The sequence below is a fragment of the Thamnophis sirtalis genome, unplaced genomic scaffold, assembly GCF_051295495.1.
Source record: "Thamnophis sirtalis isolate CommonGarterSnake01/CBP01778 unplaced genomic scaffold, rThaSir2_p1.2 scaffold_2, whole genome shotgun sequence".
Classification (NCBI taxonomy): Eukaryota; Metazoa; Chordata; class Lepidosauria; order Squamata; family Natricidae; genus Thamnophis; species Thamnophis sirtalis.
The window spans coordinates 98466132-98530685 of NW_028261382.1; the positions used below are offsets into that span (position 1 = coordinate 98466132).

Sequence of the window (64554 nt, forward strand, 5' to 3'; positions counted from 1 at the left end):
ACTCAACAGTTTCCCAGGCTTTTAATATTCAAACCATAAAGTTATATTTCAGGGTTTTTTTGGGGGGAGGAGGGGGGAAGTGGGACGCAAAGGCCTGACTTTCCGCCTCGACTTTAAACAGTGCAACTGCCTTTAACAATGCAATCCATCATTTTTTAATCATCTCGTAAGATTTTAACGGTCTCAGGGATGGAATTAAGAATGAGATGCTAGCAGTTTGGTGGACGGTTTTTAGGGAATTATGTTGAATAAAGAGTTGCTAAGCCCTTTCATTCAAACTGATCCAGCCACTAAAACATCTCTGAGTGGCAGGTTTTCATGTTAAGTGGACCAGCCCAGGTTTTGTAAAGCAGAGGTGCTGACCCCGGGAGCCAGATCTTGGGTGCAGTTCCCATGTAAGCCAAATATTATTACCAAATTGTAATTATTCCCTTCCCTTCTCTCCCTCCTCTCCTTTCTTCCTCACCTACCTATCTTCCTATCTCTTGTCCTCCTTCCCTCGGCCTTCATCTTCCTTCCTTCGCTCCTCCCTCCTTCCCATCACTTTTCCTTCCTTCCTTCCTTCCTTCCTTCCTTCCTTCCTTCCTTCCTTCCTCACCCACCTACCTACCTTCCTTCCTCTTGTTCTCCCTCCCTCGACCTTCATCTTCCTTCCTTCCTTCGCTCCTCCCTTCTTCCCTTCATCACTCTTCCTTCCTTCCTTCCTTCCTTCCTTCCTTCCTTCCTTCCTTCCTCACCCACCTACCTTCCTACCTCTTGTTCTCCCTCTCTCCCTCAGCCTTCATCTTTCTATCTATCTATCTACCTATCTTCCTTCCTTCCTTCCTTCCTTCCTTCCTTTTCTTTTGATAAATACAAATATTGTGGTCCTATTTGAGGCGATATTAGAGTCTTTGGAGTTCTTACTGCAAGAAATAAACCGAGTTCTCTTTTGGAAATTGCATATTTTATCATCTACATTCTAAATATTTAGACAGTCTATATAACTTACAAGCCACGTATAGGACCCATGCTAATTCAGCTAATGCAAAAACCACACACACACACACACACACAAACACAGACATATTTTGCTTCATACTTCTAGCAAGCCTTTCGTAAATGCCTGTGTAAAATGGTGCCAAATTAAATGTGCAAGAAAGAACAGCAACAAAACAAAAAAACCACTATGGAAGAAGATGAAATTTTCGGTGGCTGTTTCGAAAACGAGAGTTTGTGGATTTGTGACAACAGTGCGGATTCAGCCAGTCCACCTGAGACATTCATAAGGCCCTTTTCCTTGCCTGCCTCCTTCCCTAATCCCAACAATTCCCCTTCCAGCTGGAAGCCGGCGTGAATTAAGTTCAGCGAGAGTTGCTCTTGGAAAGATGGTGTGCAGACCCAGTTAATGAGTGGACCGTGGCGGTAACAAGGAAGAGGGTGGTTCATTTGCCAGGTATCTCTCCTTCCGCTCTTAATTCCTGCACACCTGGGCACCTTTAGCAGCGCTGTGAGTTGCCGTCTTTGGGGAAGCAGCTATGGAGGGCAAAATGCAAGTAAGCCAGAGAGGGGGAAAATGAAGAGCTTTAAATGGCCAAAGTAAAGATTTGGAAGGTCGTTTTCTGAGGAGCTGTTTAAACCAGAGGAGGGCCATTCTCGGCAAAGAGACATAGCTGTGGGGCAGAGAGAGGGCGAGAAGGGGCTCCAGCACCGAACACTTAGAAATGTGTGGCCCGGCTGACTCAAACAATACTTAAAAGGGGAGGTAGGCTTTAGAAATGAGAGAGAAGGAAAAACACCATGAAATGATCACAGGTGCCCATTCCAAGCATCAACTGCTGAGCTTCTATCTCAAGTTAAACATTAATCTGGAGTTTGTTTGGGGTTTTTTGGGGGGTCAAATGTTAAAACAATTTTCAAGGGCTGTGCTAAGGAACAGCCTGTAGTGAACAAAGGTGGTTTGTTTGTCCAGTTGCCTTTTGGGAAAGCACCTTTGGACCAAACTGGACGAGTTTTCTAAAGTTGTTTCTATGGAGACAGTCAGCTCTGTTAGGGGGGGGGGGGGTGTTCCTAAAAGTTTACACCAGATTTCCAAGACCAAAATGACCCAATCTTTTTAAGATTCAGCATCGCCCTGGGCAGCGAAGGATGCAATACACTTAGGAGGCAAACCTATTGCTTTGCTGGAGATTATTCTCACGGTTTTACAATCCGCACACCACCTGTCTCCATATTCTCCTTCTATAACAGAATTAGAGAATTAATCTGACCCAGGAAGTAACTGAGAGTAGATGGTGAAAAGCAGTGTAAACAAGAGCCTGCTAATGCCCCCACCTCCTCCTCCTCCTCCCCCAAGAGAACCAAAATTGAGCCACAGAAAGCAAGAAAAAAGGCAAGCGTTTTGCAGAGCAGTTTGATTTTAATTCTAAAACAATTGAGGGGCGTTTGGGGCCAAATGGAAGCCATTCTCCAAGGACTGCAAGTATTCTCTACTTCTCAACTGAGGCAGGCCTTGAAATGCCTCTCACACCCCGGGATCCTGTCACGTCGCCCTTCTGAGAAAGCGACGGAGCTGAAAGGAGGTTCTGTTCTTCAGCAGGAAGACTGCCCTGGCCTCTGGAGGTTTTCCTAAAGGATCGGGATGCGGGATCAACTAAGAGGCTGTTCGCTTTCCCCGTTTTCCAACAGTTTCCTTTTCTTTTCGTCTGTTCTCCTTTTGAAGATGTGATTCCTGTAGAAATGCAGCTCTTTGATGCTCTCCCGGATGTCATCCAGGGCCCTAAAACAAACGATTCAGGAATCAAAGCAAATACTCTGAAGAAAGGATACAATAGCCACGAAAATAGGAAAAAGAAGAAGTTAGGAGAAAGGGAGAGAAGAAGAAAAAGAATTAAACGTGGAATTTTGGAGAGCCCAAATGGTTAAAAGAGAAAGAAAGCAGAAAAGAGTTACATTAGTAGATCAAAGGGAATAGTAGTAAGACTATTATTGTTATGTAATTAATTAATTAAGAAATAAATTATAGTACATTGTTAATTGTAGAAAAATTGAAAGAAATGCTCTCTAAGTTTAGAAGATATATGTTGTTTATAGTAAAATATATAAATGGAGAAAATAAGAAATGAAAATTTGGTGTAATTTTGAAGGGGCAATTGAAGAAACTGTTTATGTATTAAGCAAAATAAGTATAAAGATGAAAATAATAGAATAACTTGGCTGAAAGTAAAAACAAAACTATGATATAAAATGGACTATGTAAATGAGAGGACGTAGAAGAAAAGATAACGCTTTATTCCTATAATATGTATAATTTGTATTTTTTTAAAAAATCTTGAATTACAAATAATAATAGATGGGGCGTGGCCAGCCAGAGGTGGTATTTACCGGTTCTCCAAACTACTCAAAATTTCCGCTACTGGTTCTCCGGAAGTGGTCAGAACCTGCTGAATCCCACCTCTGCTCAGTGGAGACCCCGACTCAGGTCTAACAGTACTTGAGCACCTCTTCAAATGGTTCCCTGCCAACTCACACTTCCACGGCAGGAGGGTCGTGAGAAACGCCCCTCGGCAACTCACAGCTGTACATTCTGGGAAGTCTGAAGAAGCGAATGGGGTGGGGTAACGTGGCCCAGCCTTCCCACAGCCCCACGGCCTGTGGAGATGCTGGAAGTGGCGCTCCTATCGGTCGGGAATCGTGGAAATTGAAATCCCAACGTCACTGAAGGCCTTTGCTGAAGGAGGAGACTGCTTGCAGACTGCGCGGCCCTTCCATAGATGCTGCACGCAGGGATAACTCTGACGGGCTGCCCTTAAACCCTTTGCCCAAACTATGCCGTGCAGGAGAAGCAGGAATGAAATGCTGGACGTTTAGGAGCAGACAGGGCCCCTCTGGGGAGCCTTACCTGTGAGCAGCAGACTTCTTGGGAGCGGCCTCGTAGTCCTCAGGATACCAGCGCCTGGGTGAGAAGAAAGAAGGAGGAATTGTCCCCGTGCTGAGGAAGCCAAAGCAGGAGGGCCTGCAGAGGCTTGGAAGAACTGTGGCCACAAGAGGAAATCAGCTTTACCAAAGACCCTTTTAAGGTCCTTAAAGGCTTTTTCTAAAAATGTGCATCATTTGTCAACCTCAACTCCTCAAAAAGGCGATGACAAAATACAGGTGATCCTCAACTTACAATAGTTCATTTAGCGGCCGTTCAAAGTTACAACAGCGTTGAAAAAAATGACTGTCAGGCTTGGAAGCGATTGTTGATTGACCATGTTTGCCTGGGGATCTCTGGCCTGCCGCACTTTCTATTATTCTCCTATGCCTTTTCTATGGTGGGAAAGTGAGAGGGGGGATTGTATGGAGTTAGATGCTATGTAGCCATAACAACATTCTTTCTAGAAAGCCAAGGTCATCCTTTGTCTTTGCACCTCTGCACCTGGCTGGTACTGGATGGGTGGAAGCTGCCAGCGTGACAGTGGGAGATTGGACCATGGGATGGACTTGTGGGTGTGGGGGGGGGGGGGCAAGATCTTGAATTTTCAACTGGGTGGGGGAAGCTTTCAGATTCGGGTTTTCCCAGATGTGTCAACATGGCTCTCTTCATCAATTGGAACTCTGAGGAATCCTTTGCCTCACGCTCTGATTTAATTTTGGATGCTATTTGGGACCTGACAGTGACTTATGACCATTTTTTTACAATTATGACTGTTGCAGGCTACTGACTCATATTTATGATGGTTGTAGTGTCCTGGGGGGGGGGGGTCAGGTGTTCCCATTTTGCAGCCTTCTGACAAGCAGATGGGGAAGCCAGATTCACTTAACAACCCGTCTGATTGACAATTACGGTGATTCGCTTAACAACTGTGGCAAGAAAGGTAATAAAGCAGGGAAAATTCACTTTAACAACTGTCTCGTTTAGCAACGGAAGTTTTGAGCTCAATTTTGTGGTGGCAAGTCAGGGGCTCTCTGTACATTTTCAGCAAAGTTAAGTATAAGCTATAAAGCAGTGTTTCTCAACCTTGGCCACTTGAAGATGTCCAGACTTCAATTCCCAGAATTCCCCAGCCAGCATTCGCTGGCTGGGGAATTCTGGGAGTTGAAGTCCGGACATCTTCAAGTAGCCAAGGTTGAGAAACACTGCTACAAAGCCTTCAAAATTCCCACCTAATTCTAAGGCAGGACAACCTTGACGTAGGCCCTAAAACGCCAGGTGTTTCCCCGAAGACAGCTCTCTGCCTCGCTGAGCTCCCCTTCCCAACCTCTGCTCATCCCAATTCCACCCTTCCATCTCTCCCACAAGTGGGGATTCTGGAGGGCGCCAGGCAGCTGAAGAAAAAGGGCCCCCTACTCCACCACTGAGCATTCAACAACCTGCAGAGCTCCTTCACGGTGCTGACGTCGATGATCCGGTAATGCAGGTGCTTCATGAACTGTGGCATGTGCTTGTCAAGAAACTTCTTGTCGGCATGAACAGAATTTCCTGTCCAGAAGGGAAAAACACCCAAGTGAAACCAGGATTCTCAGCCAGGAGAGACAAAGGGCAACATTTCCTTTCTACCCATCACAGTCGACTCTGGATTTAACAGACTAAATGTCCCTTAAAGCCAAACGCCCATTAAATGGAGGGTTTTCCTGAATACTAAAGGAACAAGCTGGAGTTAATCAAGTCCTGGCTGCCTTCTTGCCGCCCACCCACCCACCCAGCAGCCCCTGCCTGGCCACCCCATTGGCCTGGCTCCCCCCCGCCACCTCCAGGTGCCAGGGCCAACGTCCCAGCACCATGGCATTCTCTTCCAGGCATCTTATCCTTAAGTCCCTTAAGCCAACCCCTGGAGTCTGGTTCCCAACCTCTCCCACTTTTAAGCCATGCAAACTTTTCAACTCCCAGAATTCCTCCAGACAGCTGGGGATTTCTGGGAGTTGAAGTCCAGGCGTCTTTAACCTTGGGAAACCCCGGTGGAAATGGACGGGAGAGACCCAGTCCAAGGCTCCAACCTGCAAGAGGGCAGACCCCCGGCGGAGTCTGTTGTCGGATGAAGGACAGAAACTCGTACTCTGCTTGGCGCAGGGAGACCGTGCTCTCCTTCACTGCCTTGGTGAGACCGGACTGTGAAGAAAAGAGAACGGAGACGCTCAGACCCAACCGCCACAGCCTTCAAGGAGCCCATTTCTTGTTGATAATGTGTTTTTATTTTCCATTTTCATTTTCGTACAGTCACACATATACTGTGCATAACCGGGGCCCTACAACATTAAACAATAAACACAGCCATTCCTCTTGTCAACAATACCCCCCAAAATAAAAACCCAATGTACCACTTCGACCCTCCATACACCTCTTTCTTCCGCCCCCCTCCAACGTTCCTTCCTTCCTTCCAACATTCCCCTCTACCCTACTTCCCCTCCCCCTCTATCACTCCTCTCTCCCAGTACACTCCCTCCCTTCCTTCTCACCCTACCTCCCGTCCTCTCTCGCACCCTCTCTACCCCTCTTTCTTCTAGCCCTCTACTCCTCCCTTCGGTGTATTTCTACTATCTATTAATATGTTCAGCTTGCAGGAGCCCATTTCTGAGGGTTGTTGCCTAAGAGCCGAGGTGGTGCAGTGGTTAGGGTGCAGTACTGCAGGCCACTTCAGCTGACTGTTATCTGCAGTTCAGTGGTTCTAATCTCACCGGCTCAAGGTTGACTCAGCCTTCCATCCTTCCGAGGTGGGTGAAATGAGGACCCAGACTGTGGGGGTGATATGCTGACTCTGTAAACCGCTTAGAGAGGGCTGAAAGCCCTATGAAGCGGTATATAAGTCTGGCCCCATTGCTGGGGGGAGATATTCTTTTGCAACAGAGACATCAATGGCCTTCCCACCCATGAGCTCCTATCACAGTTCCTCTAATAAAGCATCGAGAAAAAGGTTTAAATTCAGATATCAGGTCGCAGCAGGAACGCGCGATCTCCGAATCCCCAAGCTTTGGTTCTGCTGGCTGCAGCTTCGGTGCCCCTAAACCCAAGGAAAAGAGTCCCTTCCTCAGGAGGGGCAGAAGGAACCCTAGGAAGGGGCAGGAGGGATGGTGAAGCCAAGAAGCTGAAACCATTTTCCTTACTTGGACACAACATACTAAGAAATTGGAGGTCTTACCTTCCCATGATGCTCTTTGCACCAATCTGACATGCCATCGAGTAACTCATCCGGCTGGTTGATGATCAGGTTAGGACCCTATCCACCAAGAGAGGACATTTATGAATGAATGAATGAATGAATGAATGAATGAATGAATGCACTACTGACTCAGTGGTTTCTTCCCCAAACCCTCAACTTTAACCTAAAACTGTCTACTGTTGATCTCCCCCCATTCCTAAGAGGTCTGTAAGGGGAGTGCATAAGCTCTGCTGGCTGGAGAATTCTGGGAGTTGAAGTCCACAAGTCTTAAAAGTTGCCAAATTTGGGGACCCCTGGCATAGGAGCATTAAGTGTCCTCCAGATCAACTTTCTATTCTGGAATAAAACCAGTGGATGAAAGAGCTTCCAACGCGGTGTTTCTCAACCATGATAACTTTAAGAGGGGGGGGGGAGACTTCAACTCCCAGAATTCCCCAGTCAGCTGAGAATTCTGGGAGTTGAAGTCCGCAAGTCTTAAAGTTGCCAAGTTTGGGATCCCTGCCTTTAACTAACCGTCAGGAGAACCAGGAGGAGCTGCAACTTACTTCGGCCAAGATGTTCAGCCCTGAATCTGTGACGAGGCAGGCCATCTCCAGGATCTGGTCCTTCTCAATGTCAAGGCCGGTCATCTGTGTCCGAGAAGTTTAGTTTAGTCTACCTTATTGCCATGGCACAATGTGCAACAAAATTAAATGCCGTCTTCAGCGCACATTACAATTATGAAAATAAAAACACAAAAACATCAAATCCTGTACATTCTATATAATTGAAATTGAAAACCCGATATTGCACTGCACAGTTTTGGTTACTGCCCTGGGACAGAAGCTGTTTTTCAGCCCATCTGTCCTTGTTTTTATTGCCCTGTACCGTCTGCCAGATGGTAATAGTTCAAAAAAAAAAGTGCCCAGGATGAGAGATGGATCTTTAGAGCCGAGGTGGCACAGTGGTTAAATGCTGCACTGCAGGCTACTTCAGCTGACTGCAGTTCTGCAGTTCGGCGGTTCTAATCTCACCGGCTCAGGGTTGACTCAGCCTTCCATCCATCCGAGGTGGGTGAAATGAGGACCCAGACTGTGGGGGCGATGTGCTGACTCTGTAAACCACTTAGAGAGGGCTGAAAGCCCTATGAAGCGGTATATAAGTCTAACTGCTATTGCTATTGCTATTGAAATCTCACCAGGTTGACTCAAGGTTGACTCAGCCTTCCATCCTTCCGAGGTGGGTGAAATGAGGACCCAGACTGTGGGGGCGATGTGCTGACTCTGTAAACCGCTTAGAGAGGGCTGAAAGCCCTATGAAGCGGTATATAAGTCTAACTGCTATTGCTATTGCTATTGAAGGATGTTTTGAACTTTCTTAAGGCAGCGGGAGCTCTAAAGCTCTTCCAAAGAGGGGAGGGGGCAACCCATGACCCTCTGGAGCACTGTCCTATCTGCCCCTGTGCGATTTGGCAAACCAGACACAGGCGCAGTAAGTTGAAATACTCTCTATGGTGCAGCAGAAGAAGGTCACCAGCAATTTTTCATTCATTTGTTGTTTCCTGAGAAGTCTCAGGTCGCCTCATCTCTGCTGGGCCCTTTTGACCAGAAGCAAAGCCAGCCAGGGGAAGATGGCGAGAATCAGGCCGGACCTTAAGGGGGGCCTCGCTAACTGACGGGGGAGGAAGGGGAGGAGACCTCCAGGTCTGTGGTTGGTCAGGAGAGATTCACCGTCATGCATTCAAGGGAAGAAGACAACGGGGTGACGCTCGGGATGGGGAGCATCGAAGGGCCATCCGGGGAGGTCGCTCCACACCTTCTCCCCTTGCAGCTGGGCTTGGCACCCTGCCTGGTCAAGCCAAACCGGCTTTTGACTGACCACCTTGGAAGAGCCTTTCCGGGGGGGGGGGCAAGACCCCAATGCAACTCTGGGGTCCCCCCAAAGGCGGGGAGAATTCCGGCACCAAAGGAAAACCCCGACTCCCCGTCCAATGGGGAGCAAACAAAGAGGGTGGGGGCCTTCTAGGCTCTTCGCTTTAAAGCATGCAGACCCCATAAATCCCCCCCTTCCCACCCCCCTTGGCTCCTGCCTGCCTGTGATGATGATGGGAGGGGGATTGAGGGGACCCTCCCTCCGGCAGAGGGTCCAGAAGGAGGCGCAGCTGCCCTAGCAACAGCATCCCCAGACCCAAGACCCCACCCCACCCCCTGCAGCCCCCCCCCAAGCTGGGGAGGGAGGGGCTGGGTCCCCTCTCAGAAGGGGGGGGAGTTGAGGGCTTTAGGAGGAGGAGGAAGCCCCCCTCCCCTCCCCCCACGGGATCCCCCCCCCTACCTCCAGGTCCACCCAGACGATCCTCTGGCCCATCAGGCCGGCCGCCTCGGCCATGGCTCGCCTCCCACCGCGCCCCGGGACGCCGCCTCCGCAGAGCCGCAGCCAGCCGCGGGCGCTTCCGCAGAAGCCGCGCATCCCCCGCCGGACTCCCCGGAGACTACGACTCCCGGCAGGCAGCGCGATCCGGCCCCGCTTCCTCCCCGCCCGACGCCCGTTCCAGCCCTGCCGCAAGGGCTGACGGGAGACCGAGTCCCGGAACTGATCCCTACGCCCGGCGGCCTCGCCGCGCCAGGGACGCTGGGAAGCGTAGTCCTCTCTGACTCTCTGGAAGGAAGGCGGAAGTATCCGCGTTGGAGATCGGAGGGCCCGAAGCGCCAGCTCCAGATGCCCAGCTCCTCCACCCTACTGGGGAAGGAGGAAATGGGCAGCTGGCTTGACCACTCCAGCAACTACCCCCCCCTCCATGGGCTGCTCTGGGGCATGTTGATTTGCCTGCCAAGGTTTTTTTTTGGGGGGGGGGGATTCGAACCACCGAACTGCCCACCCTTCTGATCGTCAAACTCAGCGTCTTAGCCACTGAGCCACCGCGTCCATAGACGGTCATTAGCAATCTTAATAAATTAATATTTTTTTTGTAAGAATTAAATTGCCAGGGGAAAGAAACAGAAGATTCAGAAGCAGAAAAAGCAATGTATCACTGAAGAGAAAGAGCAGAGGGGCAGGTTAATATCCACCCCAAGCAAGATTTGGGCATCCGGAGTATACAGCCCCTCTTGGGGGGGGGGGGGCAGATCAATTCTGTCAGGATCCTCTTCAAGAATTTAGATTTTAGGGGAACAGGGAAATTAAGATATAAAAACCAGGCAGGCGTTTTCAGGCAGGTGTACGTAGCTGACCCCGTATGAGAGGCAAAATACATTTGGAAAACTGAAAAGAACCACCAGCAACGAATGTAGACCTCAGGAAATTTTGTTTCCACACAAAGAGTTTTTACAAGAAAGGAGTTTATTGTTTTTTTGCCATTATATACATATACATAAGCCTAAGGAAGGGCACGTTTAATACTCTCAACGAGATTTCCTGGGAAATTGTCAGAAATGAAATTTAGGGGCTTTTTTAAATTTATGGCATCATCAAAATCATGGTCATTGAAATACTAGTAGAAAATGTTTCTTGCATATGAACAATGTTGTCAACATTAATATTAACAAAAATCAACCCCTTCAGACATGCAGGGTAACCAAGGCTTAAAAACTTTCTTCTCAAAACAAAAACAAAAGAAAGCAAAGCGAAGCAGCAAAAAAAACCAACACTAGATCTGTTCTTTCAAGGAATTCTGTTTGGTAGAAAACATAATAGTGATCTTGGGACTGTAGAAGAAGTGGGAAAAGAGATTAGGGTGAACCAGGTTACAGATGCTGCTTCTTCCCTAAAATTCGCTCCAAGTGAAACATACACCAACTTTGCCAATGCGGGATGGGTACGAATTTCACGCAAAGCAGCAATTTGAAACGCAATCCCATGTTTCAGGTGTGCCCAGAAAACACGAACACTAATTACTACTCCAAGGGCTAATGTTTTTAAAGGGAGCACTGGAGATGCCCAGGGAAGCCGAGTGAAAGCTAGGCCTGCTAGTTTCTTATAATTAAAAGCGCTCCCAGGCAAACACCTTTCCCCAAGTGCCAAATCAAGATTTTTTCAGAATACAAAGAGCTACAGTTGCATGCGGTGATGGCACTTTAGGCCCGAAAGCCAGGAAGGAAGGGGGTGGGTGGGTGGGAAGCGTGGAGATCGTAGCCCACCCGGGGGACTGAAAAGCACGATTTCACTCTCCAGTTACTGAGCATTTTGAGGTCTCATCAGGAACCAGTCATTTTATGAGGAAATGTTTCATTACAAGCTTGCAATGAGTGCACATTCTCATCAATACTTACCTCTTTCTCGTTTCATTTAAATATCGGCTTTCTAACTTTATGTAAATGAGAAGTTTCTATTTTTCAAAGTGTTTTATGAAAGAATTTGAATTATTTTCCCATACGTTGTGTGGGGCAGAGAGGCATGCAATAATTTCCTGAGAAGTGGTAATCACTTAAAGATACTGCAGTGTCTCCTTGATATAAAAACCGTGAGATCAGATCAGCTAAAAAAAAACCCAATGAGCCCTCCCCAGCATAGAGAACCCATCCTTCATTACCGATTATCAAATTCTCGGGCAAATTTGCTCTATTTCTAGATCCCACGAAGCAAAACACTTAATACAATGAATATTCAAATAACTTCATTCCCGTAGCGAGAGAGTTTTACCCAAATGATCAACGGCCACCAAACTTTCTCCTCCCCGTTGCCTTTTCCCAGCAACACCAGAACCACCTCAGGGGTTCTTGCTATAAAAATACCAACGTTGGTTTCAAAATAAAACCAAAGCAGAACTTTTTTTTCCCCTTGTAAAATAAACACAATGTCTTCTTTTCTTTACCTGTTTAAAAGTGTGTGGCACTTCTTTCTTTCCCTTTGCTTAAACCCTGAGGGGAAGTTAATACAATTCCAAAAACTCTTTTCTCTCAAAATACATACTGCAGATGATATGTATAAAACTTGTTTTTTTTCTCTCTTTTTAAAAAGATAACTTGTGAAGTTACCGTCTACAAGCTCTCTGTAAAAGGGAAGAAAGGAAGCTTTAAAAAGGGAAAGGACCGTCAAGAAGGAACGTCCATAAAATCCACTCTGAATACTTGCTAGTGACGGGCAGGGGCGCCATTCCCCCGTCCCGGTAACTCTGCCTGTCGTAATTCAGCTCCTGCCTCCATAGTTCCTGTCATCGTGGTAATGGTCTTCCCGGTTCCCACGGAAGCTGTAATTTGAGACGCAGTCCGCAAGCCGCCTCTGGTCCTGGCCGTGGTGCCTGTGGCCAGACTGGTAGGGGTGGGAGCTCACTCTGCCCTTGTGGGGAGGCTCCGAGCGCCAGTGCGCTGGGGAGGCCGAGGACCAGGAGTAGCCCTGCTGGCCTCCAGGCGAAGGCTCGGGAAGCAAAGAGTTGTATCTTCTGCCGTACGATGGGGCCTGCTGCCACGGCGAAGTTATCTGCATAGGGAGGCAAGAGGCCTAGATCAGCAGGAGTCTCCAGCAAGAGGGGCGAGGAGAGGAGGGCTCCCGCTGCCAAGAAGAATTCCCACGGCAGGCCGAACCCACGTGTCCACCCCACCCCTCCTCCTCCCAGCTGAGGATGGCAGGAAGGCTTCTCAGCCCTCAACTGTGGCCCAGTTGTGAAAGTGCAGAGGTGGAACTATAGTCTGCTAAGCCAAAGAGGGCAGAAGGAAACGTCCTTCCTGTTTTGAATCTCTCATAGATCTACAGCAGGAGTCTCCAAATTGGGGCTTGGCTGGCGGAGGAATTTTGGGAGTCCACAAAAGTCCTAAAAGTTGCCAAGTTTGGAGATCCCTGCTCTAGAGGAAACAAACAAGGGGGAGGCCTGAGAAAGACGAAGTTGCAGCAGGCAAGGTGAAGACACAATATGGGCAATCAATATACACTCTGGGGTTTTTACTGCACTTGTGTATAAATGTGCACACAGAGTTCCACTGGAGCCATTGGTAAAATCTTTGGGAGGCAGTTATCCTGGAAGGAAGGAAGGAGGGAGGGAGGGAGGGAGGGAGGAAGGAAGGAAGGAAGGAAGGAAGGAGGGAGGGAGGAAGGAAGGAATCCTTGGCATGTGAAAAAAGAAGGCTTAGAAAAGGTGACGGAAGTGTCAAGTTTGAGGTTACTTCAGGTAACCGTAGCATGGAATAAACAGGGCTGATGTTGTAGGAATTCTGCCCCGAAGGAAAAGGCAGGCTCCCATCCCACCTGTGAACCCTCAAGGGATCTGGCCTGTTCTCTTCCAAACCTCACTGCGCGGGACCACTCACCATGGCCTTTGTCTGATGGTTATCAAGAGGGGAGAAGGACCTCTGGCCAGCTGGCATATTCTCGGTGTTCCTCTCGAACCTTTGACGTCAAAAGCAGAAATTAGCTGTAGTAATCTTAATAAAGTTGCCCTTCAATTTTATTTTTCCAAGGAACCACATTTCATATATTTGTAAACTCAGCGTATATAAAGCAGCTCTTTAAAGAAAATTATAATTAACCAGTTTCACAACGGGCACATTTATCAAATGCCTCAGATCTAGTAGTGATTTCAAGTCATGGATCATAATGCATGAAACGTATTCAGAACATGTGGATATTCTTTTAATAAGTGGCTTTGAAATATTTTTTAAATAATATGCAACTTCTCCATTTTAGTGCTGTCGGTTCATGAATTTCATTTTCCACCCTCACTAGACTAAACGCAAATTATGCCAGTTTAAAAGCCACCAGAGAAGTCCTCCCAAGCCTACCTGTTGCTGTGTGCCGCTGCCAGAAGCTGAGGACTGGAGGGATTTCCGTTTGCAAATCCATGTGGGGCACAGGGCGAGGCGACCTCTTGAGACGCATGGCTGCTCCCTGAAAGACATTTTGGAAGGCAAATTAAAGCAAAAGAGACTCTTGAGGGAGGCAAACTGCGAGATGCCAGCAGCCAAGATGGAGCAATTAACTGGCTCTGAAGTATCACACCAGAGAACGACTACAGCACACAAGCAGATTTCCACAACAAATGCTGCAACCTTCTGAAATACCCAGTAGGTGACAATGCAAAGATAATGCAACACTAAAGACACCGGAGCCCAAGTTAATTGCAATCTCAAGTCAGGTGAAAATGAACCATCTTGAGCTGGGAAAAAATAAATAAAGGCATTCTTTCACAAATACATCAGCCCCCTTCCACAAAAGTTTAATTTCACATTTTTCTTTAAAGTAGAAGTGAGATTTAAAGTGTATTGACACACTGAAACCAAGACTCCAGAATTCACTTCAGCAACGGGGCTGAATTGGGAATAAATTTGTTTAAAGTGGAATGTTTTGTGGCAACAGCAGATTGTATTTCACAACTGAACAATCCAAAATGCATACAGCATTCAGTGAAACAGAACAGCTGTTTGTAGCACAATGATTTGAGGATCTTTATCATATTTAGATGCACCATGTATTTAAATATAAAATTAGCTAAAATTTAGACTAGCCGAGCGATGGATCTCAAGCACTGACAAACCATCCTCTTCTCAGAAGAATTAGTTCATGTTAATATACACACAATGCAAGGTCAATGTTATCGTATCTTCTACCTAAAGTATGGCAACTGTTTAATCCAGAATGGTTACACACAGCAATTTGCTTTCATGGTTTACACACTAGAGCTGGAAGGGAAGCGATAAAATCTTTCTACTTTGCCAAGATCATCTAGGCCACTTAAAACGTTTCACGGATACCTGATCGGAACTGAATTTTGAGTGGTCTCCCAAAAAGTTTGATCCCATTAAGCAGACTCATGCCATAGGGAACAGATTCTTCGTGTTTGAAATTCACAAACGCAAACTGTTTTTGTTTCCCATCCCTGTCCTTCGGGATCTTTACTTTAATGACTGGGCCTGCCTGCAAACCAAGAAACAAAACAAAACGTTAAATAAAAAAACAGACCGTTCTCTTTCCTGACACGCATGTCGCTCAACATTTTCAAAGAAACCTGCAAAGGGGGGGGGGCAGCGCTGGGCAATCAAACCGAAGCTATTGCTATGGGGCGAGTCTGCCGGCAACACGAAATGCCCCTTTGCTTGGATTTTAAAAGCATCCTGCGAGGTCCCTTCCAGCCCTCTTAATCCGTGGGGCCGTTTCCCACACACGCCCGATTTCGACTCCATTTCCTTCCCCCAACCCCCCCAAAAGAAGCCAGCCTGGCCTGAACAAAACAAATCAAAGTATTGATTAGTGTTAATTTGAATTCTTTTTTAAAAAATGGGTCGTTGTTAATTTTAATTGGGCTTGGGGATATCCTATTTAATTTCTTTTTAACTTTTGTAGTACGTGTTCCTTTTAATGTTGTACGCCGCCCTGAGTCCTTTGGGAGAAGGGCAGCATATAAATCGAATAAACCCCAAACCTCAAAAGAAGGAGCCCATGCAGTCCATCCATTCGGCTTACCAATTCCCTTCTGGGGGGGACGTCTAAGGGGGTGGGAGGACGGGCAGAGGGGGCACCCCCTCCTCTTTCTCCAGGCCTTGAAAGTGGGGGCGGTGAGAGGCTTGCTTATTAATTTATTAAATTCAGATGCCACCTAAACTCTGGGCGACCTGTGGATCCAACAACCCCTTGTGTTATGGGGAATAATAATAATAATAATAATAGCTAACCTGGAAGGCGCCAATAGGGACTCAGGCAAGAAAGGGGGGGGGCTATGGCCCAAGGTGGGGGTCTCCAGAAAACAGCCCCCCCCTATTCCTCCCCCCTTGTCCTCGGACGGCTGTTTCCCACGGGGACCCTCGCAGCATCTCTCTCCCCCTCTCCCCACGCAGAGCTGTTACCTTGAAGCCCTCCCTCCGGAGCTGGAGACCCCCCCCCAAAAGGCCCTGGGGGCCAGGAGGCGCTTGGGGAAGGGGTCGACGGACGGGGGCCATCCTTAAAGCACCCCCCCTCAGCCCAGCCCTCTTCCTCAGCCAGCCGGCCTCACCTCACAGGCCTGTCGGAAGGCGGCGGGGATAAAGCGCCCCCCCCCAGGCCTAGATCAGCAAAGCGCCCCCTCCCCCCCAGGCCTAGATCAGCGGCGGGACGAAGAGAAACACCGTCCCCCCGGCGACCCCCAGATCCGGCCTCCGTACCTGGTGGAAGAGCTCGAAGACCAGCTCCTCGGTCACGCGAGGGTCGAGGTTGCCCACGAAGAGCGTCCGATCCGCCTCCGCCGCTCCCATCGCCTCAGCCTGCCGTCTGCTGCCGGAGCGCATGCGCGTTAAGAAGACGAAAATGGAACCTCGAAATCTCTCGCGGGACTCGGAAACTGCGCAGGCGCAGAAGGCAAAACTCGCTCCTCTCCTCCCCTCCCCCCCATGGCCAGCCGTCCGGAAAGGGACGGCGAGCGGCGAGAGTCAAAAGGGGCCAGAGCAGCCAGCGCATGCGCAGGGAGGAAGCCCAGCCCCCCCACCCGGAAAGGGGCTGTGTCTGAGCAGCCCCGGGTTGATTTGAACACGTGTCTCTGCGGGATTCCCAGGTGGGAGGAGTAAAGGAGGATTTTACCATTATAAAAAAAAGGCAACCCTGCCTGAAATTATTTTCTTTCAGCAGACCAGAACAATTTTTTATTTTTTTAAATGCTTCTCTAAAGCAGGGGTGTCCAAAACGTGGGAACTTTAAGACTTCCGGACTTCAACTCCCAGAATTCCTCAGCCAAAAAATGCTGTCTGAGGAATTCTGGGAGTTGAAGTCCACAAGTCTTAAAAGTTCCCAAGTTTTGGACACCCCTGCTCTAAACCCTTATTTTAATCTGTTAGACGGAAAAGGATTTTCTTCCGCGAGTTCGGATTTCCCAGCTGGGAGAATGCCCCGGCTGAGTGAATGAATTTGGGATCGGAGCAAGCTGCGTTGTCTTTATTATTTCGGGAAGGTCAGACCTACAGTGGCGTAGATCAGCGTTCCTGGGTGAGCTGGCAGCCATATACAGAGAGTGTACATTTTTATACCATTTCCCTCTTTGAAGTCCTTTTGTTTTCTTTGTATTATTGTTTTATCACCTTTTGTGGGTACCTTTGCTAACGGTTCTAATCCTGTCTTATGTTTTGTTACTCCTCTGCCCTAAAGTACTTTCCATGGAGCTGGGATGAGCACAAATCTCTTCTACTGTCTTTCCTATTTTACATCTCTGTCCTGAGTTATTCAGTCTTTGTTGCCACTCTGCCCTGCCAAGGTGGCGCAGTGGTTAAATGCAGCACTGCAGGCTACTGATCAGCAGGTCAGCGGTTCAAATCTCACCGGCTCAGGGTTGACTCAGCCTTCCATCCTTCCGAGGTGGGTAAAATGAGGACCCAGATTGTTGGGGGCAATATGCTGACTCTCTGTAAACCGCTTAGAGAGGCCTGAAAGGCCTATGAAGCGGTATATAAGTCTACTGCTATTGCTATTGCCCTTTTCCTTTTGCTTGAGGGTGACATCTTCCTGCCCTTCCTGGGTCTTTCGACTTATTTCCTACTCTGCAGCTATTCCTAATGGCCCTGATATCCTGGTAATTATTCTCCGGAGGTTTCTTTTAGAATGTATGCTGGCTTTGTTATTCTAGTGACTTTTATGTGCTGTACTGGTTTACCTAATGCAACACTGTCTTGGTGGAGTTCCCTTCCTACAAATCATTGGCACTTCTCAATGTATATAAATCGCCGCAGGAGGTTTAAGCATCCCTTTTGCAAAGCGGCCATCGGTTATCCCCAAAAAACAAAACTAAACTAAAAACGCTCCACTCCTGGAATACCATCCAGCCGAAGCCAAGGAAAAGAAATTTACAATATTCCAAATAAGCCTTCAGCCCAGCTGTGGCAGGAGGACGGGAGTCACGTAACCACCTGGAGAGAGAGAGGAAGAACTGCTTTCCCTGGGCACGAGAATAGAGGGGTGAAATGCAGCCGGTTCTGACAAGTTCTAGAGAACCGGTAGCGGAAATTTTGAGCAGTTTGGAGAACCAGCAAATGCCACCTCTGATTAGCCCCAGATTGGGGGAGGGAATGGCATTTTGCAGTATCCTTCCCCTGCCACGCCCACCAAGCCACGCCCACAGAACCAATAAAAAGGTAGTAAAAAAAATTTGAATTTCACCACTGACCAGAAGCCTCTCTTGATTCAGTCCACTTTCCAAGTGGAGTCTTGGAAAGCGACCAGGTGGGTGGGCCTGAGTGGTCTCTTCCTGCTGGACCGCAGGACAACTCTCCAAAAGCTTCACAACAGGCAACCCAATTTAAGCTGTGGAGAGAAGCCTGCAAAAACGAGACTGCGCTCAACAAATGGGGTGCATCTGTTTGGGGACTGTAGAGGAAAATGTTCCTGGTAATTCCCCCAGTCCATGGGTCTGGCCCACTCAGTCCTAAGCTCCCCACCCCTTTCCTGGATGCACAAAAAAGGATGCTTCCCCCTTCAATGCTGCCTGGAGAATAGCAATAGCAATAGTTAGGCTTATATACCGCTTCATAGGGCTTTCAGCCCTCTCTAAGCGGTTTACAGAGTCAGCATATCGCCCCCAACAACAATCCGGGTCCTCATTTTACCCACCTCGGAAGGATGGAAGGCTGAGTCAACCTTGAGCCTGGTGGGATTTGAACAGCCAAACTGCTGAACTGCAGTGCTGCATTTAACCACTGCGCCACCACATGCACAAACACAGAGAGACCCAACCCTGGGAAATAAGATGTATGGACTCATTTAGCGTATGGCATATCATGAATGGGCCAGCAATTTATACTAACGTTTCACCTAGATCAGTAAAACACAACGAAGCATAAATGTGTGGGAAGTTATCATCCAGCCCTCTCCCAGAAAAAAATGAAATATCCTAGGAAATGTTGAAAAGGCAGAATGTTTCTCTGGATATGAAAAGAAACATGTTTTAAAAGACAGAATAGTTGCCTGTAGCTTCCTGCCCATCCCCACTGTTAATGGGCCATTAAGAAGGCCAAGCTAAGTCTCTTTTACATAATAAAGACTTCTCCACTGCAGCCCCAGGGGGGATGGGAGTAAAGGCATGATAATGTTGGAACTTTACTCAACTGACCACATGGCATCTGAGAACTCATCCATACCTGGATTCAAAACACAGCCTAGAGAGTAGCCCCTGCATGGTCCTATGGGAGTCTGACAACCAATCAGAATACATTTCTTACACAGGAACAGGAAACAGAGAGGTGGGACTAAACAGGGTATACAAAGCCTAGCAAGCCCCTCCCTCAGCCCTTCTCTTCTTCTCCACCAACATTGAAGCATGTGATCACCTTTTCTGTTCAGGGCTCAAGCCCTGAACAATGAACCATCTTTCCAAGCAGCCTCCATGTCTCCAGTATCTTTTCCCCCACTTGGACCCGAACCCAGAAGGACATTTCTTTCATCAGTGTGTATAAAGGTTTTTTTATTTTATTTTTTGTTACAAATTTTAAAACCTCTTTAAAAACAAAGTGTTGTCCCCTCTAATACATAATTAATTTTATATCACATTATCATTTCTAATTTCGGTCCCACATTTTCTTAGCATATTTCCATCTTGGATTTAAGTTATTCTTAACAAGTAGGCAAAAATCACTTTTCGCCCTTTCGGAAAAAAGTATACCAGCTTTGTCATTTCATTTTACATTTGTTATTTCTAGTTTCTACATGCAGCATATATCATCAAGTGGACTCAAACTGTATATCAAGCAATCATATGCGATAAAACCAAAATGGACTAATAAAACTTATTGAAAAAAAACCCAGCTGTCTAATTTTTCACGGGCTGCATTTCTGGGCAAGAAGGATGTACCGCCCTTTTGCATCGGCTTCAGGCGGAGGGCAGTTGATCCTCATCTCCTCAGTCCACTTAATGGCAAAGCCAGCCTGTCTCACTGCCTCTTCGATCACCTCCTTCTCCAAGTAGAGGGCAAAGAACTTGTGTTGGCCAACCATGTAGTAGTGAGCTTCAAGAGATGAATTGAACAGGAGGTGCCCCCCTGGTTTCAGGAGGGAACTGATGTTCCTGAAGGCCGATCGGTAGGTGGGGATGTCCTTGCAAGCTGCATCAAGGCACAGAGTGGAGAGCAGACAATCTGCGGGAGGAAGAACCAAGGGGGCCAAAGGGTTGGGTTGGGTCACGTCGCATTTCAGGTACCGCTTGACGGCTCTTCGGACTTTCTCTTCCTTCTCTGGCCATTTGTCCCTGGGGGGAAAGAAAGGAAGAATGTGACCTGCTTATCTCCAACCTAGGTCAAACCTAGAGTTGGCCTTCTTTTTATGGATGGAGATAAGTCAGGTTTGCTGTCCTTCAACAAAAGGAAAGCCCTTCTCTCCAGAAAATCTCCTTCTTGCCTCAGTTCAAATATTACTCTGCGACCTGGAAGGTCTAGATAGCAATAGCAATAGCAGTAGACTTATATACCGCTTCATAGGCCTTTCAGGCCTCTCTAAGCGGTTTACAGAGAGTCAGCATATTGCCCCCAACAACAATCCGGGTCCTCATTTCACCCACCTCGGAAGGATGGAAGGCTGAGTCAACCCTGAGCCGGTGGGATTTGAACAGCCGAACTGCTGATCTAGCAGTAGCCTGCAGTGCTGCATTTAACCACTGCACCACCTTGTCTCCCAACCTCAACAACTCTCAGTATAGAAAGTCATCTTTCAAAGTCCAATGAAAGAAGAAACAGAGATGGAAACTCTACTAAAATAAAGGACCCACCAGGAGAGAGAGGTTGGGAAGCGGAGGCCCAAAGAAGACATGCACCATTGAGCAGGAGATGAATCTGCAGCATATCTGAAACAACTGGTTCAGCCCTTCCGATTTGCCGAGAAGAAACTGGAATTGCTGCCTCTTTACTTTGCAAGCTCAATGGGCACAGCTATCTCAGCAGCAGCTAGCCATGCTCTCTGAAAACGGACTCCCCTTTGGTTCTTCTGTGTGGACTCTTCTGGTCTGCACAATTACTCTCCTGTAAAGCTCCTGACTGCAAAATCTCTCCTGCTGCATTTTCACACATGGACAGATTAGCCAAAGTTGAAAGACAAGGATCTGGTTGCCTTCCCTAATTCAGTTTAAATTAACCTGAGCCTTGAAAAGTGTCAAAATCAAAGGATACCTTCTTCCTCTACCTACCTGTCTCCTTCTAGCTCACAGACGTATTTCACGAAGGGGGTCCAGTCAAAAGCCCCCGGCTCCTTCTTCAGCCATCGCTGCACCTCCTCCCCGTTCTGGAGAGAGTAGTCAGTGGCTATGATCTCCCGGAAGGACTCAGAGGCGGAGAGGAACTGGTAGATGGATGCACCACTGCCAATGTCGATCAGGGTGTCTCCCTTGATGCCATCTGGAGCCCATCAAGTGAAATGCAGAATTTTTCAAGCTCAGTCTGCTTTGGCTCCTTCCTATCTGCTGCATGCCCCTCTATATTTTCCCCATGAAGCACCAGAGACCCTTTAAAGATCATCCTGGAGACCACCTTAACATCTAGCAACCCCTTCTCTTCTTGGCATCGCCACGAATATATTTCCAACCCGCCCATTTGTCCTCTCTCAAGAAAAAAATAAACACATGTGAAAGAGATTGGGGAAACTTTGCAGAAAAGTTTGCAGAAAAGGCCAAGTAACAAAACTTAGAATTATAGGGCTGGAAGGGATGTTTCTCAACATTTTGGCATCTGCCTTTTGTAAGCTACTTTCATTCCTTGGCTGTTTGTACCCTGAAGAGGACCTCTAAGTGGTGCAGGTTATGATCAGCAGAATTGTGAAGATGGAACCTTGACTTTGAGATCTGCCTCCTGGCTCCTCCTGAGCCTCTCAGATCAACAAGCATCCCTTACCTTGAGGTTAACGTTGGGGAAGTCAAGACTTACCTACGGTGAATGCCCTGTGGGCCCCTCTCAGGAAAAAGGTTACAAACTGGCCCAATCCTTCATCCACAAGGCTAACGTTGTAGTACTTTTCCAGATGGTCCCTGGGATCAAAACGTTGAGCGTAAAAATCTTTCCCTGTCTCTTCCATCATCCCAAAAATACTTTTACCGACTTCTGGTCGCTCCTTTCCTGATCCGAGAATTATTATACCTTTGTCTTTGCTGGCTCCACCTCCTCATTTCCCTTTCTCAACAAGGCTCACCATAGGCTTAAACAAGGTGTAACTCCATACTAGGTAATAGCTTACAGGCAAGAACAGAACATAAAATCCTAGGGCTTGGAATCGGGATCTGGGGCCTCCCGTTATGCAATCCGATATTCTCCCTTGGAAAAGAGGCATCAGAAGACCCTCCCCATCCGGGGAAAGAGAGGAAGGGGGAAAGGAAGGGGTGGGTCCCCTTGCCAGAGGTCAGGAGAAGTAGAAGAGGCAGGGCAGAGGAGAAGGCCTAGATGTCCAAATAACCAGGTCAGCTTCCCTTCTCTGACCACCCTTCTTCTGGGACAGAAAACATCTGTTTTGGGCTTGAAGCTTTTCTCGTGTGGCGCCTGGCTGCCCCACTGCTCCTGTGGATCTCCCTTTCTCCAGGCCCCTTGCCCAGGATTGTGTGTTCACGGGTTCCTCCCTTCCCCGCACGTTGGACACCAATTCCACGCCTGTCCAACTCTTCCTTGGCAATTAGCGTCGGGGAAGGGAACAGCCTTTCTATTTTGGGACCGGATGCCAGGACAGGGGGCCAGGTTCCCCGGAATGCAGCTTTGCAGTGGGCAGCAGCAGAATCCCATCCGTGCCCCTTGCCAGTGGCATCCGGACTTTGCTCAGTGAGAGGCCTGGGAATCTGCAGAGCAGAGGGGAATACAAGAGGGCATTTGGGGTTGGAAGCCTGGGTGCCATGCCAAAGGGGCCTCAGGGAGAGTTGAAATGAAGAAGTCATAATCCAGCACCCAAAAAAATAAACCAAAGGCACTTCCCACTTTCCTGGAAAAACAAATCAATTATTTTTATTGCTTATTTTCATAGGGGAATTCCAGGATTTGAAGCCCACCCATTTTTGAGCTGCCAAGGAACCAAAGAAGCTTTTGAAGTAGTAAAGACCAGCTGAATCACCCAGCAGAGCCTGGGGCTGCCTGGGGTTCAGAAGGAGCGTTTGTGCCCAGGAAGAGCCTGCAACTTTGGCACAAAATCGGCTTGGCAGGTGCTGATCGACAACTGAAGGCGGCTCAGCTTTTGCACCAGCCCCACGTGTCTCTCCAGTGGCACCAAAGCAATCGCCAACCGGCTGCATCTCCTTGGCACAAGTGCAGGAAGGTGGCTTAGCCCCTACCCAGTTCTGCCTCTTTGCCAGCTGCGGCTCCGTGTCCCGATCTGCTCCACAACTTCCCCTTGCAGCATCCTTAAGAAATGGGGCAGCCGCCTGGCACGAGGGTACCTGTGGGCAGCCTGAGCCGTGCCAAGGGGCATGGGACTGACCAAGGTGGAGGAAGGGATGGGTCCATCATCCTGAACCAGCTCTGGCATGCAGCTGCTTTGAAAAGCAGCCTCCCCCCATCTCCTGGAAATTCCCCCCTCCTGCAGAAAAACTCTAGCAGACCCTCTCAGCTGGAAACACGGCTGGCCGTGCCTGGCCAAAGAACCAGAGAGCAATACCTTTGCCCTGGCCTTGCGAGAGCCAGATGTGGGTGGGAGATATTTGGAGGTGGGCCCTGGGCAGAGGCAAAGTGGGTAAGGCCAAGGGGGCTGAAGAAGGCTGCCCTCTCATCTCCCAGCCACCAGGGGTGGCCCCGTGGCTGATCTGTCTCTGCTTTGGAAGTGGCTCAGCATTGCGGGTCATCTCGGGCAGCGAATAGGGAGGGAAGGGTGGCTCCGACTTGGACAAGAGCAGCAAGAGAGGGTCACCCGTCGACTCCTGGGAGGGTAGCTGAGAAGAAGGGAGGGCAGCCTCGGAATGGGCAAAGCCAAAGACACCACAGGGCCACACAGACACAGAGAATCCACGTACATAGAAAGCAGTGAGGCACAACACAAAGAAAGCACAAACCAACACACAAAAACAGAGGGAAGATGCTAATTTATTACACACAGAGCCATTTCTGTTCCCCGCTTCCTCTGTGCCTTCGAGGAAACTCATGGGAAGGATCCCTAACTTCCTAACAAAATCACAACAATGGAGAAGTCTGTGTGTTACACAACAACTGCCTAATTTTCACACACTACATTTCTGGGCAAGAAGGATGCACCGCCCCTTCCCATCCGCTTTGGATGGGGGGCAGTTGATTTTGATCTCTTCAATCCATTTAATGGCAAAGCCAGCCTCTCTCACTGCCTCCTCTACCATCTCCTTTTCCAGGTAAATGTTAGAGAACTTGTGTTGGCCAACGATGTAGTAGCGCGATTGAAGGGTTGAGTAAAACAGGAGGTGCCCCCATGGTTTCAGCAGGGAACTGATGTTCCTGAAGGCTGATCGGTAGGTGGGGATGTCCTTACAAGCCCCATCGAAGCACAAACTGGAGAGCAGACAATCTGCGGGAGGAAGAACCAAGGGGGCCAAAGGGTTGGGTTGGGTCACGTCGCATTTCAGGTACCGCTTGACGGCTCTTCGGACTTTCTCTTCCTTCTCTGGCCATTTGTCCCTGGGGGGAAAGAAAGGAAGAATGTGACCTGCCTACCTTCAAACCTTGGTCAACCTACAGTTGCCCTTCTTTTTATGGATGGTTTCAAGAACAGGAAAGCCCTTCTCTCTAGAAAATATCCTTCTTGCCTAGGTTCAAATATCAATCTGGAAAGGTTGAGGATGGTGTTCCTCCACCTGGGCAATTCCTAAGATGTTTGGGTTTCAACTCCCAGAATTCCCCAAACAACACAAGAAATCCCAGTCTTGAGTGTTGCCCATGGAAAGCAACAGACACGTAACTTCCATGGCAGTCACCAATCTCTTTCTCTTTTTACCACTACCTCAGAGATGGGGAGGGGGCTATAAATAATTTCAACAAACTGATTATGAGCTATGAGTGACTATGTCATCCTGAAAATTTCATAACTTCTGTCCCTCGATTAAATGATCAAGATGGAAATAGGTGATGGCAGCCTTTGTGTGAGGACCAAGGATGAGGACCACTAGTATCCTTACCAGGTTAATGGGTAAGAGCAATGAGTGATCCCACCGGGCATTTGGGCCAAGTAAAGCAAGGAGGAGAACATCAAGGTATGGAGGGTTCAATAGGCTGCAAACTTTGATTCTTCATCTTTCTGAGTCTGATGAAGAAGAAGAACCTGAGAAACTCAGAACATGAGATGGAAGCCAATGGAGTGTTGGCTAGATGGAGATCCCACCAGGAGTGAAAGCGTGGGAAGGGGAGATCCAAAGAAGAACTGGATCATTGAGGAGGAGAGGATCCTGTAGATCCTGCAGAAGACTTAAACCAGAGACCGAGCCTGGAACAACTGGTTCTCCCCTTCCCATCTGCTCAGAAGAAACTGTGGGCTTCTCCCCACTTTCCTGTCCCAGCAGGATGGGCCCAAAAGCCATGTCTCAATCTCGGCGACAGCTAGCCTTGCTGCCTGAAAGAGACGCCCCTTTGGTTCTTCCGTGTGGACTCTTCCGGTCTGCACAATTACTCTCCTGTTAAGCTCCTGACTGCAACATCTCCCCATTTTCACACACATACGAATTAGCCAAAGTTAAAAGAAAAGGATTTGGTTGGCTCCTCTAGTTGAATCTTAGATAATCTTAGTCTTAAAGACTTCCAAAGGAAAAGCTAAGTTCTTCCTCTACCTACCTGTCTCCTTCCAACTCACAGACGTATTTCACGATGGGGGTCCAGTCAAAGGCCCCCGGCTCCTTCTTCAGCCATCGCTGCATCTCTTCCCAGTTCTGGTCAGCACAATCAGTGGCTATGATCTCCCGGAAGGACTCGCAGGCGGAGAGGAACTGGTGGATGGATGCACCACTGCCAATGTCGATCAGGGTGTCTCCCTTGATGCCATCTGGAGCAGAAGAGGTATTCAGCAGGTTCTCCTTCCCTTCCCTTCTTAGTATATATTTTTTTCAAAATTTTCAATTAAAAAAAAAACAGATCACCCTGGAGACCACCTTAACATCTAGCAACCCCTTCTGTTCTTGGCATCCCCACGAATATATTTCCAACCCACCCATTTGTCCTCTCTCAAGAAAAAATAAACACATGTGAAAGAGATTGGGGAAACTTTGCAGAAAAGTTTGCAGAAAAGGCCAAATAACAAAACTTAGAATTATAGGGCTGGAAGGGATGTTTCTGAACATTTTGGCATCTGTCTTTTGTGAGCTACTTTCATTCCTTGGCTGTTTGTACCCTGGAGAGGACCTCTAAGTGGTGCAGGTTATGATCAGCAGAATTGTGAAGATGGAACCTTGACTTTGAGATCTCCCTCCTGGCTCCTCCTGAGCCTCTCAGATCAACAAGCATCCCTTACCTTGAGGTTAACGTTGGGGAAGTCAAGACTTACCTACGGTGAATGCCCTGTGGGCCCCTCTCAGGAAAAAGGTTACAAACTGACCCATTCCTTCATCCACAAGGCTAACGTTGTAGTACTTTTCCAGATGGTCCCTGGGATCAAAATGCTGAGCGTAAAAATCTTTCCCTGTGTAAGTCTCTTCCATCTTCCCAAAAATACTTTTACTGACTTCTGGTTGTTCCTTTCATGCTCTGAGGATTATTATACTTTGGCCCTGGCTGGCTCCACCTCCTTATTTCCCTTACAGATACATTCCTCAAGAAACCAAACTGTTGTATCTCATTTGCCCATTTCCTGATTTGAAGCAAGGAACTGACCGCTCCGTTTTATGCAATCAGATGTTCTCCCTTGGAAGAGAGGCAGCAGAAGACCCCCCTCTCAGGACAAAGAAAGGAAGGGGGAAAGGGAGGGCTGGATCTTCTTGTGGTTGAGCCAGAGAAACCAAAGAGGCATGGCAGAGAAGAGGTCTTACATGCCAGGCCAGATAGCCAAACCGTCAGGCTCCACCTCTCCTTTCTTACTGCCCAACCTCTGGCCCAGAATCATAGGGCTGGAACTTCCAGCCTGGAAGGGACCTCAAAGATCTTCCACCCCCTCCCTGCTCAAGGCATGAGTCCTATATCATCCCACTCAAATGGCTGGCCCCCCACAAGCCAAGAAGACAAGCTATTCAGTTGACCAATTGTTCTCTCTGTCAGAAATGCGTCCTGATTTCTAAGTTGTATGTCTCTTTGACAAGCTTCCACCCATTACTTCTTCTCCTGACCTCAGGTGCCCTAGAGAATAAGTCAAAATAGGTAGTTTGTGCCCTGAGCTGCCTCGATCCTCAGGGCTGTGGGAGCTCTTCTTCAAACTGATTGGACAGGACAAATTCTGGGTAGGACTTTTCTCTGGAAAATCTGAGGAATGTCCTCTGTTCTCCTGAATGCCTTCTCTGTTCTCAGAAACATTTTGGGTTCTGGGCATTGAGCCATCTCCTGTGTCCAAGTAAGGGAAACCCAGCAAAAATGGATCTTGTGATAATGGAGATGATCTTCTTCTTCTTCTTCTTCTTCTTCTTCTTCTTCTTCTTCTTCTTCTTCTTCTTCTTCTCCTTCTCCTTCTCCTTCTCCTTCTCCTTCTCCTTCTCCTCCTCCTCCTCCTCCTCCTCCTCCTCCTCCTCCTCCTCCTCCTCCTCCTCCTCCTTCCCCTTCTCCTTCTTCTTCTGTGACCACGTCTGCCACCAGCCTACTCAACGCCTATTAGAAGCACAATGGCAGAACTTGGGAATATTGATCCTCTCTCTCTCTCTCTCGATGTCCTTATATTAGCGCAGAGCCCCTAAAGTTGAATTCAGAAAGTGGGATGACCCCAGTGAGCCTCCAGGAAATAAATGGAAGAGAACCTCCTGCAAGCTCATCTCTCCCATTTATCCTCAAGGGAGCTTCAGACCTCTTCTTCCCAACCTGGTTCCGACAAATAGTGTGCATGGTGCCATCCTTCCCACCTTCTGAAGACACCTTTCTGCAGAAGACTCTTTCGGGCCCTAAAGGCGTGCAGGGGACCTTTGGACGAGTCTTCAGAACCTCTGCAGATGAGCGGCTACGTGCATTCAGGAGTTCTGCCAAGATGCAGAAGCAAATCTTCATGTGAGGAGCAAAATGCATAGCTGATCAGACATGCCTGGACAGCTCCGATCTGCACCAATCCATCGCTTGTCTCCCCTGGCACAAGAGTACTTGCGCAGTTCACTGTAAATAGTTCTGGGCATGCATCTGGCAAGCAGGGGTGGGGTGGGGCTGCGAACTGGTAGTAAAACGGGCAGCAACCCACCCTTGTTGCCAACCAATTGCCTCTTCTGGACATGGGCACTATCTTGTTCTGCTTCTCTGCCAGCTGCGGTTCCTTGTCCTCACTTGCTCCACAATTTCTGCTTCTGCAGACAGCACCATATTTTTTTAAAAAAACAGGATGAATTCCTGCCACAAGGATGCCTGTGGGCAACCTGACCCATGCCAAAGTCCTTGGGACCTATTATCAAGGTGGAGGAGGGAAGTGGTTCACCAGCTTAAAACAGTTCTGGCATGCAGTTGCTTGGCAAATCCTCCTCCCCCACCACCACACACTTTGTCCTGGAAAGACCCCACTCCCAGACAAACTCTGTTGGAGCCCCTCCCTGGCCAAAGAACCAGAGTGCAATATGTTTCACCCATCTCTGCATGGTCCAGATGTGGGTGGGGGGACATTTACAGGTGGGTTACTGAGAAGTTAAAAAGAGGATAAGACCAAGAGGGGTGAAGGGAGCTACTCTGGTGGTGGGATTCAAATTTTTTTACTACCGTTTCTGTGGGCGTGGCTTGGTGTGCGTAGCAGGGGAAGGATACTGCAAAATCCCCATTCCCTCCCCACCCCACTAACCTGCTTTCCAGCTCCGTTCTCCTGTTCAGGGCAACAAAAGAGCTGGGAGGCTGGGAGGCAGCAGGGGGCGGGGCCAGCCTCTGCCGGTTCTCTGAACTGCTTGAAATTTCCACTGCCGGTTCTCCAGAACTGGTCAGAACTGGCTGAATCCCACCTCTGGGCTGCTCCCCCATCCCCCAGCCACCAGGGGTGGCCCCGTGGCTGATCTGTCTCTGCTTTGAACTGGCTCAACCTTACTGTTCATTGGGGAAGCAGACAGAGAAAGGGGTGGGTTGCTACCAGTTTTAATACCAGTTCGAAACCCCCATGTGTGCCAGACCTGCACTATGCGCACATGCGCTGTACAATGTACATTGCCCTTCATGCATGCGCAGGACAATTTACAGTGCACATGCACAGTCACTGAAAACCAAAATTGTGGCAGCCCAGCAGTGGCGAGGGGGGAACAACTTTGGGGGCCTAGCAGGGCTCAGTTGCTGCTGGTTCTGCGACCCAGGCCTGAATTCCACTACTGGTTCGGCCAAACTGGAAGCAACCCACCTCTGGCTAGGCGGCTCTGACTTGGAGGAGAGCAGCCACCAGAGGCATGGAGAGGCTCAGCCCTCAGCCAGTGGCATCTCAGAAGGGGCAGAGCCAAGGACAGCCCAGGGCAACACATGCCCAGAGAATCCACATACATAGAACACAGAGAGACACAGGAAAGCAGAAACCAACACACACAGACACACACACAGAGGCAAGGTGTTACTTTATTACACACAGAGCCATTTGCTAGATGTTTACCAGGAAAAGCATGGAAAAGAGGACGGAAGCCAGGTGGTCTGTGCTTCCCCTAACTTGTATAACAGATTCATTACAATGGTTAGGGAAACCTTTGGATGTTACACTGACAGCTGTCAAATGTTCATGGGCTACATTTCTGGGCAAGAAGGATGCACAGCTTCTTCCCGTCAGCTATAGAAAGGGGGATCTTCATTTTGGTCTCCTCAATCCACCTAATGGCAAAGCCAGCCTGTCTCACTGCCTCTTCTACCATCTCCTTCTCCAAGTAGAGGCCAGAGAACTTGCGTTGGCCAATCATGTAGAAATATCCCTCAAGCGTTGTATAAAACAGGAGGTGCCCCCCCGGCTTCAGGAGGGAACTGATGTTCCTGAAGGCCGATCGGTAGGTGGGGATGTCTTTGCAAGCCCCATCGAAGCACAAACTGGAGAGCAGACAATCTGCGGGAGGAAGAACCAAGGGGGCCAAAGGGTTGGGTTGGGTCACGTCGCATTTCAGGTACCGCTTGACGGCTCTTCGGACTTTCTCTTCCTTCTCTGGCCATTTGTCCCTGGGGGGAAAGAAAGGAAGAATGTCACCTGCTTATCTCCAACCTAGATCAACCTAGAGTTGGCCTTCTTTTTATGGGTGGAGATAAGTCAGGCTTCCCATGTCTGCTGTCCTTCAGGAACAGGAAAATCCTCCTTTCTGCAAAATTCCTTCTTTCCTAGGTTCAAACATCAATCTGGAAAAGCCAAGGGCAGCATTCTTCAACCTTGGCAATTCTTAAGATGTATGGTCTTCAGATCCCAAAATTTCCCAACCAGCACAAGGAACACTGGATTAGAGTTGGGTCCCTATGTATCCTCCACCGCAGTGACCAATTTCTGCCTTGGCTCTACCTACCTCACAGATGGAGAGGTCCCTATGAATTATTTCAATGAGTTAATAATGAGCCATGTGTGACTTTGTCATCCTAAAAATCCCATGATTTAAGGTCAGGATGGAAATAGGTGATGGCAGCCTTTCTGTCCTAAAGTCTCCTCTCTGTCATCTTTGGCTTCCTGTGGAAATGGTCCATCTATATGTTCAATTGATCCCCCCCCTGAGCAGCACATGGATTCCCACTGCCTTTCTCCAGGGGCAACTGGCTGGAAAAGAACCTCCCGGGCCCAGAGAAGACATGGACCATTGAGGAGGAGAAGATCCTGCAGGTCCTTCTGAAGCACTGCAGAAGACCTAAACCAGAGACCTGGAACAACTGGTTCTCCACCTCCCATCTGCTCAGGGGAAACTGTGGGCTCCTTGCCACTTTCCTTTCCTACCACAATGGGCCCAAAAGCCATGTCTCAATCTCTAGCCATGCTCTCTGAAAATGGACTCCCCTTTGGTTCTTCAGTGTGGACTCTTCTGGTCTGCACAATTACTCTCCTGTTAAGCTCCTGACTGCAAAATCTCTCCTGCTGCATTTTCACATACAGACAGATTAGCCAAAGTTGAAAGACAAGGATCTGGTTGCCTTCCCTAGTTCAGTTTAAATTAAGCTGAGCCTTGAGAAGTGTCAAAATCAAAGGATACCTTCTTCCTCTACCTACCTGTCTCCCTCCAACTCACAGACGTATTTCACAAAGGGGGTCCAGTCAAAAGCCCCCGGCTCCTTCTTCAGCCATCGCTGCACCTCCTCCTGGTTCTGGTCAGTGTAATCGGTGGCTATGATCTCCCGGAAGGACTCGCAGGCGGAGAGGAACTGGTGGATGGTTGGGCCGGTGCCAATGTCGATCAGAGTGTCTCCTTTGATGCCATCTGGAGCCCATCAAGCGAAATGCAGAGTTTTTCAAGCTCAGTCTGCTTTGGCTCCTTCCTGTCTGCTATTCTGGCTAGTTTCAATCCACTGTTTGTTGTTCTGCTTTCTGGCACTCTGGAAAATAGCTTGAAACCTTATTCCTTGTGGTGGCCCCTCACATATTGGAAGCCTGTTATCATGTCACCTCTAGCCTTTCTTTTCACTAGATTAGACACCCCAAATTCCTGCAACCGTTCCTCATATGCTTTAGCCTCCATCCCCCTAATCCTCTTTGTTGCTCTTCCATGCTCTCTTCCTAGAGTCCCAACATCTGTTTTATAGCATGGTGAACAAAGCTTGATACAACCTTCCAAGTGGGAATTTGAGCAAATGAGCTTGCGTTGTGCCTGGCCATCTCTGATCAACAAGGCTCCCTCATTTAAAGAGCTTAAAATGGGTCAGCACTTACCTGTGGTGAATGCCCTGTGGGCTCCTCTCAGGAAAAAGCTTACAATCTGATCATCCTCATCAAGGTTAACTTTATAATAGGTTTCCAGATAATCTTTGGGAACAAAATTCTCAGCATAGAAATCTCCCTCTGTGAAAGGCTCCTCCATCACCCCAGAAACTCTTTTGCCAACCACTTTCAAGTTCTGGGCTTTGTCGTATTTTTATCTTGCTTAGCTCCACCCCCTGATTTCTCTTACGGATTGGTTTCTCAACAAAGCACCCTGTTGCAGGCTGCAGGCTGATTCTTTTGCCCATCGCCTGCCAACTGATTTGAAGCCATGACCTGAGCTGTCCTCTCCCCTCTTATGCAATCAGATGTTTTCCCCTGGAAAGGAGACAGTAGAAGACCTCCTTCCTCTCTGATCCAGGGAAAGAAGGGGGAAAGGAGAGGGAGGGTCCTCTGGCCAGAGGGCAAGGGAGGCATGGCAGAGACTAAGGGTCTTTGGGGGCAGATCTTCACAGCAAAATCCACTCCCCATTGCTCAGATCAGCCTACAGAGCAGAGTGTCTTTTAACCCACTAAGAGAAACCAGCAAAAATGAGAGTGGGCTCAACAAACGGGGTGCATCTGTTTGGGGACTGCAGAGAAAAATGTTCCTGGTAATTCCCCCAGTGCGTCTTGCTCACTGGGTCCCTCCTCTTTCCTGGAAGCCGGGCCCAGGGAAGTCTCCCCCCAGAGGAGCCACTGAGAGACACAACAAAAGGGAAGCAGAAACCAACACTTACACACAGAGAGACAAGGTGTTACTTCATTACATACAGAGTCATTTCCTACATGCCTACTAGGAAAGGCATGGAAATGATCACGGAAGCTATCCGGAGAGATTGGGAGGCGGTAACACTGCACACCACAGCAGCCCCTGTGGGACACATTCCACGTTCTGCCCTCCAGACGCACCTCCACCTCCACCCCCATCAACGGCCCCGAGAATCCCATGGGAAAGGATGGGAATTGTTGCGTAACCATCTGGGGAGGCAGGAGGGGCTGCTTCGCCTGAGCTATCATTTGGAGAACCTCTCTTGTGGAGGGCCCTCCTCTGAAGGCAGCCGCCTCTTGATTCCTTCCAGCCGCCGGAATCTTGGAAAGGAATCCGGTCGAGGGACCTGGGATGTGTCTGCCTGCTGGCCAGCCGGTAACCCTCCCAAAGCCAAAAAGGAGGGGATCTAAGTTAACTCGCTAAGAGAGGCCAGGAAAAATGAGACTGAGTTCAACAAAAGGGGATGTTTGGGGACTGCAGAGAAAAATGTCCCATTCTGTCTTCAGCTCCCCTCCTCTTTCCCGGGAGCCTGGCCCACTGATAATGCCCCCTCCATGCCCCCCAGAGGAGCCACTGAGAGACACAACACAAGGGAAGCAGAAACCAACACACATACAAACACCGAGGCAAGGGGGCTACTTTATTGCACACAGAGCCATCGCCTACATGCCCGAATATTTTGTAACATGGGATTTGTTTTACCAATGGTTAGACAACAAAGGTAGACAGGAGAAGTTGGAAGAATACTACTATATATGAGTAAATATTGTTATTAGTACTGTTATTATGCTTAAGTAAGTTGACTTAGACTTTATATTAAGCATTCATATGTGATAAAATAAAACTGATATAACCCAGCTGTCAAATTTTCATGGGCTACATTTCTGGGCAAGAAGGAGATACATCTTCTTCACATTGGTTGACGAAGTGGGGAAGTTGATCCTGGTCTCTTCAAACCACTTAATGGCAAAGCCAGCCTGCCTCACTGCCTCTTCTACCATCTCTTTCCCCAAGTGGAGGATAGAGAACTTGTGTTGGCCCACCATGAAATAATCTCCCTCAAGCGTTGAGTAAAGCAGGAGGTGCCCCCCTGGCTTCAGGAGGGAACTGATGTTCCTGAAGGCCGATCGGTAGGTGAGGATGTCCTTGCAAGTTGTATCAAGGCACCAACTGGAAAGCAGACAATCTGCGGGAGGAAGAACCAAGGGGGCCAAAGGGTTGGGTTGGGTCACATCGCATTTCAGGTACCGCTTGACGGCTCTTCGGACTTTCTCTTCCTTCTCTAGCCATTTGTCCCTGGGGGGAAAGAAAGGAAGAATGTGACCTGCTTATCTCCCACCTAGGTCAACCTAGAGTTGGCCTTCTTTTTATGGATGGAGGCAGGTCAGGCTTCCCATGTCTGCAGTCCTTCAAGAACAGGAAAGTCCTTCTCTCCAGAAAATCTCCTTCTTGCCTGGATTCAAATATCAATCTGGAACGGTTGTGGACGATGTTCAACCCCCTTGGTAATTCTTAAGATGTTTGGGTTTCAACTCCCAGGATTCCCCAGAGAACACAAGGAACCCTGGATTAGAGGTGGGTCCCCATGGACCTGCCACCACGACCCCCAATCTTTGTCTTGATACCTCACAGATGAAGAGGATGCTATAAATTATTTCAATGAATTAATAACAGCCAGGAGTGACTAAGTCATCATAAAAATACCATGACTTCTGTCCTGGATAAAATACTGTGATGCAGAACGATACAGGCAGCCTTACTCCTCCCCCCCCCCCCCGGCACCTTAAGGTTGCTCTGGAAATGTCAATTTATGTGGTCAGTTAATTCACTCCTGAGCAGAATGTGGATTCCCACCACCTTTCTTTTTCTTATCCGGTTAGTGGGTGAGTCCACTGGGCAACGTGCCAATTGAAACAAGGAGGAGAACATCAAGGTGTGGGGGGTTGAATAGGCTGCAGAGTTTGGTACCCATCTTTCTGAGTCCAGGGCAAGAAGAAATAAAGAGGGAAGCAAATGGAGGGCTTTGGCTAGAGAGACCCTGCTTAGATACAGATCCCACCAGGAGAGAAAGCTTGGGAAGGGGAAGCCCAAAGAAGACAAGGACCATTGAGGAGGAGATGAATCTTCCTTTTGAAGCACTGCAGAAGAATTAAGACAGAGGCTGAGTCTGGAACAACTGGTTCTCCACTTCCCATCTGCTCAGAAGAAACGGCATTTGTTGCCACTTTGCTTTCCTACCACAATGGGCTCAAAAGCTATTGCAGAACCAACTAGCCTTGCTCTCTGACAGAGAATCCCCTTTGGTTCTTCAGTGTGGACTCTTCCTGTCTGCACAATTACTCTCTTGTTAAGCTCCTGATTGCAAAATCCCTCCTGCTGCATTTTCATCCATGGACAGGTTAGCCAAAGTTGAAAGAAGAGCGCTTGATTTCATTCTCTGGCTGAGACTAAATTAATCTTACAGTCTTAAAGAGCAAAATATATGTTCTCCTTCTACATACCTGTTTCCTTCCAGCTCACAGACGTATTTCACAATGGGGGTCCAGTCAAAAGCCCCCGGCTCCTTCTTCAGCCATCGCTGCACCTCTTCCCGGTTCTGGTCAGTATAATCAGTGGCTATGATCTCCCGGAAAGACTCGCAGGCGGAGAGGAACTGGTGGATGGTTGGGCCGGTGCCAATGTCGATCAGGATGTCTCCCTTGATGCCATCTGGAGCCCATGAAGCCAAATACAGCCAAATATTCAAACTCAGTTTGCTTTGGGTCCTTCCTGTCTGCTATTCTGCACACAGTTGCCTATTTCCCCTCCCTAAACTGCCACCAAGAGCCCTTCAATGAAATTCTTGGGGGCCACCTGATCATCCTTTTCTTCTTATCATTCCCATGAACCTCTTTCCTTCCCACCTGTTCTTCCCTCTCTCAAGAAGAAATAAAGGCACGTGGAAGAGATTGGGGAAACTTCTGCTCTGTTTGTACCCTGAAGAGGACCTCTAAGTGGTGCAGGTTATGATCAGCAGAATTATGAAGATGAAACCTTGACTTTGAGATCTCCCTCCTGGCTCCTCCTGAGCCTCTCAGATCAACAACATCCCTTACCTTGAGGTTAACGTTGGGGAAGTCAAGACTTACCTACGGTGAATGCCCTGTGGGCCCCTCTCAGGAAAAAGGTTACCAACCGACCCACCCCTTCATCATCACCACGAAGGTTAACATTATAATATGTTTCCAGATAATCTTTGGGAAGAAAATTCTTGGCATAGGACTCTCCCTCTGTGAAAGTCTCCTCCATCATTCCAGAAATTCTTTTTCCAACTGCTGGTTGCTCCTTTCAACTTCTGAGTTTTATGGTATTTTTACCCTGTTTAGCTCCACCCCCTGATTTCTCTATCCGGTGGGTTTCTCAACCAAGCGCCCTGTTGCAGGCTGCAGCATGATTGTCTTGCCCACCTCCTGCCAAAGAGAGATTTGAAGTCATGGTTTGAGCTGTCTCTCCCCTCTTACACAATCGGATGTTCTCACCTGGAAAAGAGGGATCAGAAGGCCTCCTTCCTCTCCCACCAAGAGACCCCCTCTCTTCCCTTTATTTTCTGAATTCTAAATTCCAAGTTGATTTCTTAAAACAGCTCCCATCCCAATGTTTGGCCTAATCAGCCTATCCCTTTTTTTCCTGCTTATTGGCTCCAAAAGAGCTGCTAATGATAGCAACTAGGGAGTAGCATCTATGCCAGCTCCTGCTTTATTACTCTCCTACACTTAAGTCCAGAACAGGTAGAGCCGTGTTTCTCAACTGTTGGAAGAAATATCCTTCTGGGTTCAGTTCCAAGTGGGGAAAAAGACACAGGATTTATGGAAGTTGCTTGGAAAGAAGATTTATTGATGGACAGGATCACATGGCTTGAGATCCTGGGCCAAGAAAAGGGAAGAGATACTGAGAGTTCCTGGGTTTTAGGCCCCCTCTGGGTTTTGAACTGGTGTTCTGATTGGTTGTCAGACTCTGATGGGGTCATGCAGGGGTACCTTTGTAGGTGGTCTGGGTCCCAGGCTTGGTTAAACCTTGCTGGGTGATGATGTAATGAAGGGGATTTGGGCAATTCCTAAAAGGGGAGGCAGAAACTCAACCTCCCCACCTTTGTCAATGGGCCATTAAGGCCTGAGCCAGTCTATTCTACACAACAAAGATCTTCCAGAAGAGCCATAGGAGGAATTGCCCAAAGCCCCTTCATTACATCATCACCCAGCAAGGCTCAACCAAGCCTGGGACCCAGACCACCTATGAAGGTACCCCTGCATGGCCTCATGGAAGTCTGACAACTAATCAGAATACCAGATCAAAAGCCAGAGGGGGCCTAAAACCCAGGAACTCTCAGTATCTCTTCCCTTTTCTTGGCCCAGGATCTCAAACCATGTGATCCTGTCCATCAATAAATCTTCTTTCCAAGCAACTTCCATAAATCCTGTGCCTTTTTCCCCACTTGGATCTGAACCCAGAAGGATATTTCTTCCAACAGTTGAGAAATACGGCTCTACCTGTTCTGGACTTAAGTGCAGGAGAGTAATAAAGCAGGAGCTGACATAGATTCAAGATCTTGCCCACACACCCACAAGACCATAACATGGTCCAATTCTTCATTGCCATGAAGACAGATTCCTCCCATCCACATCCGCCCAAATGCAGGGTCAAAAGTGACCTTGACTTTTGGAGAAAGAATGTTATTATGGCTACACATCACTCACCTCGGTATAATCCCCCGTCCTTTCCCCCTTGCTGTCTTTGGTGGGAGAGGAAAGAGGCCTTCTGCTGCCTTTTTTCCAGGGGAAAACATCCGATTGTGTAAGAGGGGAGAGACAGCTCAAACCATGACTTCAAATCTCTCTTTGGCAGGAGGTGGGCAAGACAATCATGCTGCAGCCTGCAACGGGGCACTTGGTTGAGAAACCCACCGGTTAGAGAAATCAGGGGGTGGAGCTAAACAGGGTAAAAATACCATAAAACTCAGAAGTTGAAAGGAGCAACCAGCAGTTGGAAAAAGAGTTTCTGGAATGATGGGGGGGCCTTTCACAGAGGGAGAGATCTATGCCAAGAATTTTCTTCCCAAACATTATCTGGATACATATTATAACGTTAACCCTGATGATGATGATGAAGGAGTGGGTCGGTTGGTAACCTTTTTCCTGAGAGGGGCCCACAGGGCATTCACCGTAGGTAAGTCTTGACTTCCCCAACGTTAATCTCAAGGTAAGGGATGCTTGTTGATCTGAGAGGCTCAGGAGGAGCCAGGAGGGAGATCTCAAAGTCAAGGTTCCATCTTCACAATTCTGCTGATCATAACCTGCACCACTTAGAGGTCCTCTTCAGGGTACAAACAGAGCAGAGGTTTCCCCAATCTCTTCCACGTGCCTTTATTTCTTCTTGAGAGAGGGAAGAACAGGTGGGAAGGAAAGAGGGAATGATAAGAAGAAAAGGATGATCAGGTGGCCCCCAGGAAGCTCTTCGAAGGGCTTTTGGTGGCAGTTTAGAGAGGGGAAATAGGCAACTGTGTGCAGAATAGCAGACAGGAAGGACCCAAAACAAACTGAGTTTGAATATTTGTCTGTATTTGGCTTGATGGGCTCCAGATGGCATCAAGGGAGACACCCTGATCGACATTGGCACCGGCCCAAACATCCACCAGTTCCTCTCCGCCTGTGAGTCCTTCCGGGAGATCATAGCCACTGATTATACTGACCAGAACCGGGAAGAGGTGCAGCGATGGCTGAAGAAGGAGCTGGGGGCTTTTGACTGGACCTCCATCGTGAAATACATCTGTGAGTTGGAGGGAGACAGGTAGGTAGAGGAAGAACTTAGCTTTTCCTTTGAAAGTCTTTAAGACTATAAGAATAATTTAGTCTCAGCCAGAGAATGAAATCAAGCGCTCTTCTTTCAACTTTGGCTAACCTGTCCATGGATGAAAATGCAGCAGGAGGGATTTTGCAATCAGGAGCTTAACAAGAGAGTAATTGTGCAGACAGGAAGAATCCACACTGAAGAACCAAAGGGGACTCTCTTTCCGGAAGCTTCGCTAGCTGGTTCTGCAATAGCTTTTGTGCCCATTGTGGTAAGAAAGCAAAGTGGCAACAAATGCCGTTTCTTCTGAGCAGATGGGAGATGGAGAATCAGTTGCTCCATACTCAGCCTCTGTCTTAATTCTTCTGCAGTGCTTCAGAAGGACCTCCAGATTCATCTCCTCCTCAATGGTCCTTGTCTTCTTTGGGCTTCCCTTTCCCAAGCTTTCTCTCCTGGTGGGATCTGTATCTAAGCAGGGTCTCTCTAGCCAAAGCCCTCCATTGGCTTCCATCTTTATTTCTTCTTGCCCTGGACTCGGAAAGATGGGTACCAAACTCTGCAGCCTATTCAACCCCCCACACCTTGATGTTCTCCTCCTTGTTTCAATTGGCACGTTGCCCAGTGGACTCACCCACTAACCGGATAAGAAAAAGAAAGGTGGTGGGAATCCACGTTGTGCTCAGGAGTGAATTAACTGACCACATAAATTGACCATTTCCAGAGCAACCTTAAGGTGCCAGAGGGGTGTGGGGTGAGTTAGGCTGCCAGTATCGTTCTGCATCACAGCATTTTATCCAGGACAGAAGTCATGGTATTTTTATGATGACTTAGTCACTCCTGGCTGTTATTAATTCATTGAAATAATTTATAGCATCCTCTTCATCTGTGAGGTATCAAGACAAAGATTGGGGGTCGTGGTGGCAGGTCCATGGGGACCCACCTCTAATCCAGGGTTCCTTGTGTTCTCTGGGGAATCCTGGGAGTTGAAACCCAAACATCTTAAGAATTACCAAGGGGGTTGAACATCGTCCGTAACCTTTCCAGATTGATATTTGAATCCAAGCAAGAAGGAGATTTTCTGGAGAGAAGGGCTTTCCTGTTCTTGAAGGACAGCAGACCTGGGAAGCCTGACCTGCCTCCATCCATAAAAAGAAGGCCAACTCTAGGTTGACCTAGGTGGGAGATAAGCAGGTCACATTCTTCCTTTCTTTCCCCCCAGGGACAAATGGCCAGAGAAGGAAGAGAAAGTCCGAAGAGCCGTCAAGCGGTACCTGAAATGCGACGTGACCCAACCCAACCCTTTGGCCCCCTTGGTTCTTCCTCCTGCAGATTGTCTGGTTTCCAGTTTGTGCCTTGATGCAGCTTGCAAAGACATCCCCACCTACCGATCGGCCTTCAGGAACATCAGTTCTCTCCTAAAACCAGCGGGGCACTTCCTATATTACACAACGCTTGAGGGAGATTTCTACATGGTGGGCCAACGCAAGTTCTCTCTCCTCTACTTGGGGAAAGAGATGGTAGAAGAGGCAGTGAGGCAAGCTGGCTTTGCCATTAAGTGGATTGAGGAGACCAGGATCAACTTCCCCCCTTCTCTAACCGATGTGAAGAAGTTGTGTATCCTTCTTGCCCAGAAAATTTGACAGCTAGGTTATATCAGTTTTATTCCTCCATTTTTATTTTATCATATATGAGTCCTTAATATAAAGTCCAAGTCAACTTACTTAAGCATAATAACAGTACTAATAACAATATTTACTCATATATAGTAGTATTCTTCCAACTTCTCCTTTCTACCTTTGTTGTCTAACCATTGGTAAAACAAATCTCATGTTACAAAATATTCGGACATGTAAGTGATGGCTCTGTGTGCAATAAAGTAGCCCCTTTGCTCTGTGTTTATATTTTTCTTTCCCCTGGGATTCTCGGGGCCATTGATGAGGGTGGAGGTGGAGGTGCGTCTGGAGGGCAGAACGTGGAACGTGTCCCACAGGAGCTGCTGTGGTGTGCAGTGTTACAGCCTCCCAATCTCTCCGGATGGTTCCCAGTGTTGTCCTCAGCCCAGACCATTCTGGGATTGCCATCGCCCTTTGTTGGCTACTGTGACACTGACCATGGGGTGACCCTCTCCATGCCTCCAGCCACTGCTCTCCTCCCAAGTCGGAGCCACCCTTCCCTCCTTCTGTGCTGCCCAAAATGACCCACAATGCTGAGCCACTTCCAAAGCAGAGACAGATCATCCATGAGGCCCCCTCTGGTTCCTTTGAGGAGAGGGGGCAGCCTTCTTCAGCCCCCTTGGCCTTACCCACTTTGCCTCTGCCCAGGGCCCACCTTCAAATGTCTCCCACCCACATCTGGCTCTCGTAAGGCTAGGGCAAACGTATTGCTCTCTGTTTCTTTGGCCAGGCACGGCCAGCCGTGTTTCCAGCTGAGAGGGTCTGCTAGAGTTTTTCTGCAGGAGGGGGGAATTTCCAGGAGATGGGGGGGAGGCTGCTTTGAAAAGCAGCTGCATGCCAGAGCTGGTTCAGGATGATGAACCCATCCCCTCCTCCACCTTGGTCAGCCCCATGCCCCTTGGCACGGCTCAGGCTGCCCACAGGTACCCTCGTGCCAGGCGGCTTCCCCATTTCTTAAGGATGTTGCAATCTGCAGACGCGGAAGTTGTGGAGCAGGTCGTGCCTAGAAAAGGCAGCAAGTGGGCAAGTGCTTGGTGGCCAAAAGATAAGAATGATGGGTTGTTGCAGAACTGAGCTCTGGTTTTGGAGGGCATCTCCAAGGAGATCAGATCAGACAATATTAGATTTTACATTCTTACATCGGAGAGGGAATTCTGAGAGTTGAAGTCCACTCCTCTGAAAGTTGCCAGGATTGAGAAATGCTGCTCTACCTGTTCTGGAATTAAGTTCAGGAGAGTAATAAAGCAGGAGCTGGCATAGATGCTACTCCCTAGTTGCTACCATTAGCAGCTCTTTTGGAGCCAATCAGCAGGGAAAAAGGTGATAGGCTGATTGGGGCAAAAATTAGGATGGGAGCTGTTTTAAGAAATCAACCTGGAATTTCAGAATTCAGAAAACAAAAGGAAGGGAGGGGGTCTCAAAGGAGAGCTGGAATCAGGAGCAGAACTGAAGCCCAGATGAAAAGGGGGCCATGGCAAGAGGAACAGCATAAGGGGGGTGGGGAAAATAAAATAAGTTCTCTCTCTCTCCCTCTCCCCATCACTCTCTGCAAAAGAGAGGAGAGGAGAGAGGGAGAGGGAGAGAGAGAGAGATGGAAGGCTTGATAGCCTGGAAGAATCATAATGCTGCTCTCCAGCACAGGAGATGGGAAGAAAAGGGAAACGTAACAACTTTTCTTCAAGAGAAAACCCCAAGCCCCCTTCCACTTCCCCCTCACACACACCCATCTCAGAAAGGACCCCAAAAGGCACTCTGCTCTGTAGGCTGATCAGAGCAGGGAGGAGGAGCTGAACATCTGAACATCTGGCCCCAAAGAACTTTCCTCACTGGCAAGAGGACCCACCCCCTCCTTTCCCCCTTGCTGTCTTTAGTGGGAGAGGAAGGAGGCCTTCTGCTGCCTCTTCCCAGGGGAAAACATCTGATTGCATAAGAGGGGAGAGGACAGCTCAAACCATGACTTCAAATCAGTTGGCAGAAGGCGGGCAAGACAATCATGCTGAAGCCTGCAACAGGGCGCTTGGTTGAGAAACCCACCGGATAGAGAAATCAGGGGGTGGAGCTAAACAGGGTAAAAATATCATAAAACTCAGAAGTTGAAAGAAGCAACCAGCAGTTGGAAGAAGAGTTTCTGGAATGATGGAGGAGCCTTTCACAGAGGGAGAGTCCTATGCCAAGAATTTTCTTCCCAAAGATTATCTGGAAACATATTATAACGTTAACCATGATGATGATGATGATGATGATGATGATCATGATCATGATCATGATCATGATCATGATGATGATGATGGAGTGAATAAGCTTCTGACCTTTTGCCTGAGAGAGGCCCACAGGGCATTTCATGGTCATAGCCCATGAAATAAAGCAGCCATTGAGGTAACACCCAGAGGTTAAACAGATTAACAGAGATGGAGGGGACCTTATAGGTCATCTAGTCCAACTCCGCCCCCTCCCCATGCAGGAGACCCTACACCACTTCCAACAAACGGCAATCCATTCTCTTCTTGAAAGTCTCAAGTGATGAAGCCCCCACAACTTCTGAAAGCAACTTCTGTTCCATGGCTTGATTGTCCGAGGTGGCGCAGTGGGTAGAGTGCAGTACTGCAGGCTACTTCAGCTGACTGCAGTTCTGCAGTTCGGCTGTTCAAATCTCACTGGCTCAAGGTTGACTCAGCCTTCCATCCTTCCGAGGTGGGTGAAATGAGGACCCAGACTGTGGGGGCAATATATGCTGACTCTGTAAACCACTTAGAGAGGGCTGAAAGCCCTATGAAGCGGTATATAAGTCTAACTGCTATATTGCTATATTGTTCTCATGGTCAGAAAGTTCTTCCTTATTTCTAGTCCATTATTCCTTGCCTGGCCTCCTCAACAATTGTTGTGATTGTGTTATGCAACTTAGGGAAGGCACACACACCATGTGGCTTCCGTGATCTTTTCCATGCCTTTCGTAGTAGGCATGTAGGAAATGGCTCTGTATGTAATGAAGTAACACCTTGTCTCTCTGTGTGTAAGTGTTGGTTTCTGCTTCCCTTTTGTTGTGTCTCTCAGTGGCTCCTCTGGGGGGAGACTTCCCTGGGCCAGGCTTCCAGGAAAGAGGAGGGACCAAGTGGGCAAGACGCACTGGCTGAATTACCAGGAACATTTTTCTCTGCAGTCCCCAAACAGATGCACCCCATTTGTTGAGCCCACCCTCATTTTTGCTGGTTTCTCTTAGTGGGTTAAAAGACACTCTGCTCTGTAGGCTGATCCGAGCAATGGGGGGTGGATTTTGCCATGAAGATCTGCCCCCCAAAACCCTTAGTCTCCGCCATGCCTCCCTTCCCCTCTGGCCAGAGGACCCTCCCTCTCCTTTCCCCCTTCTTTCCCTGGATCACAGAGGAAGGAGGTCTTCTATTGTCTCCTTTCCAGGGGAAAACATCTGATTGCATAAGAGGGGAGAGGACAGCTCAGGTCCTGGCTTCAAATCAGTTGGCAGGCGATGGGCAAAAGAATCAGGCTGCAGCCTGCAACAGGGCGCTTGGTTGAGAAACCAATCCGTAAGAGAAATCAGGGGGTGGAGCTAAGCAAGATAAAAATACGATAAAGCCCAGAACTTGAAAGTGGTTGGCAAAAGAGTTTCTGGGGTGATGGAGGAGCCTTTCACAGAGGGAGATTTCTATGCTGAGAATTTTGTTCCCAAAGATTATCTGGAAACATATTATAAAGTTAACCTTGATGAGGATGATCAGATTGTAACCTTTTTCCTGAGAGGAGCCCACAAGGCATTCGCCACAGGTAAGTGCTGACCCATTTTAAGCTCTTTAAATGAGGGAGCCTTGTTGATCAGAGATGGCCAGGCACACCGCAAGCTCATTTGCTCAAATTCCCACTTGGAAGGTTGTATCAAGCTTTGTTCACCATGCTATAAAACAGATGTTGGGACTCTAGGAAGAGAGCATGGAAGAGCAACAAAGAGGATTAGGGGGATGGAGGCTAAAGCATATGAAGAACGGTTGCAGGAATTGGGGCTGTCTAATCTAGTGAAAAGAAAGGCTAGAGGTGACATGATAACAGGCTTCCAATATGTGAGGGGCCACCACAAGGAATAGGGTTTCAAGCTATTTTCCAGAGTGCCAGAAAGCAGAACAACAAACAGGGGATTGAAACTAATCAATGAGAGAAGCAGTCTGGAATTAAGGATAAACTTCCTAACAGTGAGAACAATTAACCAGTGGAACAACTTGGATCCAAAAGTTGGGAATGCTCCAACACTGAAAGTTTTTAAGAAGAAGTTGGACAGACATTTGTCCAGAATGATATAGGGTCTCCTGCATGTCCAGGAGGCTGGACTAGAAGACCTCCAAGGTTCTTTCCAAATCTGTTATTCTGTTATATTCACAATTCTGTTGATTTTAACCTGCAGCACTTAGATGTCCTCATCAAGGGACAAACAGCCATGAAATAGCTTACAAAAGGCGGATGACAAAACATTACTTGACCTTTTCTAGAATGGCATGGCATGGCGTGGCGTAGCAATGCCCTATAGCGGCATCCAGAGGGGAGAAGTTGAAAGGGTTGACAGGCTGATGTGGAAATGAAACCCAAGCCATTGGCTTGAGGACAAAGGTTTTCACCTGTGTGTGCTTCTCTTTGAGAAATGGCCAGGCTGGAAAGGGGTTCATGGCAATAATAAGGAGAACAGGGAATACCAGGTGATCAGGTGTTCTCCGGGAGCCTCTTCGAAGGGCTTTTGGCACTTCTGGGGCAGTTTAGATGGAGGAAAATAGGCAATGGCATGCAGAATAGCAGATAGAAAGGACCCAAAGCAGACAGATCTTATAAAACTCTGCATTTGGCTTGATGGGCTCCAGATGGCATCAAGGGAGACACCCTGATTGACATTGGCACCGGCCCAACCATCCACCAGTTCCTCTCCGCCTGTGAGTCCTTCCGGGAGATCATAGCCACCGATTACACTGACCAGAACCGGGAGGAGGTGCAGCGATGGCTGAAGAAGGAGCCGGGGGCTTTTGACTGGACCCCCTTCGTGAAATACGTCTGTGAGTTGGAGGGAGACAGGTAGGTAGAGGAAGAAGGTATCCTTTGATTTTGACACCTTTAAAGGCTCAGGATAATTTAAACTGAACTAGGGAAGGCAACCAGATCCTTTCCTTTCAACTTTGGCTAATCTGTCCGTGTGTGAAAATGCAGCAGGAGAGATTTTGCAATCCGGAGCTTAACAGGAGAGTAATTGTGCAGAAGAGTCCACATTGAAGAACCGAAGGGGAGTCTATTTTCAGAGAGCATGGCTAGAGATTGAGACATGGCTTTTGGGCCCATTGTGGTAGGAAAGGAAAGTGGCAAGAAGCCCACAGTTTCCCCTGAGCAGATGGGAGGTGGAGAACCAGTTGTTCCAGGTCTCTGGTTGAGGTCTTCTGCAGGGCTTCAGAAGGACCTGCAGGATCATCTCCTCCTCAATGGTCCATGTCTTCTCTGGGCCCAGGTGGTTCTTTTCCAGCCAGTTGCCCCTGGAGAAAGGCAGTGGGAATCCATGTGCTGCTCAGGGGGGGTTTAATTGAACATATAGATTGACCATTTCCACAGGAAGCCAAAGATGACAGAGAGGAGACTTTAGGACAGAAAGGCTGCCATCACCTATTTCCATCCTGACCTTAAATCATGAGATTTTTGGGATGACAAAGTCACACATGGCTCATTAGTAATTCGTTGAAACAATTTATAGGGACCTCTCCATCTGTGAGGTAGGTAGTGCCAAGGCAGAAATTGGTCACTGCGGTGGAGGATACATCGGGACCCAACTTCAATCCAGTGTTCCTTGTGCTGGTTGGGAAATTTTGGGATCTGAAGACCATACATCTTAAGAATTGCCAAGGTTGAAGAATGCTGCCCTTGGCTTTTCCAGATTGATGTTTGAACCTAGGAAAGAAGGAAATTTGCAGAAAGGAGGATTTTCCTGTTCCTGAAGGACAGCAGACATGGGAAGCCTGACTTATCTCCATCCATAAAAAGAAGGCCAACTCTAGGTTGACCTAGGTTGGAGATAAGCAGGTGACATTCATCCTTTCTTTCCCCCCAGGGACAAATGGCCAGAGAAGGAAGAGAAAGTCCGAAGAGCCGTCAAGCGGTACCTGAAATGCGACGTGACCCAACCCAACCCTTTGGCCCCCTTGGTTCTTCCTCCCGCAGATTGTCTGCTCTCCAGTTTGTGCTTCGATGGGGCTTGCAAAGACATCCCCACCTACCGATCGGCCTTCAGGAACATCAGTTCCCTCCTGAAGCCAGGGGGGCACCTCCTGTTTTACACAACGCTTGAGGAGCATTACTACATGATTGGCCAACGCAAGTTCTCTGCCCTCTACTTGGAGAAGGAGATGGTGGAAGAGGCAGTGAGACAGGCTGGTTTTGCCATTAGGTGGATTGAGGAGACCAAAATGAAGATCCCCCTTTCTATAGCTGATGGGAAGAAGCTGTGCATCCTTCTTGCCCAGAAATGTAGCCCATGAAAATTTGACAGCTGTCAGTGTAACATCCAAAGGTTTCCCTAACCATTGTAATGAATCTGTTATACAAGTTAGGGGAAGCAAACACCACCTGGCTTCCGTCCTCTTTTCCATGCCTTTCCTGGTAAACATCTAGCAAATGGCTCTGTGTGTAATAAAGGAACACCTTGCCTCTGTGTGTGTCTGTGTGTGTTGGTTTCGGCTTTCCTTGTGTCGTGTCTCTCTGTTTTCTATGTACGTGGATTCTCTGGGCATGTGTTGCCCTGGGCTGTCCTTGGCTCTGCCCCTTCTGAGATGCCACTGGCCGAGGGCTGAGGCTCTCCGTGCCTCTGGTGGCTGCTCTCCTCCAAGTCAGAGCGGCCTAGCCAGAGGTGGGTTGCTTCCAGTTTGGCCGAACCGGTAGTGGAATTCAGGCCTGGGTCACAGAACCAGCAGCAACTGAGCCCTGCTAGGCCCCCGAAGTGGTTCCCTCGCCACTGCTGGGCCGCCACAATTTTGGTTTTTAGTGACTGTGCATGTGCACTGTAAAGGATGCTCTTCGAAGGGCGTCTGCTAATTCTAGGGCACTTTAGATGGGGGAAATTGGCACTAGTAGCCAGAATAGCAGATAGGAAGGAGCCAAAGCAAACTGAGCTTGAAAAACTCTGCATTTCGCTTGATGGGCTCCAGATGGCATCAAGGGAGACACCCTGATCGACATTGGCAGTGGCCCAACCATCCACCAGTTCCTCTCCGCCTGTGAGTCCTTCCGGGAGATCATAGCCTCCGATTACTCTCTCCAGAACTGGGAGGAGGTGCAGCGATGGCTGAAGAAGGAGCCGGGGGCCTTTGACTGGACCCCCATCGTGAAATACGTCTGTGAGTTGGAGGGAGACAGGTAGGTAGAAGGAGAACATATCTTTTGCTCTTTAAATCTGTAGGATTAATTTAGTCTCAGCCAAAGAACGAAATCAGGTGCTGTTCTTTCAACTTTACTTAATCCGTCCATGTATGAAAATGCAGCAGGAGAGATTTTGCAATCAGGAGCTTAACAAGAGAGTAATTGTGCAGACAGGAAGAGTCCACACTGAAGAACCAAAGAAGAATTAAGACAGAGGCTGAGTCTGGAGCAACTGATTCTCCATCTCCCATCTCCCCAGAAGAAACGGCATTTTTTGCCACTTTCCTACCACAATGGGCACGAAAGCAATTGCAGAACCAGCTAGCCTTACTCTCTGACAGAGAGTCCCCGTTGGTTCTTCAGTGTGGACTCTTCCGGTCTGCACAATTACTCTCTTGTTAAGCTCCTGATTGCAAAATCTCTCCTGCTGCATTTCTAAACATGAACGGATTAGCAGAAGTTGAAAGAAGTCTGCCTGATTTCATTCTTTGGCTGAGACTCTTACAGTCTTAAAGACTTTCAGAGCAAAAGCTACGTTCTTCCTCTGCCTACCTGTCTCCCTCCAGGCTCACATACATATTTCACGATGGGGGTCCAGTCAAAAGCCCCCCGGCTCCTTCTTCAGCCATCGCTGCACCTCCTCTCCGTTCTGGTCAGTATAATTGGAGGCTATGACCTCCCGGAAGGACTCACAGGCTAGGTAGCATCGTCAGTGCTAAAAGAGAGTAGAATTTGCACTTCTAGCACTGATGCTGTTTTATGCTTTGTTGGGTCATGAAACATCTGCAAGAAAACCACCAAGCTCAGAGAGCACCAAGGACCCCATTTCAACCCTGAGTTACCAATATTCTCTTCTACTGGAACAAAATATGCATTTCTGCTTTTCTCAATGCAGCCCAATTGATTTTGAACAGCTTCCAAGAATACTCTTAATTTTTTCAATCAAATACTTTTTTTTATTTTCCATTTTCGTAACATACAATCACACGTATACTATTACATAGCCAGTATCCTATCGTATTACGTAGTAATTACATCAGCTCCTCTTGTCATCAACGGCCAAAAAGATAAAAACCCATTATCAGCTTTTAATTTTTAATTGCTAACGATAATAATGACAACTATAAACCTCCGTAGCTCCTAGTTGCTACTTCATCTCCTGTGAGCGAGGAGTACACAGGCCCCCCTTACAATCGGTTTTTGAGGAGGGCAGTTTGAACCTCATCTCTTCAACCCAGTTAATAACAAAGCCAGCCTCTCTCGTGGCCTCTTCCACCATCTCCCTCTCCAAGTAGAGATTGGAGAACGTCTGCCATCCAACCGTGTAGAAGCTTTCCTCGAGGACCATGGATAAGATAAAATGCCCTCCTGGTTTTACCAGGGAGCCGATGTGCTTCAGGGCTGACCGGTAGGTGGGAAGGTCTTTGCAGGCCGTTTCCAGGCACAGAGAAGACATCACGCAGTCTGCGTGAGGAAGAACCACTGGAGCCAAAGGCTTCGGTTCGGTCACGTCGCATTTTAAGTCTTGTTTGATGGCTCTTCGGACTTCCGCTTCCTTCTCTGGCCATTTTTCTCTATGGGGAGACACAAGGTGAGGTCCACCACAGCCCTTCTTCCCAAACCTTCATGGGGAGAATTGGTTCGAGAACAAAAAATGCCCATTGTTACACTAGGTTAATATGACCGTCCTTAAGGAGGTGCACTCTTGATGTCTTTGACCATCATTGGCCTGGAGTGAGACAATCCAGATCCTGAAGAGGAAACTCAAAGACTTTGGCCACCTAATGAAAAGGAAGAAGGACTCCCTGGAGAAGAGCCTCATGCTGGGAAAGATTGAGGGAAGAAGAAGAAGAAGAAGAAGAAGAAGAAGAAGAAGAAGAAGAAGAAGAGGAGGAGGAGGAGGGAGGAGGAGGAGGAGGAGGAGGAGGAGGAGGAGGAGGAGGAGGAGGAGGGGAGATGGCAGAGAACGAGGTGGCTGGATGGAGTCACCGAAGCAGTCGCCATAAGCTTAAATGGACTCCAGAGGATGGTAGAGGACAGGAAGGCCTGGAGGAACGTTGTCCATGGGGCCCCAATGAGTCAGACAGGACTTCACAACTAACAACAAGAAAGCAGGACAAAACGAACAAACAAAAAGTTGTGAAGTTGTTAAGTGAAGAGTGGCTAGATTCTCCATACCTGTCTCCTTCCAGCTCACAGACTTATTTCATGATGGGGGTCCAGTCAAAGGCCCCCAGCTCCTTCTTCAGCCCATCGCAGCATCTCTTCCCCGGTTCTGGTCAGTATAATCAGTGGCTATGATCTCCCGGAAAGACTCGCAGGCGGAGAGGAACTGGTGGATGGTTGGGCCGCTGCCAATGTCGATCAGGGTGTCTCCCTTGATGCCATCTGGAGCGTATCAACCCAAACACAATTTTTCAAGATCCTTGGACAGCATTTCCTTGACTATGTGCCGTTAATGTGGCTAACCTGCTATCTTGGGTTGTGTTTTGCTAAAGTGCTGCAGCTGTAGGCACAGTTAGAAACCTCACCACTGACGCCTGGGCTCCATCAACTGAAGCATGATTTGTGGCCGTGACCCTTCATGTCAGGCAAACAGATTCAACAGCAACTTTGGGAAGAAAGTAGCCTATTTACGGAATAGATACAACCCTCCTTTTTACATTCTTCAACTGGAAGCCGTCTGTGTGTGTGTGTGTGTGTGTGTGTGTGTGTGTGTGTCCATTTCTGTTTCTAAACACCTTTGCATGTGATGCATTTTCATAGACACAACCCTGACCGCGTTTTTTTTATTTATTTTATCAATTTCATATATACATTCACAATTATATGATCTCATAACTGTTATTAATAATATGTATTTATAACAATTTTTCCCTACTGTTGACAATATACTTGAAGATTGCTTTCTTACCATCCCATAGATCCATCTTATCTTACAACGGTCCTACTTCTTCTTCCCTCCCTCCCTCTTTCCTTCCCTTGTTTCTTCTCTCCTACTCCCCTTCCTTCCATCCCTCCTTCCCCTTCCCTCCTTCCCTCCTTCCTTCCCTCCTTCCTTCCTTCCCTCCTTTCTTTTCTCCTTCCCTCCTTCCTTTCCCCCTTCCTTTCCCCCTTCCTTCCCTCCTTCCTTCTCTCCTACATTCCCTCCTTCCTTCCCTCCTTTCTTCTCTCCTTCTCTCCTTCCTTTCCTCCTTCCTTCCCCCCTTCCTTCTCTCCTACATTCCCTCCTTCCTTCCCTCCTTTCTTCTCTCCTTCTCTCCTTCCTTCCCTCCTTCCTTCTCTCCTTTCTTCTCTCCTCCTGACCGCGTTTTTAATCAATAAATGCATTTTATGTAAATGTATCGTGCTACCCATATGTTAATATCTGTAAGATAACCTGAGCGAAATATCTACAGACATGTGGCCTTCACATCTATTTTTGAGCCAGTTCTGTTGCATAGTTGGTATTGGTATTGGTATTTGTTCGATTTGTAAGCCGCCCCATTCCCCGAAGGGACTCACATATTTGCAGAAAGGACATCAGTTTTACGTTCTAGTCTGTGCATTAGTCGGAGATCATCAATTACACTGATTCCACTTAAAATGGGAGCTAATTTATCTCCACCGCCACCTGTTAAGAACACTTACCTGAAGTGAATATCCTGTGGAGATTTTTCAGGAAGAATGTTAAATGGTCCCTGTCTGCATTGTCTCCAGAGCTCATGGTGTAATACGATTCCAAATAATCTTTTGGAACAAAATGCTTAGCATAAAATTCTTTTCCGGTGAACGTTGGCTCCATTTTCCTCCAAAATCTCGCTTCAGCCCTCACTTTTTTAGTTTGGTTGCGTTGAAGGTTTTCAGGTGTTTACTGGATGCCTCCAAATCCTCCTGGTGGCCAGAATTCCCCCATATAAAGTTTGTCCTCTTTACTCTTCTTTCTTCCTCATTCTTTTGGGCCAAAGCTTTTATGTCACTATCTCACTAATATCTGATCTTTCTCAAAGATGCCTCGGAGGCCCAACAGTTGATCGGATGGTTGCGAGGAGGACATTCCTTGGAGAGCAGCAACTTTTATGATGAGGCCGAAGGATTTCTCCCATGCTTAAGTCCTCCCCATCCACTCTTGGCTGGATCAAAAATTAACTTGCTTCCAGCATCAAGACTAAGGGTCTTGACCACCCACCTCCCAAGATTCCCCGTGGTTTTAGGTCCACAGAGAAGACACATTAGCTTTAAGAAAGATGCAACTTTCCTCGTGTCTGGGGGGGGGGGGTTGTCCGAAGGTCACCTTGATCGAACAGGTGTGTAGGTTTTCACAGCAGAGCAAAATTTCAGGGAAGCAGAAGTGATATTCAGATGATAAATGCCACCATTGATCGAGGCAAGAAAACAGCTGGGTTTTTAATCAATGTTTGCTCTTGATCATTTTGCTGCATAAATCTACAAGATCTAAGCCAGCTTGGTCTAGTGGTGAAAGCACCAGTTTACAAATCAGGAGACAGTGAGTTGTAGTCCCACCTTAGGTGTTGTGGCCCACCAGCGACTAGCAGAGCCGGCAGCAGATTCGGACAGTGAGGAGGGTTGGGGAGGAACCTGGGCCAGTCCTGGAGTCTGGGGAAGGCTCTGAGGAGGGCTCTGTGTCGGAGGCAGAGAGGGGGGCAGGGCCATATGCCAGTTATCAGCTGCCTTCAGAGTCAGACATCAGTGAGGCAGAAGAACAGCTGGAGCCTGTTCCCAGTGTGCGCATGCGCAGAGTTGCCAGACAAAGGGAACAGCTAAAGAACAGGGGTCGACTTGGGAGTAAAGCCACAGGTGGACGGTGAATGGCCCCTCCCAGAGTAAATAAAAGAGGAGCAAAAGGGGAGTGGAGTTTGCAGGAGACAAATAGTTCGCTTAATTGGTTCGTGACTCTCCGAGACTCCTTGCCAAGTTCTGCAGATATCGGCCTGGCAGCTCTCCAAGCCAGATAAGGTCTGTGACTGTAAATCCTCCCTTGAAAGACTTTGCTGGATGTGAATTCACAGTAAATTAATATAAGAGTTTTTTGTCGGGACCAGGAGTTTGCTTCCTGCTCTCGGGAAGCCTCGGTCAGAATATTAGGCTCAAAAGCTGGCTGGGGTGGGGGGGGAATTTAGGCCAGACCATCTTTTTCAGCCCAATTCATCTCACAGGGTTGAAGTTGCCAGAAACTAGGAGGAGGAAGGAGTATTAGGGTAGATATGTTTACTGCCTTAGATTGTTTATAAAGGCAGGATGACAACATTCTAAAATAAATAATGACTAATAAATAAACAAGTTCTCTTGGGAAAAACTGTTGCCCTGACAAAACCGCCTGGCCATTTGCCAATCTGCAAAAACATTGATGAGCCACAGCCAGTCAGAGGCACAAAAGCTCCCCAAAAAAAGCCTCTTGCTGCCCTGTCTACAACCTGCCCCACAAGAACCTCCAGCTGTGGCCCACCGCTGACCAGGTGACCTTCCTGGAGCCAAGGTGGCGCAGTGGTTAAATGCAGCACTGCAGGCTACTGCTAGATCAGCAGGTCAGCGGTTCAAATCTCACCAGGCTCAAGGTTGACTCAGCCTTCCATCCTTCCGAGGTGGGTAAAATGAGGACCCAGATTGTTGGGGGCAATATGCTGACTCTCTGTAAACCGCTTAGAGAGGCCTGAAAGGCCTATGAAGCAGTATATAAGTCTACTGCTATTGCTATTGCTATTGCTATTGCTCAGAGAAAGTCATCGGATCAAGCAAAATCAGCTGGCTTTCGAGCTTGATGCCTTTATCACTGCACTAAACTGACTTTCTCTAATCAGTTTAGAATGCATAAAATTGAAAAAAATAATAATCATCCATTATCCAACTTAATTAAAGCCATTCACAACAAACTATGAAACATTGTTAGAAAAAACAGCTCCTTCCCCCCCCCCCAAAAGGTTTTTCCAAAAAGCTGGACCAGTCCCACCTTGGCACATTTCTCATACCTGGTATGTCTCCATCAAAGGGCCCTTTGAGCGTATCTGGTAACGTCTCATTCAAAGTTGTCATTCCCTACACGGCCAAGTAGACTGAAACTTCCCAGAAGAAACCTCTCTGCCTTTGTGGCCTCTTTTGAGTGGGTCAAATGCATCCCACCATCTTTTATTCATGTACAGCCACACAAATATATGGTATAAAGCTGAAGATTATTACCATACCATAGGATTATGTAGTGATTGGCACTAACATGGTTATATTCTGTGGAATAGGATTGTGATTGTGGTGTATAGAATATGTTCATTTTCTAACAATTGTTTCCCTAGCAGAACCTTCATCTGTGACCCACCACTGACCAGGTGACCTCCACCCACCTGCTTTCTTGGTTTGTAAAATGAGTTACTTTGGAGTATAGGTGGACGTGCCTGATCAGAAACTCAGAATCCCACTCAGTGTGGTAGATGTTATGTTGGTGGCATTTTCAGACAAAAGTCTAAGCTGTTGCTTTCTATGTGAAATTCAGGAATAATCCAGTCTGGGACCCAGGGTCCTTCGCCCCCTCTGGCCACCTCCATGGGGCCTCTTGAATAGAATAACAGAGTTGGAAGGGACCTTGGAGGTCTTCTAGTCCAACCCCCTGCTCAGACAGGAAACCCTACACCACTTCAAACATCCAACATCTTCTAAAAAACTTCCATTGTTGGAGCATTTACAACTTCTGGAGGCAACTTCTGTTCCACTGATTAATTGTTCTAACTGTCAGGAAATTTCTCCTCAGTTCTAAATTGCTTCTCTCCTTGATTAGTTTCCACCCATTGCTTCTTGTTCTGCCCTCGGGTGCCTTGGAGAATAGTTTGACTCCCTCTTCTTTGTGGCAACCCCTGAGATATTGGAACACTGCTATCATGTCTCCCCTGCTCCTTCTTTTCATCAGACTACACATACCCAATTCCAGCAACCATTCATTGTATGTTTTAGCCTTCAGTCCCCTAATCGTCTTTGTTGCTCTTCTCTGAATTCTTTCTAGAGTCTCCACAGCTTTTTTTACATCGTAGCAGCCAAAAGTGGATGCAGAAGTGTGGCCTTCCCAAGGCCTTATAAAGTGGCATTAACAATTCATGTGATCTTGATTCTCTCCCTCTGTTTATGCAGCCTAGAACTGTGTTGGCTTTTTTGGCAGCTGCTGCACATGGCTGGCTCCTATTTAAATGGTTGTCCCTCTCACAGTTGCTACTATTGAGCAAGGTACTAAAGCAGGTTAAAATGTGAATTAAAATATAAAAGTCAGACGTGGCAAAAGGAAGAGATAAAAGCCTGCTTGTAAGTCGTGTAGAAAGAGAGGAAAATGTCATTAGCCTTAAACCACAGAAGTCCAGTAAAGGTTCCAGTAAAAGTCCTTATGTCAAAAGCCCAAAACCACAAGGTTCAGCTAAAGGTCTCATAGAGACACGTAGCCAGTACCTATGACCCAAGACAAAAGGAGAAGTAAGACCATATCTACTTACAAGGCTTCTTTCCAAGGTAACCAATAAGAAATGAGTTAAGTGTTTCCGTGTTACGCTGCCTTTGAGAATGGATAAGAATGCCTGCTTCGATAAGGAAGGTTGTTCAGAACTTGCAAGGCTAGCCTTTGGCTAGTTTTCTGAACCTGGCTGCCAATAAACTCCTCCTTGCATCCCGAGAAGTCTAAGCCCTGACATTTTCTGCAACAGCACCACCTATACTGTACCTGCGCAGTTCATTTTTCTTGCCTAAATGTAGAACCTGACTCTTTTCACCCTTGAATTCCATTTTATTAGATAGTGCCCAATGTTCAACTTTGTCAAGATCCTTCTGTATCTTGAGCCTGTCTTCTGGAGTGTTGGCTATTCCTGCCATCTTGGAGTCTTCTGCAAATTTGATGAGTTCCCCATTTATTCCCTCCTCCAAATCATTGATGAAGATGTTGAAGAGTCCTGGGCCTAAAACAGAGCCTGTACTGCGTACTTCAAAAGGCAGACCTGGGTTTTCCTGGGGGTTGATCTCTTCTCAGTTCCCCCTTGAATCTTGGGAGACGTGGCCAAGGGACGTGGGGCCCTCCAGGGCCTCCCCCCTTGGGCTGAAAAGGCTCTGGCTTGTCTGTCAAAGGCAGAGCACGTCACAGAACAACCAAGTAGAAACTGTCACATAAAAACACCAGAAGATTGAAGGACTCCCTCCTTTACTCAAATGCAGGAGTTTTATTTTAATCAAGTGTATTCGTGTGTATTGTGTAAATGCAGCCTGGGAAAAACTTTGGCTAATCTTGATGCCCAAAGGTTTTAAGCTCACTGAAAACTCAATGCTTACCATCAATAAATAAATAAAATTGGCCCATTTATGAAAATCCAGGTGAATGCTGACACTTTCATTGTTTTCTGCATGATTTGTTTATTTTTCATTAAATCTTCACTAGAAATAGATCAAGACAAAGCTTTTGTTTTTAAAGAAAGGGCTTTATTTTAACTCCTTCTGTCTTTGCTGGGGCCTGGCCTACAAGATGGGCTATGATGGCCTCCATCAGGTGTCCCTTAGAAAGCTAAAACTGTGAAGAGGCTGCAATAGAGACGGGCTTGGAAGAAACATGTCCCAGAGCCAAAGTGATGCTGTGGCTTTTGGGATACAATAAAGCCAACGGGGGTTTACACTTCTTTGTCCTTGCGGGCGAGAATGACGTACTTTCCGGAGAAATCGCAGTCCTCCATATTGGTCTTAAAAACCCTGGGCTCCACGTTGAACTCTACAACGGCAAAACCAGCGGCGCTCAGGCCATTTTTCAGCATCTCCTCCGTGAAGAGCATGCTGGAGAACCTATGAGGGCCCACCCTGTAGAACGTGCACCCTAAAACCCCACCGAGTACCAAGTGTCCCCCGAGCTTCAGCAGAGAACTGAGATTCTTCAAGGCGGCGTGGAAACTCGGCTGGTCGTGGCAGGCCGACTCCAGGCACTCGGTGGAGAGAAGGCAGTCGGCCTGGGGCAGAGAGATGGGAGCCAGTGGGTTGCTTTGGTGGACATCACACCTGAGGACCTGCTTGATGCTTCTCCGCAGCTTGGCCTCCTTCTCTGCACACGTCTCTCTGCGGGGAGAGCGGAAAGCCAATAAGAGACGGCTGGGAGACCTCTCGGGAATGCAACAGAACCGGCTTAGAAGTGGCGGATTGAAGTAGCTCTTCAGCTCAACCCAAGTATGTTGAGGAGGAGAGAGGTTGAAGCCCTTTTGGCTGGTATCTGCAGCCTTAGATGGAGACCCTCAAGTGCCAAAGCAAAATGCCTGTCAGTCAAGGGGCTCAAAGAATATCGAATGTTGAGAGGGAAATAGGCTAAGTATGCATCAGGATGGTGGGGTCCTTGGTGCTCCCTGAGTTTGGTTGTTTCCTTGCAGATGTTTCATTTCCCAGCTAGGTAACCACGAGTATATAAAATGGGAGCAATCCCCACTCTTTTCTAATACTGATGATGTTCCCTAGTTGGGTCATGAGATGTCTATAAGCAAACAACCAAGCTTAGAGAGCACCAAGGACCCCATAGTCATCCTCCTTCTCCTCCTCCTCCTCCTCCTCCTCCTCCTCCTCCTCCTCCTCCTCCTCCTCCATCTCCTCCTCCTCCTCCATCCCCTCCTCCTCCATCTCCTCCTCCTCCTCCTCCTCCTCCATCTCCTCGTCCTCGTCCTCCTCCATCTCCTCCTCCTCCATCTCCTCCTCCTCCTCCATCTCCTCCTCCATCTCCTCCTCCATCTCCTCCTCCATCTCCTCGTCCTTGTCCTCGTCCTCCTCCATCTCCTCCTCCTCCTCCTCCTCCTCCTCGTCCATCTCCTCCTCCTCCTCCATCTCCTCGTCCTCGTCCTCGTCCTCCTCCATCTCCTCCTCCTCCTCTCTGCAAATCAAATCTACCCCATTCCAGCTTGGGCTGAATATTTCCTCCCACCCAACCCTCTCTCTCTGTCCTTGCTCTATTTCCCTTGGCCGGTTTGATTGCTTCCCTCTGGGCAGCCTCTCTCCCTGTGGTCTCTTATCAGGATGGCCTCTCCTTTCCCCCACAGACAATTTCAGCCTTTGCCTGGCTTTTCTCCATTCCTGCCGTTAGCCAAACATGAACTTTCTCTGGGACTTTGGCCTGATCATCCGTAAGATTAAGCCCATGTTCCAGGTCCTTCCCCTGCCTACCTGTTCCCCTCCAGCTGGCACACATACTGAACCACCGGGGACCAATCGAAAGCGCCCGGCTCCTTCTTCAGCCATTTTGTAATCTCCTGGCAGTTCCGGTCCAGATAATCGGTGGCTATGATGTTCTCGAAGGACCCGCAGGCAGGGATCAGCTGATAGATGGTGGGGCCACTGCCGATGTCGATCAGGGTGCCACCTTTCAGGACCCCTGGCATAAACGAGAGGAAGATTTGGGAGGGGGAAAGAGAAGCGGAAAAGATTCAGGTTTATCTCCTCTAATCCCCTTTGCCCAAGACAGTCGTATGCGAATTCCCTGTGGAGGTTCAAATAAAACTTACCGAAACTATTTTAACAGCCCAAATGTTAAAAGCCCAGAGAATACCTGATGATATCTGGGAGATTCCAGCAGGCTCTCTTGAAGTTCCACCCTATACTGAAGCCCTCCATGTCCTTCAATACAGTCTAACTCAGGGGCTTCCAAACTTGGGAACCCCTGGTCTAACCCCTCCACTTTTTCCTATTTTGATTTTTTTTTAACTTCAACACATTTATGTGGAATGCTTCCAATGCATTATAAATTCATTTCCTGGAATCTTATCCCCCTCCCCGTTGCATTTTATTCGGTTTAATGTTCACCAGTTGCAGATGTCTGAAATGCAGGGATGTGGCAACGACACATGTGAAATAAATAAAGCCTAAGAGAAGTCCACAGGATCCGTGAATGAGGAAGACCAGGAGCTTCACGGAGGTTGAAGGAAACCTCCTGTCTAAGGCACAAAAAGTTGCTTGAGAATAAATCACAGTTCCCAGCAAAGGGCTACGTAGCGATGCTGAAAACATTCAAAAGACCTTTTCCCCGGAGTTATAGTTTGGCTCCCTTTTTTTAAAGTAAACTTTCTCGCCACCTTAAAAGTTGCAGCAGTGACTGGATCACCTACCTGAATAAAAGATTTTGCAAAAGCATTTCAGGATGAACTCCAGGAATTCATCTTCGACAGACCCTTTCCCGAAATGAAAATATTCCAGGTAACTTTGGGATCGAACGTCTTCTGGTAAACGTCTCCTCCTGTGAATTCCATCACGGCAGCACAGTCCCTGGGTGTGCAGATCTCAAATGCAGACTTTCCCTGCCAGGAGCCTCCAGATATAACTCAGAAGAGGAGTTACTCTGTGCCAGCTGGCCTTGGCCAGCAATTCCTCTCAGCCTATCAGCAGCAAACACAGCTGGAGGTTTGGACTGAAAAAGTAAACTCTTTCAAAATACACTTCCCAACAAACTATTATTATTTATTAGTTTTGTATGCCGCCCACTCTCGGAAGACTCAGGGCGGCTCTGATATTTTGCAAAACATTTTGCAAAATATTTGGGTGATCTTTAAAATAAGGTCGGTAAAAACACTTCACTTAAAAAGGACCATTAATAATGACTAAATCAGAGGTCTTCAAACTTGGCAACTTTAAGACTTGTGGACTTCAACTCCCAGAATTCTCCAGCCAGCATCGCTGGGAGTGGAAGTCACAAGTCTTAAAGTTGCACGTTGGGGATCCCTGGACCAAATGGTGCTTGTAATAACTGGCTCTAACATGGTGAGAAGTGTCACTTGCAAATATGCAGGCAGACCTTGAGAAGCAGCAGATACAATGCAATGCAATGCAATGCAATGCAATGCAATGCAATGCAATGCAATGCAATGCAATGCAATGCAATGCAATGCAATGCAATGCAATGCAATGCAATGCAATACAATACAGTTGGAAGGGACCTTGGAGGTCTTCTAGTCCAACCCTTTCCTAGGCAGAAAACCCTATACCGTTTCAGACAAATGGCTATCCAACATCTTCTTAAAGACTTCCAGTGTTGGGGCATTCACAACTTCTGGAGGCAATTTCTGTTCCACTGATTAATTGTTCTCACTGTCAGGAAGTTTCTCCTCAGTTTTAAGTTGCTTCTCTTTTTGATTAGTTCCCACCCATTGCTTCTTGTCCTGCCCTCAGGTGCCTTGGAGAATAGTTTGACTCCCTCTTCTCTGTGGCAACCCTTGAAATATTGGAAGACTGCTAGATAACATTCTCCAAATTTTGCAGAACTCACCAAAACTGTTCTGGGAAGATGGTCAGCTAGCTTAAAAATGCCTGAAGCAAAGCATGAAATCAGGACCTGGTATTTCCAGGACTATGTGTAAAAAAGAGAGGAAACAAGATTTTATTTTCAACATTTACGTATCAGGATTGAAGAAGAAATATGCAAACCCAACAACGGAAAGAGGGAATGGAGAAAGGAGTAGAGGTAAAGGCAGGAAGAGAAGAGGAGAAGAGAGGAAGGGAGAGGGAAAGAAGAAAGGGAGAGGAAGAAATGGAGGGGGAGTAAGAGTAGGAGAGAGGGCAGGAAGAGGAAGAAAAAGAGAGGAGTGGGGGAGAGGAAGGGAAGAAGAAAAGGGAAAGGAGTGGAAGAAAGAAGAAAGGAGAGAAGGAGAGAAGGAAGGGAGGGGAAGGAGAAAAGGAGAGGGAAGAAGAAGTAGAGTTGTTGTAAAACAAGATGGATATATGGGATGGCAGGAAAGCAATCTCAATTATATTTTTTTTAATTTTAGGAGGAGAAATGAATTGTTATCAATGTAAAATGATAACATATATTATTAATAATAGCTATGAGGTTGTATATTTGTGAATGTATGTATGGGAAATAAAAATAAAAACGTTTTGTTTTAGTGTGGGATTCCTAGCATCTTTCAGGAGCTCCCACAATGCCTCTCTCCACTGGTCCTCTGGTCATGTCCCACTCCACCCACTGATTGGGGGGGGGGGCAGTGCTACAAATCATGACCAAATGGACTATTCCAGCAGTGGGTTTCAAAATTTTTGGAACCTACTCTGTGGGTGTGGCCTCCTTTGTGGGAGTGGCTTGCCAGCCATGTGACCTGGTGGGAGTGGCTTGCCGGCCATGTGTTCTCTCTCTCTCTCTCTCTCTCTCTCTCTCTCTCTCTCTCTCTCCCTTTTTTCTTTCATCTCTCACTCTTTTTCTTTCTTTTTTTTCTTTCTTTCTTTCTTTCTTTCTTTCTTTCTTTCTCTCTCTCTCTCTCTCTCTCTCTGTCAGTCTGTCTCTCTGTGTGTGTGTTTGTGTGTGTGTGTGTGTGTGTGTGGCAGTGGTGGGTTTCAAAAATTTTTGGAACCTCTTCTGTAGGTGTGGCCTGCTTTCGGGTCCACTGGTGGAACCTCTTCTAACCGGTTCGGTAGATTTGACGAACCGGTTTCTACCGAATAGGTGCGAACTGGTAGGAACCCACCTCTGGACTATTCCAGACCCCATTCAGAGCAAACAACCAAAAACAGTCGGAACTGTTGGATGAAGAAAACAGATAAATTTTGTTGGGATTCTTCCTACCAAACTTTGGGGCTGTTAGAATCCATTGATTTCCTTTTTATTTTTCAATCTCATGTTTATTTACACATAAAAGCACCAGAGGCCATATTTTCAGATTTATTTCTTTTCATTCCCCCCCTCCCCCCTTACCTTTCAATATACCAGCTTCCCTTCTCCAGTGAATTGAACAAGACTTCAATCTGGCTGCTTCCTAAAGCAACCGTGCTCTGCAAAGACCTTCTTGGCTTCTCCTGCTGGGGCTCCATTTGTGGGTCTCTGAAGAGTCGGCTGTGGTTGCACACAAACAAAGAGAGCAAAGACGGCGTCCAGATTGGGCTGCTTGCTTGGTGTTGGTGCGGGCCAAATCCCTTGACAAGCAGGGGATGTTGTGATGTTGCAATCTTGCGAAATCTCAATGCAGCCCTTGTGTTTGTTTGTGTAGAAAGGAATCTTTGTTCCTTCCAGAGGGGCTGCTCGCACGCAGAACGGTCGGAACGTGAACTCTGGACCTCAAGGAAGGGCTTGGCCTGTGGCCACCGGCCATTTCTCTGCTGGACTGAAGGAACCCTTGAGTTGCCTGGAAAATCCTTGGGGTGGAAACACACACAGAGAGAGACAGACAGAGATAGATAGACAGACAGACACACAGAGAGAGAGACAGACAGACAGGCAGACAGAGAGAGAGAGAGACAGGCAGACATAGATAGATAGATAGACAGACAGACAGACAGATAGATAGATATAGAGAGATGAAATAAATGAGATAAATGAGATAGAGATAGATAGATAGATGATAGATAGATGATAGATAGATAGATAGATAGATAGATAGATAGATAGATGAGATAAATGAGAGAAATAGATAGATAGATAGATAGATAGATAGATAGATAGATAGATAGATGAGATAGATGAGATTAATGAGATAGAGATAGATAGATAGATAGATAGATAGATAGATAGATGATAGATAGATAGATAGATAGATAGATAGATAGATAGATAGATAGATAGATGAGATAGATGAGATTAATGAGATAGAGATAGATAGATAGATAGATAGATAGATAGATAGATAGATAGATAGATAGATAGATATAGAGAGATGAAATAAATGAGATAAATGAGATAGAGAGATAGATGATAGATAGATAGATAGATAGATAGATAGATAGATAGATAGATAGATAGATGAGATAGATGAGATTAATGAGCTAGATATATATATATATATAGATAGATAGATAGATAGATATAGATAGATAGATAGATAGATAGATAGATAGATAGATAGATATAGATATAGATATAGATATAGATATAGATATAGATATAGATATAGATATAGATATAGATATAGATATAGATATAGATATAGATAGATAGATAGATAGATGAGATAGATGAGATTAATGAGATAGAGATAGATAGATAGATAGATAGATAGATAGATAGATAGATAGATAGATAGATGATAGATAGATAGATAGATAGATAGATAGATAGATAGATAGATAGATAGATAGATAGATGAGATAGATGAGATTAATGAGATAGAGATAGATAGATAGATAGATAGATAGATAGATAGATAGATAGATGATAGATAGATAGATAGATAGATAGATAGATAGATAGATAGATAGATAGATAGATAGATAGATAGATAGATAGATAGATGAGATAGATGAGATTAATGAGCTAGAGATAGATAGATAGATAGATAGATAGATAGATAGATAGATAGATAGATAGATAGATAGATAGATAGATGATAGATAGAAGTAGATAGATAGATCGGATGGGATGGATAGAGATATAGAGAGAAAGATGACTGATAGAAAGAAATAGAGATAGATAGAAGGATAGTAAGAGAGAGGGGGGAGACAGACAGACAGACAGACAAACTCTTTCTCAATCAATCCACCTCATGGGTTGTTGTTGTGAGGAAAATAGTAGGACAAAGGAGTACTAGATATATTTGCCACCTTGAATTGTGTGTGTGTGTGTCAGGATATTGAATGGAATAAGAATAATTCACACAGATGTTGTGCTTCTCAAAACTCCTGGAGGTCTCACTTTCTTCAGCCTTTTGGCTCCCCCTCCTGGTGTCTCTGCCTAATGCAGGATAGGAAGAAAGCTTCTGACTGGGCTTACAAAGCAGAGAGAAAGTTTCCTTCAGGATCCAGGATCTGTTGGCCCTTCAGTGCCCACCAAGAGAAGAGAATGAGTGTCGCTCACGGTTGAACTGCAGAGTCCTTGGCGCCCTGTTCGGCTTGCAAATGTTTGATTATCTGACTAGGTAACCTCACCAGTGAAGAGAAGGAGTTGTTTCCTGGGGGGAACTGGGAGGGAAGGGCCTCCCAGGTGCTGGATTGCTTCTGCTCTGAAGTATAGATTGACCTGGACAATCCACAGGTCCCAGTGGGGTCCTTTGTGCTCTCTGAGCTCAGTTGTTTTCTTGCAGACATCAGGGCTAGAAAGGAGGGAGGTTTGCTTTCTGTTTATATAAAGTAGCTTTGCCCTCTTTATCTTGATGGGAAAGATGGCTTCTCTCTCTCTCTCTCTCTCTCTCTCTCTCTCTCTCTCTCTCCTCCCTCCCTCCCTCCCTCCCTCCCTCCCTCCCCCTCCCTCCCTCCTCTCTCTCTCTCTCTCTCTCTCTCTCTCTCTCTCATTCATTCGGGAATACTTGGTGCTCTCTGAGCTTGGTGGTTTTCTTGCAAACTTTTCACAAACTATTCCAAAAGTGGTTTTTCAGGAGGCAACTGGACTTCCTTCTTTTTTTTCTTTAAAGAAGTTTCGCTTCTCCTCCAAGAAGTTTCCTCAACTCTGATAGGATGAAAGAATCTTCTTGGATGAGAAGTGGAACATCTTCAAAAGAAAAGAAAAAAACACAAGAAAGTCCCTTCTGAAAAAGCACCTTTGGGACAACCATGATCTGGTTGAGGGACAATCTCTACACACATTTCATGAACTATTTAGGTAACCTCATCAGTGCTAGGAGGGCCTGTGGTTTTCTGTTTATATAGCAGTTAGCAGTTAGACTTATATACCGCTTCCTAGGGCTTTCAGCCCTCTCTAAGCGGTTTACAGAGTCAGCATATCGCCCCCCACAGTCTGGGTCCTCATTTCACCCACCTCGGAAGGATGGAAGGCTGAGTCAACCTTGAGCCGTGAGATTAGAACTGCTGAACTGCAGATAGCAGCCAGCTGAAGTGGCCTGCAGTACTTCACCCTAACCACTGCGCCACCTCATATACGCGTGGCTTGACCTATCAGTGTGGGTAGGAGTGATTTCCTTCTTGATGCTTCCTTGATTAAACTGTTATTTAATGTTTGATTGTTTGCCTAAGTTGGTAGGACTTTGGGGTATTTCTTACTGCTTGATTGTTGGCCCGGTCTTCCTCCTGGCATTAATCCTGTACTCAGTCCAAGCTGGTCTCCAGCAACCTCAATGTTTTTGGCTGAATATACATCAGGCACCAAAAACGTGGATCTATATGAACAAGAATAAAAAGGGTATTTGAAAAATGCCCACCG

The 64554-nt window shown here is 47.4% G+C and overlaps 9 protein-coding genes and 1 pseudogene across 9 annotated transcripts; 2 read left to right on the forward strand and 8 right to left on the reverse strand.

Annotated features, from left to right (window-relative positions):
- Window positions 1–2378: 2378 nt before the first annotated feature.
- On the reverse strand, window positions 2379–9590 carry REXO2 (RNA exonuclease 2). Its single transcript, XM_087706481.1, has 7 exons — window positions 9429–9590; window positions 7664–7747; window positions 7098–7175; window positions 5959–6070; window positions 5335–5443; window positions 3881–3934; window positions 2379–2758 (listed from the first exon to the last, which is right to left on the reverse strand). The coding sequence occupies exons 1-7, from the start codon at window positions 9561–9563 to the stop codon at window positions 2629–2631; spliced, it is 702 nt and encodes a 233-aa protein (XP_087562607.1). The 5' UTR covers window positions 9564–9590; the 3' UTR covers window positions 2379–2628.
- An 824-nt stretch (window positions 9591–10414) lies between these two features.
- Window positions 10415–16286, reverse strand: RBM7 (RNA binding motif protein 7). The gene is made up of 5 exons (XM_087706482.1): window positions 16157–16286; window positions 14774–14936; window positions 13805–13910; window positions 13334–13412; window positions 10415–12509 (listed from the first exon to the last, which is right to left on the reverse strand). The coding sequence occupies exons 1-5, from the start codon at window positions 16277–16279 to the stop codon at window positions 12219–12221; spliced, it is 762 nt and encodes a 253-aa protein (XP_087562608.1). The 5' UTR covers window positions 16280–16286; the 3' UTR covers window positions 10415–12218.
- A 3205-nt stretch (window positions 16287–19491) lies between these two features.
- LOC148049013 (nicotinamide N-methyltransferase-like) lies at window positions 19492–22628 on the reverse strand. Its single transcript, XM_087703793.1, has 3 exons — window positions 21878–22628; window positions 21145–21352; window positions 19492–20214 (listed from the first exon to the last, which is right to left on the reverse strand). The coding sequence occupies exons 1-3, from the start codon at window positions 22026–22028 to the stop codon at window positions 19788–19790; spliced, it is 786 nt and encodes a 261-aa protein (XP_087559919.1). The 5' UTR covers window positions 22029–22628; the 3' UTR covers window positions 19492–19787.
- A 1231-nt stretch (window positions 22629–23859) lies between these two features.
- LOC106555489 (nicotinamide N-methyltransferase-like) lies at window positions 23860–27002 on the reverse strand. Its single transcript, XM_014074358.2, has 3 exons — window positions 26418–27002; window positions 25712–25919; window positions 23860–24565 (listed from the first exon to the last, which is right to left on the reverse strand). Exons 1-3 carry the CDS (start codon window positions 26569–26571, stop codon window positions 24139–24141), a joined length of 789 nt encoding a protein of 262 aa, XP_013929833.2. The 5' UTR covers window positions 26572–27002; the 3' UTR covers window positions 23860–24138.
- Window positions 27003–29554: 2552 nt separating this feature from the next.
- Window positions 29555–32011, reverse strand: LOC148049014 (nicotinamide N-methyltransferase-like). The gene is made up of 3 exons (XM_087706483.1): window positions 31836–32011; window positions 31179–31386; window positions 29555–30154 (listed from the first exon to the last, which is right to left on the reverse strand). Exons 1-3 carry the CDS (start codon window positions 31981–31983, stop codon window positions 29728–29730), a joined length of 783 nt encoding a protein of 260 aa, XP_087562609.1. The 5' UTR covers window positions 31984–32011; the 3' UTR covers window positions 29555–29727.
- Window positions 32012–33274: 1263 nt separating this feature from the next.
- LOC106555490 (nicotinamide N-methyltransferase-like) lies at window positions 33275–35955 on the reverse strand. Its single transcript, XM_087706484.1, has 3 exons — window positions 35763–35955; window positions 35136–35343; window positions 33275–33930 (listed from the first exon to the last, which is right to left on the reverse strand). The coding sequence occupies exons 1-3, from the start codon at window positions 35923–35925 to the stop codon at window positions 33504–33506; spliced, it is 798 nt and encodes a 265-aa protein (XP_087562610.1). The 5' UTR covers window positions 35926–35955; the 3' UTR covers window positions 33275–33503.
- A 1688-nt stretch (window positions 35956–37643) lies between these two features.
- Window positions 37644–40310, forward strand: LOC148049015 (nicotinamide N-methyltransferase-like). The gene is made up of 3 exons (XM_087703794.1): window positions 37644–37836; window positions 38250–38457; window positions 39677–40310. Exons 1-3 carry the CDS (start codon window positions 37674–37676, stop codon window positions 40095–40097), a joined length of 792 nt encoding a protein of 263 aa, XP_087559920.1. The 5' UTR covers window positions 37644–37673; the 3' UTR covers window positions 40098–40310.
- A 3421-nt stretch (window positions 40311–43731) lies between these two features.
- Window positions 43732–46809, forward strand: LOC148049016 (nicotinamide N-methyltransferase-like). Its single transcript, XM_087706486.1, has 3 exons — window positions 43732–43907; window positions 44984–45191; window positions 46210–46809. Exons 1-3 carry the CDS (start codon window positions 43760–43762, stop codon window positions 46634–46636), a joined length of 783 nt encoding a protein of 260 aa, XP_087562612.1. The 5' UTR covers window positions 43732–43759; the 3' UTR covers window positions 46637–46809.
- Window positions 46810–48490: 1681 nt separating this feature from the next.
- Window positions 48491–51756, reverse strand: LOC148049017 (nicotinamide N-methyltransferase-like; annotated as a pseudogene).
- Window positions 51757–55924: 4168 nt separating this feature from the next.
- On the reverse strand, window positions 55925–59821 carry LOC106553046 (nicotinamide N-methyltransferase). The gene is given in 5 exon segments (XM_087706487.1): window positions 55925–56567; window positions 57654–57861; window positions 58592–58684; window positions 58687–58890; window positions 59746–59821. Coding segments are annotated over 4 exon segments (783 nt in total). The 5' UTR covers window positions 58733–58890; window positions 59746–59821; the 3' UTR covers window positions 55925–56131.
- Window positions 59822–64554: the final 4733 nt, after the last annotated feature.

Coding starts and splice junctions, on each gene's coding strand:
- REXO2 (XM_087706481.1), bottom strand. CDS start 9,563: ATGCGCGGCTTCTGCGGAAGCGCCCGCGGCTGGCTGCGGCTCTGCGGA. Junction 7,176..7,663: donor GGCTGAACATCTTGGCCGAA/GTAAGTTGCAGC, acceptor CTTGGTGGATAG/GGTCCTAACCTGATCATCAA. Junction 2,759..3,880: donor AAGAAGTCTGCTGCTCACAG/GTAAGGCTCCCC, acceptor CGTTTGTTTTAG/GGCCCTGGATGACATCCGGG.
- RBM7 (XM_087706482.1), bottom strand. CDS start 16,279: ATGCGCTCCGGCAGCAGACGGCAGGCTGAGGCGATGGGAGCGGCGGAG. Junction 13,911..14,773: donor CAAAATTCAGTTCCGATCAG/GTATCCGTGAAA, acceptor AATGTCTTTCAG/GGAGCAGCCATGCGTCTCAA. Junction 13,413..13,804: donor GCAGCGGCACACAGCAACAG/GTAGGCTTGGGA, acceptor TTGACGTCAAAG/GTTCGAGAGGAACACCGAGA.
- LOC148049013 (XM_087703793.1), bottom strand. CDS start 22,028: ATGATGGAAGAGACAGGGAAAGATTTTTACGCTCAACGTTTTGATCCC. Junction 21,353..21,877: donor CCACAGGGCATTCACCGTAG/GTAAGTCTTGAC, acceptor GATGGGCTCCAG/ATGGCATCAAGGGAGACACC. Junction 20,215..21,144: donor TGTGAGCTAGAAGGAGACAG/GTAGGTAGAGGA, acceptor CTTTCCCCCCAG/GGACAAATGGCCAGAGAAGG.
- LOC106555489 (XM_014074358.2), bottom strand. CDS start 26,571: ATGGAAGAGACTTACACAGGGAAAGATTTTTACGCTCAGCATTTTGAT. Junction 25,920..26,417: donor CCACAGGGCATTCACCGTAG/GTAAGTCTTGAC, acceptor CTTCTGCTCCAG/ATGGCATCAAGGGAGACACC. Junction 24,566..25,711: donor TGTGAGTTGGAAGGAGACAG/GTAGGTAGAGGA, acceptor CTTTCCCCCCAG/GGACAAATGGCCAGAGAAGG.
- LOC148049014 (XM_087706483.1), bottom strand. CDS start 31,983: ATGGAGGAGCCTTTCACAGAGGGAGATTTCTATGCTGAGAATTTTGTT. Junction 31,387..31,835: donor CCACAGGGCATTCACCACAG/GTAAGTGCTGAC, acceptor GATGGGCTCCAG/ATGGCATCAAAGGAGACACT. Junction 30,155..31,178: donor TGTGAGTTGGAGGGAGACAG/GTAGGTAGAGGA, acceptor CTTTCCCCCCAG/GGACAAATGGCCAGAGAAGG.
- LOC106555490 (XM_087706484.1), bottom strand. CDS start 35,925: ATGATGGAGGAGACTTTCACAGAGGGAGAGTCCTATGCCAAGAATTTT. Junction 35,344..35,762: donor CCACAGGGCATTCACCGTAG/GTAAGTCTTGAC, acceptor CATGGGCTCCAG/ATGGCATCAAGGGAGACATC. Junction 33,931..35,135: donor TGTGAGCTGGAAGGAAACAG/GTATGTAGAAGG, acceptor CTTTCCCCCCAG/GGACAAATGGCTAGAGAAGG.
- LOC148049015 (XM_087703794.1), top strand. CDS start 37,674: ATGATGGGGGGGCCTTTCACAGAGGGAGAGATCTATGCCAAGAATTTT. Junction 37,837..38,249: donor CCACAGGGCATTCACCGTAG/GTAAGTCTTGAC, acceptor GATGGGCTCCAG/ATGGCATCAAGGGAGACACC. Junction 38,458..39,676: donor TGTGAGTTGGAGGGAGACAG/GTAGGTAGAGGA, acceptor CTTTCCCCCCAG/GGACAAATGGCCAGAGAAGG.
- LOC148049016 (XM_087706486.1), top strand. CDS start 43,760: ATGGAGGAGCCTTTCACAGAGGGAGATTTCTATGCTGAGAATTTTGTT. Junction 43,908..44,983: donor CCACAAGGCATTCGCCACAG/GTAAGTGCTGAC, acceptor GATGGGCTCCAG/ATGGCATCAAGGGAGACACC. Junction 45,192..46,209: donor TGTGAGTTGGAGGGAGACAG/GTAGGTAGAGGA, acceptor CTTTCCCCCCAG/GGACAAATGGCCAGAGAAGG.